Source organism: Balaenoptera physalus (genome assembly GCF_965194825.1).
Source record: "Balaenoptera physalus genome assembly, chromosome: 13".
Lineage (NCBI taxonomy): Eukaryota > Metazoa > Chordata > Mammalia > Artiodactyla > Balaenopteridae > Balaenoptera > Balaenoptera physalus.
This window is the reverse complement of record NC_138892.1, coordinates 44,558,068-44,630,156: the sequence shown is the minus strand read 5'-3', so window position 1 is coordinate 44,630,156 and position 72,089 is coordinate 44,558,068. Positions and strand designations below refer to the sequence as shown.

Genomic DNA, 72,089 nt, shown 5'->3' with positions numbered 1-72,089 from the left:
TATAAGAAAAGCTTCAGTTCATTATATTACATAAAACTGAGAAAATTAAAACTGAATGAGAGAGCAGAGATCCTATTCTCTATTTTTTAGCAGTTAACCTCTAAGTTTCGTGTTTCTGTAGTGGTACATTGAAAATTTAAAAAAATACAATAAAAGAATAAAAACGTATCAAATGAAATTTGGCATTCTACAACCTCCCCAAATATTGTTTTAAAATTCATAAAGTGTTCATTCACAGCAAACATGCTCAACGGTGAAAAACTGAAAGCATTTTCACTAAGATCAAGAGCAAGAAAAAGATGTCCACTCTTGCCACTCTTTTTTTTTAAAATTATTTATTTATTTACTTATTTATTATTATTATTATTTTTTGGCTGTGTTGGGTCTTCGTTTCTGTGCTAGGGCTTTCTCTAGTTGGGGCGAGTGGGGGCCACTCTTCATCGCGGTGCGCAGGCCTCTCACTGTTGCAGCCTCTCTTGTTGTGGAGCACAGGCTCCAGATGCACAGGCTCAGTAGTTGTGGCTCACGGGCCCAGTTGCTCCACGGCATGTGGGATCTTCCCAGACCAGGGCTTGAACCCGTGTCCCCTGCATTGGCAGGCAGATTCTCAACCACTGTGCCACCAGGAAAGCCCTCGCCACTCTTATTCAACATATTTTTGGAAGTCCTAGCCATGGCATTCAGAGAAGAAAAAAATAAATAAAAGGAATACAAATTGGAAAAGAAGTAAAATTGTCACTGCTTGCAGATGACATGATACTATACATAGAAAATCCTAAAGATGCCACCAGAAAACTACTAGAACTAATCAATGAATTTGGTAAGGTTGCAGGATACAAAATTAATACACAGAAATTTCTGGCATTCCTATACACTAACAACAAAAAATCTGAAAGAGGAATTAAGGAAACAATCCCATTTAACATCGCAACAAAAAGAATAAAATACCTAGGAATTAACCACCTTAGGAAGCAAAAGAGTTGTACTCAGAAAACTATAAAACACTGATGAAAGAATTCAAAGATGGGACCTCCCTGGTGGTACAGTGGTTAAGAATCTGCCTGCCAATGCAGGGGATACGGGTTCGAGCCCTGGTCTGGGAAGATCCCACATGCTGCGGAGCAACTAAGCCCGTGCCCTACAGCTACTGAGCTTGCACTCTAGAGCCCGTGAGCCACAACTACTGATCTGCATGCCACAACTACTGAAGCCTGTGCACCTAGAGCCCATGCTCCCTAACAAGAGAAGTCACCACAATGAGAAGCCCATGCACCACAATGAAGAGTAGCCCCTGCTGCTGCAACTAGAGAAAGCCTGTGCGCAATAACAAAGACCCAATGCAGCCAAAAATAAATAAGTAAATTTATTTAAAACAAAAAGAAATCAAAGATGACTTAAACAAATGGAGAAATAGACCATATTCTTGAATTGGAAGAATCAGTATTTTGAAAATGACTATACTACCCAAAGCAATCTACAGATTCAATGCAATCCCTATCAAACTACCAACAGCATTCTTCACAGAATTAGAACAAGAAATTTTACAGTCTATATGGAAACACAGAAGACCCCAAATAGCCAAAACAATCTTGAGGAAGAAAAATGGAGCTGGAAGAATCAGGTTCCCCGACTTCAAACTATACTACAAAGCTACAGTAATCAACACAGTATGGTACTGGCACAAAAACAGAAATACAGATCAATGGAACAGGATAGAAAGCCCAGAGATAAACCCATGCACATATGGTCACCTAATTTATGACAAAGGAGGCAAGAATATACAATGGAGAAAAGACAGCCTCTTCAAGAAGTGGTGATGGGAAAACTGGACAGCTACATGTAAAAGAATGAAATTAGAACACTCCCTAACACCATACAAAAAAATAAACTCAAAATGGATTAAAGACCTAAATGTAAGAAGAGACACTATAAAACTCTTAATGGAAAACATAGGAAAAACACTCTTTGACATAAGCCACAGCAAGATTTTTTTGACCCACCTCCTAGAGTAATGAAAATAAAAACAAAAATAAATGGGACCTAATGAAACTTAAAAGCTCTTGCACAGCAAAGGAAACCGTAAACAAGACAAAAAGACAACCCTCAGAATGGGAGAAAATATTTGCAAATGCAGCAATGGACAAAGGATTAATCTCCAAAATATACAAACAGCTCATGGATCTCAATATCAAAAAAACAAGCAACTCAATTAAAAAATGGGTGGAACAAATGTATACATGTAAAAATTCACAAAACCTGAATAAATTCTGTAGATTATGCCAATGTCAATATTTTGGTTTTGATATTATACTAGAATTATATCAGATGTTGCCATTGAGGAAGCTTAGTGAAGGGTACAAGGGACCTCTCTGTATTATTTCGGTGAGTTCTTGTGAATCTGTAGTTATTTAAAAGTAAAAAGTTAAAAAAAAAAATGGGTGGAAGACTTAAATAATTTCACCAAAGAAGACATACGCATGGCCAAGAGGAACATGAAAAAGTGCTCAACATCACTAATTATTAGAGAAATGCAAATAGGTGGGTCAGAATGGCCATCATCAAAAAATCTACAAACAATAAATGCTGGAGAGGGTATGGAGAAAAGGGAACACTTTTGCACTGTTGGTAGGAATGTAAATTGATACATCCACTATGGAGAACAGTATGGAGATTCCTTAAGAAACTAAAAATAGAACTACCATATGACCCAGCAATCCCACTACTGGGCATATACCCTGAGAAAACCATAATTCAAATATGCACATGTACCCAAATGTTCCTTGCAGCACTATTTACAATAGCCAGGCCATGGAAACATCCTAAGTGTCCAATGATAGATGAATGGATAAAGAAGATGTGGTACATATATACAATGGAATATTACTCAGCCATAAAAAGGAACGAAATTGGGTCCTTTGTAGAGATGTGGATGGACCTAGAGTCTGTCATACAGAGTGAAGTAAGCCAGAAAGAGAAAAACAAATATCATATACTAACACAAATATGTGGAATCTAGAAAAATGGTACAGATGAGCTTAAAGGGCAGGAATAGAGACATAGATGTAGAGAATGGACATGTGAACACAGAGGGGAAGGGGAGGGTGGGACAAATTGGGAGATTAGGTTTGACATAAATACACTACCATGCGTAAAATAGATAGCTAATGGGAATCTGCTGTATAGCACAGGGAGCTCAGGTTGGTGCGCTGTGATGACCTAGATGGGTGGAATGGGGTGGGTGGGAGGGAGGTCCAAGAGGGATGGGATACAATATAGCTGATTCACTTCATTGTACAGCAGAAACTAGCACAACATTGTAAAGTAATTTTACTCCAATAAAAGAAAAAATAAACACTTTAGAAAACATTAACAAAATGTGTATGTCTTATGAAGTGCCATTTCATAAGATAATCCTGCTTGTAGAGAAGTTCCTGAGTTTGGTGAATTAATAAAATCTGTGTCCATCAAGTTTATTTCAGAAATTGATTTGTTTCACTGAGAGTTCTACTTTCCCTTAATTAACAGTGTCACCTGAAGTACAGGGACCAAGCTTTAATTAATGTGATGGGAATCGCATATTTTAAAAACTCATGGGTAAAACTTGCTTTATTCCTGATACCAGGCATCATTTTAGTTCCTCCATTAGGTTCATAAAAAATAGCAGAGAAACACATAACCTTCCAAGACAATAGCGCAGAGTTTTGTGTCTCTCCTGGCATATGTAAAGCGAGAACCAAGACTTAAAGTAGCCCTGGGATGTTTCTTTCTGTGTAACTGCTTCAGAGTCTTAGCTTCAAAAACTGTAAAAGAACTAGCATGGCAGAAGATGAGGAATCAGTTTCAGCTGTATAAAATGTAATGTATTTGCTTGAAACAATTTTTTTTAAAATTTCTATTAAAATTAGTATTTGTTGACTTGAATAGTCAAGATGAAGAAAACAATAATTTTATACTCTGGTGCGCAAAGCATTTAGAGGATCCACTAGTTTCAGTGACAAGAAAATTGCTATGCCACTGACAAACATATTACTAAAAAATAGTTAAACTAAATTTTACATCAAGACTCACGTCAACAAACAAGTTTTCATGTTAGGCTTTGATTGAGAGATGAAACCATGAAAAATCAATAACCTTTTTGAAAGAGTAGAAGATACGATATTAAAGTGTTGCTTGGTATAGAAATGAATCCTGAGAATCTCATCTCAAAAAGAAAAGACGTTCTATGATTTTTTTTCACTGATGTGTTTTTCAAATGTGTGTGTAATCATTAGAAATAAGGTATCTGTGAATAAGACTAAGGTTTGAAACTTTCTAATTTGAAATAATTATTTTGAATTTGATGGTGAAGAGAATTTCTAGCAGGAATTTGCATGCTTTCTTGTCTTCCTGTTCTCTAAAGCAGGAATACAGAATTTATTTCTTTTAGACTGCGGTAAGCATCTTGATACAGTCTGCCTTATTTCTTCTATTTTTCCCCTAAAGAAAAAGGTTAGGGGCAAAATAAAATATATAACTATTCTATAAGCAAAGACTGAAGATAAATATATGGTAATAGAATCCGCTCTGAAGTAAACAAATATGGCACAGAAAGTTTTAGTTCATTTTTGTGCTGGCCAGGTAAAGACTGTTTTTCAATTACTTGTTCAGAATGAAGACTTGTGACCCAAACACCTGTGCCAGATTGGTATTTGAGATCACTAATATTCTGTGCATGATATCTCTTGGAACAGATGCAAGGGGACAGAAGTGACTAAAATTGCTCTGTTCTGATGGCAGATCAGAGGATGATATAGCCAAGAAACAGAAGAACAGTGGCTTATATGAGAATTACTCACTGCATCAACAGTCCATCACGGAACCAGGCTCAGCAAACATACAGACTGAGAATTTTATCAGTACTTAAGATAAAATGCCTCTGTTAAAACTATGGAAGCTGCCTTCTCATGTCTTATTGAGAGCTATCATGAGGCAGTATACATTAAACCTACCAAATAATAAAAAATGGTATTACTTTATGAGATGCCATTTGCTGTTGACTTGTCTATGCAATATCAATGTTAATAACTTGCTTTAAGTATCTTGGAATTTATTTCAGCTAACATTTTGATTTGATATTCCCCCAGAAAGGTAAACTCTAAGTTAGGTTAACTATTAGAGTTAGAGGGTTAGATATAGACTACACATTCTATCCTTTAAAAGTCAGAGATTTGGTATAACTATTGTAACTTATGTTGAGATTCTTAATACTTAGAATATTGAATCATACAGAATCTCATGCAAACCTAAATGCTTAAAAAACAAGCAGCAACTTTTGCTTAGAGCAATTGTTTCCAAAGAAGTTTGCATGCAACCTGAATGAAAATATTAGCACTTTTACTCATATTAATTTTTATAACTAAAAACTGTAAGATAATAAGAAAAATACCAGGATATAATAATATTTATTATACAAATTATAAGGCTCCTTTACTTATTTGAAACATATTGTATTTAGGCAATTGAGTTACCCTACGAGAAAAGTGAGAATTTCATAATAGGCAAGATTGACAGTGCTGCCCTCAAAGTTTATTCGTGTCTGGTTAAGTTGATTTCATTTTAAACTATATTAATTCCCATGATTGACAGATAAAAATAATACCAGTAATGCAAGCACAAACAGAGAACATGGTGTATAATTTAAACATACCAAATAAGTCTCATATTTCTTACATGAGGTCATTTCCAGCCATATCACATGGTTTAAAAAAAAAGAAAATTCTAATCAGAGCTTACAAGTGATAACTCCAAATGCTTTTTAAATCTGAATTTGAATGGCAACCTTCACTTAAATATTGGAGATAAAGATGAAGATTGTTTCTTGCCCAGCCAGAGAGAACTACACTGGGACACACAGTATCCATCCAAGCAAATGCTTGACCAGAGTTAAGAATTTTTAAGAAAGCTTGGCGTTCTGGAATTTATTGATTATTTATGAAACAGGTTGACAAAAAGTGGGACTTTTTCAGGGACTGCTTGCATTAAGGAAGTAGGGACTGGTGACTAATAAGATAGCAAGGGATAGCTGCCCATAAGTTGGGGATTCTTCATCTTGCTCTGCATGGAACTGGCTTTGCAGTAAATAAACATACATAACTGCCAGCCCTCTGGCTTACATTACCCCTTACTGAGGAAGAATTCTTTTTTTTCATCATTAACAAGAAAATTATATGAAATAGAGATTTCACATGTGACTTTGTGAAACTACTGTGAATGTTGAACTTCACCCTGAATAGAATTACAGCTTGAAATGTAACTTCTTATATTATGACTTTCATGTTCTCAGTAAGATGTTTAAAAACTCATTGTACAGAATATGAAGATAAACTTTATAACTGGAGAGTAAAACTCTTTTTTATATTTAAAGTGCTGTTTGTTTTCTCCTTAGCTCTTTATGTTCTATTTCGTATATGCTTTATAATGCACATAATACATCAGTAGAATAGTATATGCATACAAAGTCTACACTAAGTACATATATTTGGGTTATATGCTCAATTATTTTTATTGACATACATGCAATAAAATGTTTTGGAGACTTCTTATCTCCCAGCTTCATGATAGCAGTTTGAAGGCACATGATGGTGTTCAGAGTCTTTAAGCACAAGGCTTTACCCACTTTTCAGCCTCATCTGTTTTTCCTCATCCTTGCCTTAGGCTTACAGCCATGAGAAACCTTTCAGCAGACCAGTTTACTCTCACAACCCTATGCCTTTCCAGTGATGGATAACACTAAGATATATCAAAGCGAATTTCACTAGTTTTTTAATTGAAACTGGCCTATGACCTTAAAAGTCTGTTTTATAAGGATTGAAAATTTATGAGAAATAATAGCTTATTTGAAATAATGGTTTATCACCCTGTTGTCAAAACTTGTAAACAAATATAAAATTCCCTAGGAACTAAACGTTTAAAGAAAAAGAATTTTAAAGTAATATACATTGAAAACTAATGAACATGAAGAAAAATAATGTCATCATGCTCCTTATGAACCAAAAAAATAGTCAGATTATGTTTAGCATCACTACAAAGTTCACATGTGACATGGATTATTAATTGTCTGCCACTTTTATTTTCATCATTTTATTAATTGTTTTTTAGCTTGCACATAGCAGAGCTAGAGACCACATGTGCCAGACGCTTTTGCAACTAGTTATGACCAGGACTAAGTTCTATCTAACAAAATAATGTACGCAATTTCTGAGTAACATCTTTAGAAGTAACCTGATTGTCCTTACTGAATGCCTCTCTGACTTCACGTGGGCTATAACGTGAAGGTGGTTGTATTGTACAAACTTCAACTGGGAAGGCAAGTACAAAATCTAAGGAAGGAAACCTGAGTCATCTCATGAATGAATCTTTCTATCGCCCTAAACCACATATTGGCTTGGACTGGGAAAGAAATAAACATTCTGTCTCTTTAGAGTCACAGATTTTGTATAACTAGTGTAACTTATATCAAGATTCTTAATAACAAGAATATTCAATTTAAAAGAATCTCATGCAAACCCAAATATGGATAAGTTTTTCATTTCTTCACAAACAGTTCATTAGACATTCAGTGGTTTATTTATAGCCTGGAAAGATAATAAACTTGTTCTAGCTTGCTATAATTTTTTTCTTATCTTACTTTGGGAAATGGAAAAGGATAAACATATATATATATATATATAATATGTATGTATATGTATAATATATATGTAATGGTATTATAGAAAATGATCCATTAAATAATGTCAAGTATTTTGAAATATATATTGCCATTGAAATAGATTGTTTCATATACTCATCATATAAAAATAAACCTATTACCTTAAAATATATAATCTGATTTCCTGGGTCAACATTTATATGTATACATGTAACCAACCCAAACTGGATTCTGAATATTTCTTCTATGCAGTTGTCTTTCTATTTAAAAAAAAAAAGGCCCAAAAGCCATGATATGTAAAAAACACATTATAAATTTCAAGTATCTTACAAAAAGCTTTTGTTATTCCTGTTTTAAAAGAAAGTGAAAAGTCACCAGCTGCTTCCTATCAGTGTGATGTTGGGCACATCATATAATCTCAGTTTTCCAATCTTTAAAATGAGGGAAATGAAGAGTTCTCTAAGAAGCTATGGTTCTGTTGGTTTCCAATACAATCAATATATAAAAATCATATTTATTGTTTTGACCAGTGATTGCAATAAAGAAATTAAAGAATTCTTGGATCTTAAAAAAGTGACCCTGTTAAAATGATAGTGATCATAGAATAATGAAATGAAATAAACATATTATAGTTTTCCAATAAATGAATACAGATTTAGAGTAAAGGTATTCTATAAATCAGTAAATTCACTTTTATAGTAAAGGTACTTTTTTAAAGGCAGTGTAGTATAATTATCTTGATTTTCTTTAATCTTCCTTATATTCTAAGAGAGATTTTTAACAACTCTTTAGATACTAAAAAAAATGTTGGCATTCCATTAATTTGTCAGTACTAAGGAATCACTTTAAGACTGAGAGGATATCTTTCACTTTCACTGCAAATTCTTTAATATCATCTATTAAAAAGGAAGGACTAGTACTCTTCTATTTTTATCCACTATCTTAGGCATGGTAATTTAATCTTTCTGAGCAGTAAACAGGTAGCAGACTCTACATTAGCTCACTGCTATAATGTGAACTTGAACAATTGGATGTCCAAGCTCAGTTGGGAACATTATGTATGAATCTTGAGTAATAAAGCATAGTGTCAAGTAAGACAAAGCTGGTTAAAACAATTTGGGATGAGGAGAGCAAATGATAACCTATACACAAACACCTGTCTTGCATATGCATAGACATGTGTTGCTTTGTATTGTATCATGTTCCTCTGCATTTTTTATCAATTCCATAATCCAGGAGTGTATGCAGTATTGTGTGTGTGTGTGCATGTGTGTGTGCATGCACACAATATAAGCTAGATATGGTGAAGTTTCTTAGAAGACAAATAAAATTTCTTGTTTACTGTGAGGTACTGATAGGCACTAAAGACATGTATAAGAATGTTCAGAGCAATTTTATTCATAATAGTAAAAAACTGGAATCAACACAAATGGTCATGAATGGATATATCATTGTATAAGTCACTCACACAACGGCGTGTCAACAGACAAGATACACATTTATATATATATATTATATCTTCTTTATCCATTCATCTGTTGATGGACACTTAGGTTCCTTCCATATTTTGGCTATTGTAAATAGTGCTGCTATGAACATTGATGCATGTATCTTTTCAAATTAGTGTTTTAGTTTTTTTCGGATATATACTCAGGAGTAGAATTGTTGGATCATATGGTAGTTCTATTTTTAGCTTTTGGCTCATATGGTAGTTCTATTTTTAGCTTTTTGAGAAACCTCAATACTGTTTTCCACAGTGGCTGCACAATTTTACATTTCCTCATACACCAACAGTGTATGAGGGTTCCCTTTTCTCCACATCCTCACCAACATTTATTTGTGTCCTTTTTGATTACAGCCGTTCCAGCTATAATCATTCCAGGTGTGAGGTGATAGCTCACACTGGTTTTGATTTGCATTTCCCTGATGATTAGTAATGTTGAGCATCTTTTCTTTTACCTGTTGGCCATCTGTGTGTCTTCTTTGGAAAAATTCCTATTCAGATCCTCTGCTCATTTTTTAATCAGATTGTTTTATTTATTTATTTATTTTTTTTGATATTGTGTTGTGCAAGCTCTTTGTGAAGTTGGTAATGAGGGAGGCTATGCAGGTGTAAGGACAGGGGATATATGGGAAATTTCTGTACCTCCTTCAATTGTGTTGTAAACCAAAAACTCCTCTAAAAAGTAAAGTATTAAAATAATCTTACAAATAAATTGTGAGGTCTTTAAGAATGGTGTAATTTTTATTTATAACCTCAATATAAAAGTATACTTTACCTTAAGTAGGTACTTAATTTTTGTGGAATAGCTTGTCATGAACAAAACACTTACTGACATAATTTTAAATAACATGAGGTATTTCCAGCTCATAACTTACTACACAAAATAGGTTTCAATAAATATTTTTAATTTATGAGTATATAAATGAACAAATAAGCCTTCAATTTTATTCTTACTTTACAGAATCTCAGTCAAAATAACTATTAGCTCAAAACAGTTATTCTTCAGACATCTCCCTTAGTAAAATGTGTGTATTCCTAGTCACAGAAAAAGATCTCTGTAAGGAAAATACTGCTGAAATCAGTTTAGATTTATGTTAATTACATCCCTAAGCTCCCTTACTTTTCATATTTGAAGTGAGAAGCCCAGAGTTTTCCTAATTCTTTTCAAACATTTTAATGGGAAAAAAATTACTAAAATTTTATGTGGTATATCCCTTTTCATTTAACAGTCTTATTTGTTTTTGCAAGGTAAGTCAGATCATTTTCTACTGCAGAAGACTATGAGTACTACTAAGGGAAGATTAACTAGAATAGAAAATATTTTCCTGAGGGATTTATATTCAGAACTAGTCAGCAATGTCAACATTATTTTTCTATATTGTTTTTCCCCAATGTAAGAAATTTAGTTAAGAGAAAAGATACTTGAATATATACTGTGGTGTAATTATCTTGAAGTAACTACTTTCTACCAATAAGAATTTTGATGCAAACAAGGCCCAGTGGGTTGCTGTGATATTTTCCTCAATGAAACAACAAAAGTTGATGTTCTCACCAGTACTCAGTAACTGAAATTTCTTGTGGTTCAAATACATTTTGTTAGAGAAAAGGATTTCCAAATTGTGTTTTACTGGACCAATACTCAGGAAAATAGTGGGCCTACTCCTAAAGAACTATTAAAGGGAGGAACATTTAATTTTGTTTCTGGCTTTTACTTATACCCACCATATACTTTCTGCCTATATTTTGTGTGTTTTCATATAATACTTTTATTAAATACTGTAGGCTGCTTATATATTTATTTAATCATCAGCTTTGAGAAATATAAACTACAATTATTTTCCTTAAAGATTGGCTTTATGAGGAAGGGATCAAGATGGTGCAGTAAAAAGACCCTGAGCTCACCGTCTCTTATGGGCACACCAAAGTTACAACTACTTACAGAGTTACAACTACCTATGAGAATGACCTGAGGATGAGCAGAAAACATATTCCACAACTAAAAGTATAAAAAAGGAACCACAATGAGATGGGTAAGAGGGACAGAGATGTGGTCCTGTCAGGAGGCACACCACACAGGTTGGTGACTCATAAATGGGGAGGATGTCACAACCACAGAGGTCCTCCCCAAGGAGCAAGGGGACAGAGCCCCACATCAGGCTCCCCAGCCTGAATGTCCTGCACCAGGAAGAAGAGCACCCAGAAAGTCAGACTCTGAAAACCAATGGGACTTACATTTGGGAGAAGTGGAGCTCTATAGGAAATAGAGACTTTGCTCTTAAAGGGTGCATGCAAAATCTCACATGCTCTGAGTCCTGGCACAAAGGTAGTAGTTTCAAAGGCACCTGTGTCAGACTCTCTTACTGATCTTGGAGACTCTCCCACAAAGGCAAGAGGCAGCTGGGATTTCCCCTGGGAACTAAGATGCCAGAGGCAGACATTTTGGGGATCTCATTCTATCGTGCTGACATGGATGCTGGCAAGTGCCATTTTGGACTCCTCCCTCTTAGCGTATTAGTGCCTGGGGTCAGCCCCACCCACCAGTGGGCCCACAGCAACTGCAAGAAGCAGGGTCCCACAGCCAGCTGGGCCAGGGCCAACCCTGCCTACACCCATGCACACAGTAGTTGACCCCATCACAACAGAAGGACACATGCAGCCCACATACAGGACACTCTTGGAGCACTTAGCTCTGGTAACAGAGGAGAGGATGCTGCTGGGACCCATAGGACATCTCTTATTCAATACATAAAGTCATTTCTTCAAGATCAGGAGATGTAACAAACCTACCTAATATGTAGAAATAAACACAGAGATCAGGCAAAATGAAGAGACAAAGGAGTATGTTCCAAATGAAGGAACAAGACAAAACCTAAGAAAAATAACTAAATGAATTAGAGATAAACAATCTATCCAATAAAGAGTTCTAGGTAATGATGATAAAGATGCTCACCAATCTTGGGAGAAAAATAGATGAACTCAGTTAGAACTTCAGTGAAGAGTTAGAAAATATAAAAAAGAACCAGTCAGAGCTGAAGAATACAATAACTGAAAAACACACTAGGGAAATCAAGAGTAGATTAGATGATATAGAAAAATGGGTCAGTGAAATTGAAGACAGAGTAGTGGAAATCACTCAAGCTGAACAGAGAAAAAAAAATTTTTAAATAAGGACAGTTTAAGAAATCTCTGGAACAACATCAAGTATACTAACATTCACATAATAGGGGTCCATGAGAAAAAACAGAGAGAAAAAAAAAGAATAGAACTTATTAGAAGAAATAATAGCAGAAAACTTCCTTAACCTGGGGAAGGAAACTGACATCCAGGTCCAGGAAGCACAAACAAGATAAACCCAAAAAAGATGAACCCAAAGAAATCCGCACCAAGACACATTACAATTAAAAACAGCAAAAATTGAAGGTAAAGAATGAATCTTAAAAGCAGCAAGAGAAGAGCAACTAGTTACATACAACAGAATTTCCATAAGGCTATCACCTGATTTTTCAGCAGAAACTTTACAGGCCAGAAGGGAATAACATGATATACTCAAAGTGCTGAAAGGAAAAAACCTACAACTAAGAATACTCTACCCAACAAGGTTATCATTCAGATTTGAAGGAGAGATCAAAAGTTTTATAGACAAGCAAAAGCTAAAAGAGTTCAGCACCATGAAACCAGCCTTACAAGAAATGTCAAAGGGACTGCTAAGCAGAAAAGAAAAGGCTACAACTAGAAATAATGACAGGAAAATTATCTCACTGGAAAATTCAAACATATGGTAAAGGTAGTGAATCAAACATTTATAAAGCTAGTAGGAAGGTTAAAAGACAAAAGTAATAAAATCATCTATTTCTACAATAAGTAGTTAAGGGATATGCAAAATAAAAAATTTAAAATATGACATCACAACATATTTTTTCAATATTTTTCTTTTTTGTTTTTATACATTGTTTTTTTACATTCATATTTTTTGTTGTTTGTTGTTTTTGTTTTGTTTGCTTGTTTTTGTTTAACCTTGCCCTGCTTATTCTCTAAGCATTGTGGAACTGTGCTTTGGTGTTTGTCATTAATTTTGGAAATTTCTCAGCCATTATATTTCCAAATATTTATTCTATTTTATTCTCTCATTTTTTCTGCTCTGGCATTAAAGTTATGTGTATATTATGCCCTTGGAAATTATCTAACAGTTTTTGTTGTTTTTCATTCTTTTTCTTTTGGATTTTAATTTCTGAAGTTTCTTTTGAGCTATCTTCCAAATCACTGATCCTTTCTCTGTCATGTCAAGTCTACTGGTAGGTTCGTAGAAGATATTCTATAACTATGTTATAGTGGGATTTTTCCCCATCACTGTCTTGATTCTTTCTTAGAGTTTTCATCTCTCCCTTCACATCTGTTCTTGCATGTTATCTACTTTTTTCCATTAGAGTCCTTAACAAATTAACCATAGTTATTTTAAATGATTTGTCTGATAATTTCAACATCTGTGTCACATCTTTGTTTGGCTTTGATGGTTGCTTTACCTTTTCAGAATGTGTTTTCCTTACCTTTAGGAACTCTGTAATTTTTGTTGTTGTTGTTGTTGCTGAAAGCCAACAATGTTGGCTAATGTAAATAAAGGAAATAGGTTTTCAGTGAGAGATTACATTAATTTAGCTAGGAATCAGGCTCTACTTAAAGTCTGATGAAGCTACAGGTACCAGAGACTTCAAATTCCTCTGGTGTCTTTGTTTCTGTCTCACCTTTACTTTGGGCTTTTCGAAGAACTCCTCCTTGGTTCCTTCAGCTATAATCTTTGATATTATACTGTTATACTGTTGATATTATGCTGTTATCGTGGAAGGGTGTGGGTAAAGAAATCTCTAAAATCTAATGAAATCTCATTGTTTGAATAGCCTTTGTCAGAGGATTGTGACTTTCCCAACTTTTTTCCCCAACATGATTGCTTTTTTTCTCTCTTCTTCCTGATCCTTTCATGGACATCATTCTTCTCAATCTATTTCCTTGATGTTCTGACGCCTATTGACTACTTCCCATCTTAGGTGACACAAAAAGGCTAAAGAAGGCTGAAGTGAAAGGAATGCCCTTTCACTTGAATAATGCTGTAGCAATCTTTTACCCTGGAGAGTAAGCCTTTATTATGCAGAAGGCTCAAGGAATTATTTACATTGATTAGTCTTCCCTTCCTCTGACATAAATACAGGGTATCTTTCTCATATCTTCATTATGAGAACCTGGTGTGAATCCTCGAGGTTAAACACATAAAAGCTTAACCTTGGCTTTGCCCCCTGGAGTTTCTTACTCTCAAATTGAAATCCACACCCAGTCTAGAGTGATTTGTCAAAACAGCTTCTGCTCCGGGTAACCAAATCTTGGCTGTGTCTCTTTGGATGAGCACATCTCTACAGATTTTGGTGCGGTGGTTTGCCCTCTGATGGGTCCAAATAGAATCCTTGATTTTAAGTTTTTTCATCTTTTTCTTGTTGTAAAGACAGGAGTGATGACTGTCAAGTTCTTTACAGGTCAGCTCTGATACTAGAAGTCCCCTTTAAAGAATTTTAAATGTTCTCATTTATATGATCAGAATGTGGTTGTAGATCATAGTGAAAAAAACTCATTTAGTGGTTACCAAATACTCTTCATTGAAAACATTTTTATGTACAAAGAGTTAAACATCTTTCTGCAAAAAAAGATTTTGTAAAATTAATTATTCTCCTAATTTGTTGTCTATTAATCAATGAATTCTGATTCTCTAATTGTGGTTGTAAGTGAAATGGCCATATGCTGCATATTAATTCTAATTGTTGAAAAACATTTGGACTCATGTAGTTTATTTTTGTTTTCAGATCCACAGGCCAAACTCTGGCCACAGAAGCCTGATGCAGATGAGTGTGTCATGACTTTCACCAGAACCCTAAAGGTACTATAGACTCTTAGGTATTTTCCTGAGAAAGATAAATGTCCTTTTCTTTTCTACTCCAGATAAATCTTATAAAATCTTAGATTAATATAATTCCACTTAGGAGCTAGAGAAAGGAAGGGAGATTTCACAGCTACAAAAGTATTATTTTTTAATGGTAATGATGATATTTGCTTCTCTCCTACAGACATATGTAGTGATAAATATAAATATTTTTGTATTTTGGTTTCCTTGGAGCAAAAAATCCATAATGTTATCCATTTTATTTTGTTTAGTCATGAATCAGAATTCAATTTAGCCTAGGGTTCAGGAAATATCCTTGGAGGTGAATAGCTGAGCAAAATTGGGAATTAGCTAACTAAGAAAGAATAACAGACTCTGTGTAGAAAGGATAGTTTATAAGCAGAGAAGAAAAAAAAGGAATATAGTAAGAAAGCTAGAAATAGCATGATGTTTCCTAAGAACAACAAGAGATTTCTTCTTACTAGAGATGCTAGAGATAAGCAGGAAAGGAGTATAGTCGGGGATCTGTCATGAAAGCTTTAAGAGCAATGTTAAGGAATTTGGATTCAATTCTACAGGCAAAGAGGCACTTGTACCAAGGTGATGTAACAGATAATGAGGGTTGAAAGGACCATAGTGGAAACAGGAAAAAGAGAGTCAGGAAAATATTGAGACCACGTTGGAATGATTTTGTTCAATATACAAGTTGAGAGAAACGTTGAAGTCAAGATTGCTGTTAGGATTTCTAGGTTTGGTGAGTGACTAGATGGTGCTGATATTTCCTGAGAGAGAAAAAAAAAATGAGGAGGGAGACACCCTTGAGATGGGGCGAAAATGGGAAAAAAGGAATAGGCCCCGGTTGGTATTCTATGAATGGGGAATTTGTTGCTTGTAGCATATTTATCGTTAATAACACAGCATTTATAGTAAAAGCTATGTGAGTGTTTGTAGAGAGGAAAGAGCTAAGGTAAGCACTCCAGGAAATATCATAATTTAATTAATAGAAAAGGAGGAGACAAGGAAAATGAAGGAATACTAATGTCTAAATGGAAGAGAAAGCAAGGTGAGTGACATCACATGATTCAGTGGGCAAATTATTTTAAGGAGATTAATATTATAAATTATTAAGGAGATTATATGGTCAACAATATTAAAATCAGTGAATCAGTGACAAAGTACAGAATGTCTATTGTTCTTAGAAATATAAAATTTACCAGTTGAAATGCTTTTTCAGAGTAATTTTAGTAGAAATATATAGATGTTAGTGTGTTAAGAAATGAATGGAAAATGATGAAAGTACCATACCATTAGACTGAAGAAATTTAGTCCCAAAATTAAAAGAGAGAGAAAGAGCCAGGGAGAGAGAGAACTGTAATGGAGAGGAAAATTTAAGTGAGTGTGTGTGCATTGTCATGAGAAAGACGTGAGCATGTTTGTAGTCTAGGGGAAAAGGGTAAGTATCATGAATAAGAAGGCAGATGCAGAAGAGATGGCAGATCCCTAGGAGGTAGAAAGGGGCTAGAGGGCCATTTCCCTTCCTGTGACTTTGGATAATTGGTTAGTTCTGTATGCAGGTAACTGTGTTGGTTGGGGATGATAGACAGAATTGCAGAAACCATAGTCTATGATTTTACTATTCTTCTTGTTCTAAATCTGAGGCGAAAATGTCAGGTTCGACATTTAATTTGGCCAGTTTCTGAAAGTGTTTGCGTTGAAGTAAATGTTTATCTACAATCTTTAAAAAGACTCATGGTTTGTGGGTGGTCTGTCATTCTAAAAACAAGCACATTTAAAAAAATAACCCCCCAAAATATAAACAAACCTGTGTCCTCTTGTGTAGCATACTAAAAATAAATCCTGCATTGTTTGGAACTTCACAAACCATTTGGGAATTGCATTACCTTAGGTAAAACTGTGACTACATGCAAATCTTTTAATAACTTAATCAGTGAGAAAATATAGGAAATTCTTAGTGTGAAAAGATAGAAAATAAGATAGGTTTGCACATTTGCCTCCCTGTTTTTTATCTGCTCCATTTTCCTTTCTGCATCTTTACTAAGCTCAGGGAAAGAGCAGCAGCTGCTCTGGAAGTGCCACACCAGCCTGTACCCAGGCACTTCTTACCCATCGTGAGGGAAATTGACTAGAATCACACACTCTTCATCAATTTCCCACTTCATAGAAATCAGTTCTTCTATGCAAGGGGGCTGAACTACATTTGCTCTGCAGCTGGCAGTCCCATGGAGCTACGTTGGAGGAAGAAAAGGAGATGACCTGCTGCTAGTGAGTGAATACGCTCTGGGTGGGTATGCTCACCTGATTTTTTGATTGGACTCAGCCTCCTATACAAGGAGAGTGGAGGAGACTCAAGCTGAACCGAAGGAAATGAAGAGTTTCTTGTTTTAATGCTCAAGTTCCACTCTAACTCATAACTAATGAACTAGCATCCCGCACAGCAGTACCATGTTCCACAGGCAGCAATTATATAAGAATAGCATTCCAAACTTGGTCGTTCTGTGACTGGCTGGCATACAGGCTGCTAGTGTGGGAAGAAGATTTTCACACAGATGTTAGCTAGAAAAATAGACGGATGGAAGTGATGGTAGCTTACTGGGTTCACAATCAGAGAGGACCAAGATTTAAATTTAAAATCCTTAAACTAAGGCACAAGATGATTCATGCTGAAAATATTTTTTCTTTGTGTGACTTATGAAACTTCTAAATGGGTAGACTGCAACTAAAAGTACAAAATGGGGTGATTTTAGTAACCAGCCTCGTGTAATCTCCCAAAAATGTGAATTGGAATTTCCTATGGAACTTATTACAAAGCAAATTCCTAGACTATACCTTGTGAGTCTAATAGTAATTATGGATGAGGCACAAGAATTAGTCATTTATAACAACCTCCCAGGTAATCAATGTGCACAATAAAGCTTAAGAACTACCAGTATATACTTACCTTGGTAAATGACAAATAGACACACAACATAATTATGAGAAAAGAATCCAAAGGCATTTTCAGTTTAAATGTTATCTATAATTTTTAACTAGTACCAGTTAAATAATCCCAAATGTGAGAAAAAAATAAAAAATGAAAATTATATGGATAAAGAACAATTATCTGAGTAATTTTAGTTATCATTTGAATAGCAGAATTCATGTTTCTTTTTATACAGGCGGGACAATTGAGCCAAACATTTGAAGACATTTACTAATTGCTATTGACTATATTAGTGCTAGAGAGCAAACGTGCCTACTGGAAAAGAAGGCTCAAGGGACTTGCTGAAATCATGATAATCCAGCCTATCACAGAATTTAAGTTGTACATCACTTCAGCACAGAAATGTAAATATATGGCACAATAGGTACCTCTCTCCTTTCTTGAGTCAATGATACTGCTCCTTAATTACAGCAATCCTGCTCCTGTCCCCACTCCCAAAACAAGTTCTGACTGTGCCTCAGAATCCATGTCAACAAGGCTCTCCATTTTCCTAACGTCCAAATTACAAGTAACCACACTGAATAAATAATCTCAAGGAAAACAATTTCCTTTTAATTTAGGGACATTTATTAGATAAAAGATACTAGTTAATCTTCAAAGGCAGAAGTCTACACAATGTATGGACATACACTAATTAATAAGCCTTTATTGACTTAGTTTGAAAAAGTCCAATATAGATTAATATCTTACTTTACCTAACAGTAAAAATTACTTTAGTTTTTATTATGGTCTTGGAAATAGAAATTCCTTGTATTTATAAGCAATTTACTTATATAAAAAGTATGTAATCAGGGAAGTAAAGACGTTATCCAAAATATCTCCATTGCTTCAATTAGTTCTTAGGAAATTAATTCACTGAAAAAAATATTATTCAGCAAAACTGAGCATAAAATCTAAAAAGTTTAAAAAACAGTCTTTCCTCTGCTACATACACTGCCAAAGGAAGACTTTTTACAACGCTGAAATAAACAAACTGTAATGTTTATGCTGAACTTTCTGTATTCATGAATGGGAAAATGAAGTGTAACCAATCAATTAGTAATAACCCTTTGAGGGACGCTTTATTGATATATGGCTTTCCTAATATTAGCATGTCACATACTGAATAGCTTCACTGTGGAAAAGAAAGGATAGAGGGTGATTTTTATGCACTGTTTTTATGTTTTGTGTAACTACTGGCGTAATTTGTTTATCCCTAAAAGCATTAGGAACACAACACATGAAATCAAATGAAAAGGAGTGACAAAGAGATTATCTTAAATATTTTTTAGCCCTTAAAAACATAAATGATCCAAAACCAAATAGTTGTAGTTCATGATAATATGCTATATCCGATATGTGTTCTGTAATGATCTCTTGTGACATCTTTTTTCCAGCAACCCCAACTATACCCAGGTCAACTTGGGAACTTTTTGCCCCTCCCCTATCTTGCATTCATGACCTTTCAGCATTTACTAAATTACACTGTGATTACTCATTCTCTACTAGTCTCTTAGTTCCTTGAGACTATGGACCAAAATTTGTTCATTTCTTATCCTCAGAATTGAGATTGTATTTTGTATATATGGGGCAGTTAATAAAATTTAATTGAAAGAAAAAAAAAATCATTTGAAAATGTCTTAAATATTAATGTGACACATGATGTCTTTTGAAAAATACAGATTATCTCCCATAAATCTTTCTTTCCTCTCCAGGCTTTACAAAGCAGAACAATATTCAGGGATTAGGAGTAGAGAGTTGTTAACTCATACTGCTTTTGTTTCAATCATGAGACAAGTAACCTTTGTTCAAATTATGCTCAAAGTGAATTGTGTTGAATTTATTTAAAGCTGGATCAGCTACACTTAACATCAGATTTTCAATAGCTTGCTGTCAAACTGTCACACTGGAAGGAATTAAAAGATTAATCTTTTTAATTATAAACAAACACTACCTAAGTAATTGTAGCTTATTTACTTGATAGGCGTATTTTGAGGTTTATTATTTGTTTGCCATCAATAGGAGATAAGAATTACACTAAAATAAAATCATACATTTAGAAAAGAATCTTGGATACATAACATATTATGTAATGTAGTCCAGTAGTGTTACCTATGCCTCATAACAAAGTACTTTCTGTGAGCTCCAAAGGTAATCTTGAGTTCTTTGAACTGAAGGCATACGAAATAGAAAGGGTAAAACTACATTTAAATTGATGGTAATTGACTTGAGCTTTGCAGTTTATCCATGTTAGTTTACAGAATGCATTTAGTTTTCATTCTAGCATGATATTTATCTTCAATTAATACTGATAGCCAACAATTATCACACCTAAAAATAATGTCAGATTTTCTAATCTCTATTTTTTTTACCCCCGACTCATCTCTGTGTCATTTAAAATTTTTATAATGCTTTTGTCTTTCTAAGATGTCTAGCCATTCCTCAGGCTGATATTTTCCATCTTTCCAATCTTACCTGTCACACATTAAATATATAGAAAAGAGTGGAAACTGTGGTGATAAAAGAAATCAGCCAGGCATTTCCCAAAATAATCTAGAGCAGAAGAAGAGGAATGTGCTGTGTCTAAGGGGAGACTATTCTGTTTTAGAAAATTAACTTGCAATACAACACCACTTTCAGGTACTCTAAGTTTTTCCTCTTTCATAGATTATGATCAAAGACTGAGAAACAGGAATAATTAAGTGTATATACATGTATTCTACTGAAAGAATAATTCATAAAGAGACAGTTTACCTTCAAAGAGAAAAATGTATCAAGGTCTAAGATGACCACTTCATCATGAGAGGGTGAAAATAAATGATATGGCAAACTTAAGGTGAGAGATACAAGTTTCTCATTTCTTATCACTATTTGGGAATGTACATTTATTTGGGGAGAGACTTAAAATCAGAAACACACAAAATTCTGCTGTATCTTTGTAATATGTATACAATGGCAAGTAAAGGGCTAGGTGGTTGTGGATTGGGACTGGAAAAATATACTATTTAAAAAAAAGAAAAAAAGGAGAAAATGTTTCTTAATTATACTATATTTTGAAGCAATGACTGTCACATACAAAATAAAATTTAATTGCATATATCTCTTTATGTATGTAGAAATAGAGTCATAGGAGGACTTAAGTAAAAGTTATTATCTATTATTAAATAATATAGACCTATTAAAAACATTAAGCAAAAATTGGTAACAGAGTGAATACAATATATAATATCTTAACTAATATTACCTTAGGGATTCCTGGGGCTTGCAAAACACCAAAAATTTATTCCCTCTTTTTTGTTTTCATTTTCTCTTCAATTTTCAAAGAAATCTATATTCCATGTAGAATTCTAAAATTTGAAGTTATCAAAGGCAAAAAAGTATCAAAGCTATTAGGTGAATAATTGATATTTTTATGGATGCCAAGAGGTTTGTGTATTGTGATATGACTAACATGATTAACAGATTAGATAGAATGTTGTTAGATTAAAATATGAGTTATATTTTCTGATATTCATTAGAATTACATAAAATTTTAATTAGAATTATGTATATGCATATGTATTAGAAGTACATATATGCATAAAATACATAATAAAGTGTACACAGTGGTAACAAAGTGTGATACATTATATGTTTTTACATATAGTGTTTATTAAAATAATAATTATATTTTTTATACATTAAAAGAACATAACTCTTAGATCTGACTGAAGTGAAATCACTGCCCCCAAAACTGGAGAGAAAGGTGAATGCAGGGAATCACAATGTACTGGAGCACAAACTCATGAGCAGAAACCTCAAGGGAACCAGGGCTGGTGTAGGAAAACCTAAACTGTAACTGACAGATAGTTGGAGGCTCAATGTGGACAACTCTGAGAGTTAAAAACTCTAGAGGAGGGCTTCCCTGGTGGCGCAGTGGTTGAGAGTCTGCCTGCCAATGCAGGGGACACGGGTTCGAGCCCTGGTCTGGGAAGATCCCACATGCCGCGGAGCAGCTAGGTCCGTGAGCCACAAGTACTGAGCCTGCGCGTCTGGAGCCTGTGCTCCGTAACAAGAGAGGCCGCGATAGTGAGAGGCCTGCGCACCGCGATGAAGAGTGGCCCCCACTTGCCGCAACTAGAGAAAGCCCTCACACAGAAATGAAGACCCAACACAGCCAAAAATAAATTAATTAATTAATTAAAAAAAAAAAAAAAAAGAAATAAGGCTTTCTGTTAAAAAAAAAAAAAAAAACTCTAGAGGAAACTGCTCATGGAGTGCCCCCCACAATTTTGTGTTTTGCCTCTAAATGCTAGACATGGTTCTCACAGTGAATATCAGACAAAAATCCCATCATGATTCCAGCCAGAGGAGGGAAAAATAACTATCTTAAAATATTTTACCAGAGATTAACCCAGTGTTTTCATTTGTTTGTTTGTTGTAAATAGTCTAACTGACCTAGAGGAAGGGAAATATCCAATTCTAGCCAACTCTAGCATTCATGGGGAGAAGGTAAATACCCAACTCCAGACACTTCTAGCCATCCCATCCCACCCAAGTGGGATGGGGTGAGGAGGGGACTGAGAAGTATTTGTGAAGTTCACAGTCCAGTGGCACAGGATCACTAAAAGACTGAGACCTAGTCATAGGACTACAGGAAAATCCCCTCCCCCAACATCTTACCACCACAATTTACTATAGTTCCTTTCACCCAGTACCTCATGTCCAGCTATCAAGAAAAAAATTTCAAGGCATGCCAAAAGGCAAAAACACAATTTGAATAGACACAGCAAGGCTCAGAACCAGATATGGCAAGGATGTTGGAATTATCAGATTGGGAGTTTAAAACAACTATGATTAATATGCTAAAGGCTCTAATGAGTAAAAGAAACACTATGCAAGAACAGATGGGCAATATAAGGAGAGATGGAAATTCTAAGAAAAAAATTAAAAAGAAATGCTAGAGATTTAAAAGAAAAAAAAAGCTATAACAGAAATGAAGAATGCCTTTAAATGGACTTAATACTAGATTGGACCTGGCTAAGAAAAAAAAAATCTCTGAGCTGGAGGATATGTCAATGCAAACACTCAAAACAGAAAAGCAAAGAAAAAAAGAAAAAACAGAAAAAAAAAATGGCACAGAATATCCAGGATCCCTGGGACAGTTACAAAAGGTGTAACATATGTAAAATGGGAATATTAAAGGAGAAGAAAGAAAGGAATATAAGGAATATGTGAAGCAACAATGACTGAACATTTCCCCAAATTAATGTCAGAAACCAAATCATAGTTCCAGAAGGCTCAGAAAACACCTACCAGAATAAATGCCAAAAAATAGTCATTTGATTTGCAAATTAGGCATATTATATTTAACTTACAGAAAATCAAACATAAAAAAAAATTGAAAGAAGCTAGAAAGATAAAACAAAACCAAACAAAGCCCTTACTTACAGAGGAACAAAGAGAAGAATTACATCTAACCCTTCCTCAGAAACCATGCAAGCATGAAGAAAGAAGAGTGAAATATTTGAGTGTTGAGAGAAAAAGACCACCAACTTAGAATTTTGTACCCTTCAAAAGTGAAGGAGAAATAAGGACTTTCTCATACAAACAAAAGTTGATGGAATTTGTTGCCAGTGGGCCTACCTGTGAGAAATGTTAAAAATTCTTCAGAGAGAAGGAAAAAGATATAGGTTAGAAACTCAGATCTTTAAGACAGTTTAAAAGACTGTATTTCAAAATACTTAAAACTTTTAAAATATTATATATGTTAATAAAGAAATTATTATGGAAACTAGACACCATTTAGAACTCAAGTAACAATTAAAATATTTGTAATAATGGTACTTTTAAAGTAACTAATACTAATTTTTATCTAAGAAAAACCAAAATTTCAACAAAGTTTTAAAATAATTGAGCAAAAGTGATCAATTCTAGAATTTCAAAAAAAAGAAAAAAAAAGCAGAAAATCAATTTGATTTGAAATAGAGAAAACAACTAGATGAAAAAGAAGCAAAAGACCTCAATGGGAAGTTCATAAAAGATGAAACTTAAATGGCCAATAATAAATGAAAAGATGCTTCTTGTCATTGACTTCAGGTAAATGCAAATGGAAATCTCAAGGGGACATCCTGACACACCAAATAGATTAGCAAAAATTTTAAAAGCTTGACAATCCAATGATGATTTGAATGTGAATATGGATTAATTCCATTTTATCCATGTTGAAGCAGTGACATTAAAACTTTAACTTACAGTGACAAATGTCTAGGAATGGATGAAATTTGTCTGGTTTCCAAACTCACACTCTTGACCTTCATATTTGACTGCCTCCCAAGAAAATCCAAGAAAATTCTGAAAAAGAAAACAATGGGAGCCCCTCTTGTTCCACACTTCCTGAAGCTCCTAGATCTTTCTTAGCACAAAGTTTCTTTAAATTAATATTAAACTGCAAAAACAAAGGATTTTGCTCTTCAAATTACCTTATGTATGAAGAAGGCTCAAGATCACATGGTTCTTGGTTTTACCCTGAATTAAAGATTCTACTGACCAAGTATTCCTGGGAATATTTATGCTATTCATATCGAAAATACTACCTCAAAAATGAGATTGATTTTACCTGTCCTCAGAAGACCCACCCTCCCACTCAACCACTTTCCTTCCTCTGTCTCTTACTTCTTTCCTTCTTTCTTTCCTTCCATTATTTTGTCCACAAGATATACTTTGTCAGACAATATGCTAAATGCTGTAAATACAAAGATGAATAAAAATATCACACCTTTTAGTTCACAGTCCAGTATAGAGATTTCTTGAGGGAAAAATTATAGGTACATTCATATGGATTGGTGCACTACCACTTCATAAACAAACAGCAACCCAGCTTTCTGTATAGAGAGTATTCTTGATATCTTTGAGAGATTTTGATATTTTCAATTTATATTCTTGATTAACTATACATGTGAAAATCATTAAATTGACAAAAATATCGTTAATTAACAGACTAATCATATTCCTTCAATTGATTGTATTCTCCTTTGAGATCATGACAAAGGCAATCAATCTGTAGTTAGAATCAAGTACAGAATAGGGGGAGATTTTCAGATTTGATAAAGGTTTTTGAAAATTTGAAGTCATAATTGCAGTGTTACTTGTAGGCTCATAGGATTCCCAGGAATACATGAATTATACCAATTATCTCTAATAGGGATGGCAGAGGAAGAAGCATGGAGTGACTCAGAAATAATTTATATTGTATGAATAAACTGTTCCTTTGGCTCACATCAACAGGTTTTCTGATTATATAACCAGTTACAAAATGAGAAGAAAATAGAAATTGTCACTTACATGAACTTCCTTTATGCAAACTTTTTAAAAATTTTTACAAGTTTAAAACTTATTTTTGCCTGAAAATCACTCTTATTACTTGGATTTTGACCATATATAAAAATAAAAAGTTATATAAAATAAATGTGATAGTATAATTTACAGTTTACTTTTAAGTTAAATACTTACTCTTTTTGTAAATTAATCTCATTTCTTGGTCAATGTAAACATATTAACACTATTGCTCAAATATGAAAGTTTACCCTGTAATAGTGCCTCTTGTTATTCTGAGTGACCTAGTAGTCAGAGAACTTTCCCAACTTCCATACTAATACCTCACATTTTTCTCCTCTTTTTCCCCCCTTTTGTCAGAATAGAATTGGGCTTAACTGAGAGATATTGTGGGTTCAGTTCCAGACCATGACAATAAAGTGAATATCATAATAAAGTGAGTCACACAAATTTTTTGGTTTCCCAGTGCATATAAATTGCATGTTTATACTATTCTGTAGACTATTAAGTGTGCAAGAGCATTATATCTAAAAAAAAGTACATACCTTAATTAAAAAATAGTTTATTGTTAAAAAATGCTAACCTTCAGCAAGTTGTAGTAGGAACATCAAAGATCACTGATCACAGATCACCATAACAAATATAATAATAATGAAAAACTTCGAAATATTGTGCAAATTACCAAAATGTTGACACAGAGACACAAGGAGAACAAATGCTGTTGGGAAAATGGTGCTGATAGGCTTTCTTGATGCAGGACTGCCACAAACCTTCAATTTGTAAAAGTGAAGTATCTTCAAAGCACAATAAAATGAGGTATGCCTATATCTGAATTTTAAATGTAGCACTACTTTCTCATTTTGTTCTTACAGTATTCTGGGGTATGGCTCTAATATCAGAAGTGTTGGTGGCAAGAAAAGATAGGTACAGTAGTCAAGCAAACCCCAAAAGTAAACCTCTTTTCCACGTTGCCATAATTCTAGCCAAGGTACTTCTCACGTCAGCAGTGCCTTTACTGTGCACTATTGTTTCACATACATGTTCATATTCCTTACTTTGGGGGAATCTGCCAAAAAAAATTAGTTCTCTACATTCCTTTTTGTCTAATTCTATGGGGTCATGAGTTGGAAAGATGGATTTATTTGGAGATGACTCTTTATATTGATTTAGTTTTGAATTACTTGATATAATTTTAAACTTCCAAAAGGTACAAAAATAATGAGGAATTCCCACATACTTTTTACTCAGATGCTCCAGTTTTTTATATTTTTCCCATTTGTTGGTAGACACACTTAATGGTAGATAAAACATTTTATGTTTGTATTTGTTTGTTTTTCTTTCAATACTTAAAATATTTGACTCCACTCTCTTCTTGCTAGTCTGCTATCATTTTTATCTGTCTTCCTCTATATATAAAGTTTCTCCCATCTCTGGCTTCATTTAAGATTTTCTCTGTCTTCGTTTTTCTTCCATTTGAACAAGGTAAGCCTCGATTTTTTTTCAGCTGAGGACATACCTGGGGGCTCGTATTTTCCTTCTTGGTGTTCTCCGGGCCTCCTGGGTTTGTGATTTGGTATCTGTCATTAATTTTTTAAAGTTCTTGTCCATTATTACTTCAACTATTTTTTTCTACTCTTTTCTGTTTTTCTTTCCTTCCTGGTAATCCAATTATATATGTGTTACACAGTCTGAAACTACCCCATGGTTCTCAGTTCTTGGATGTTCTTTTTTTTTTTCCATTGTGTTTTCCCTTTGCATTTCTGTTTCATGAGTTTTCACTGACCTAGCCACAAGCTTACCAATCTGCCATGTTAAGTTTAGTAAAGTACATCATAACATCATAAGCATTTTTTATTTTACTTATTTTGTTGTTTTGTTGTATTTGACTTCTAGTGTTTTACGTGGGTTCTTATTTTTTTTTCCTTTCTCTGCTGACTTTCTTCATTTGTCTTACATGTTTACTTTTTTCATTAGAACTCAATAAATTAATCATAGTTATTTTAAATTATCTATCTAGCAATTCCAAAGTCTGTGTAATGTTTGATTCTGCTTCTGATGATTTCTTTGTCTCCTCAGCCTGCCTTTTTTTTTATTGTGTTTTGGCATAACTTGTAATTTTCTCTTGAAAGGCAAACATGTATCAATTGATAGGAACTGAGGTAAATTGGTCTGTTATGTGAGGATCTATGTTCATCTCGTTAGTAGTGGGCTCCATTAATACTTGCTGTACCTATAGATGCCAGAAGCTTCAAATTATGTTTTTGTCCATGTTACATCTCTTCTGTTGATTTGGGGCTTCCCTAAGTACTCTTCATCAGAGAGAATTAAGGTCTTGCTGCTTTTCTATCTGTAATCCACTGTTATTACACTAGAGCCCTGTTGTGGTGGTAGTAAGCAGGGGAAAGAGGGAATTCTATAGTCTTCTGATTACATCTCCACTTTTAGACAGTAGACCTTGTTGTGGAGAAGATTCTGGGTTTATTTCAGTAATTACTCTTCCCCCCCACCCCAGCCACAGTCAGGAGGGGATTTTTCTTGGATACTCTTTGTAAGAATCTAGTGTGGTTCCTGTACATAAATCAAATTAATGTGATGGGTCCCTCTTAAAACTCCAGCCTCCAGGAATTCCTCACTCTCACATTCATGCCCACTGAGCCTCCAGCAATTTACCAAAAATCCCATTTCTACCAATTTATGGCTTCTGATACAATTAAGCAGATCTTAGTTAGCTGTGTCACTTTGGACTTGACTGTCTCTCCACATTTGGGGGTAGTAGTATTCCAGCCATGTCTGTTTTCTGATAGGTCCAAGAAAAACTGACTTTCAGTTTATCCAAGTATTTTTGTTGTAAAGATGAAAATGACTACTTTCAAGCTTTCTACATGTCAGAGGTAAAACTGGAAGTATTCTCCTCAAATTTTACCTTTTATTTTTAGTACCTACTAATAATTTTCTAACTCCTTTATTCCTTGTATTTGATTTTTTTTGGTCATTGTTTTGGGAGGAAATGCTTTCCCTTCTCTGTATTTATTCATTTATGTATTCATTTATTTTTTTATGTCATTGTGGTCTAAGTGATTTTTCTTTCATTTAATAAGATGCAATTCAGTAAATATTTATTTTGGTGCTCAAGTTGTTCCAGATTTAGCCATTGTGAACCTTGTCACACTAATTCCTGACAAGTCTCCATGATTCTTGATACTTCGTTTCTTTTTGACACAACATGGGGTCCCTGGCTCAACTTTTATTCCCCTGTCCTAGCATAGAAATCAGCCGTCCTCTAGAGAAATTTTGTTCCTTTTAGTAGAGATTGGTATTTAGAAACTGAGATCTGGACTTATACTGCTTTAATCTGGTCTTCTTTTCCTTCTGGTCTTTCCCTCCTCCTTCTCCGTTATTTATAACAGATATTGCCTTTTAGTATTCAAAGTCTAGGATCTTAGGGAACATTCTGAGGTGATGAAAATATTCTTTATTTAGATATGTATGTAGGTTTCATGAGAGTATGTATTTATAAAACTTCACAGAATTGTATCCTTAAGATATGTACATTTTACCATATATAAATTGTACCTAAAAAAATATTGAACTCTAGTGAAACTGTTTATTGCAGGAACATGGGTTAAGAAATCTGAAAATTCTTTCTGTATATTCTATTATTGAGCAAATTGAATATATTGAGGATAATTAGAGCCAAGTTTTTCACTATGGAGGAAAGGAATTTTACTGGTGCTAAGAAAATTGAGTAGCCATATACAAAAGAATAAAGCTGGACGCTAGTCATACCATATTAAAAATATCATAAAATGTATTATAGAACTAAATGTAATAGCTAAAACTATTAAACTCTTAGAAGAAAACATAGGCATAAATCTTAACGCACTTACATTAGGTAATGGGTTTCTAGCTATGACAACAAAAAGCACAGGCAACAATAACAAAAAGATAAATTAACATCAAAATTAAAATGTTTTTGCTTCAAAACACACATCAAGAAAATAAAAAGACAATACACAGAATAGAAAAAAAGTATTTTCAATCTATGTGCCTGATGAGCGATTGGTATCCAGAATGTATAAAAACCTTTACAATTCAACAATTAAAAATAATCCAATTTTAAAAATTGACAAAGTATTTTAATAGACATTTCTCCAAAAAGGATATATATATATATGGCCAATAAGTACACAAAAAGATTCTAAACATCATAAGTCATTAGGGAAATGAAAAGTTTAACTGCAAAAAGATGCTATTTCACATGCATTAGGTTGCTAAAATAAAATTGCAGATAATAATAAATATTCATGAGGAGGTAGAAAAAATTGAAGCTTCATTCCCTGCTGGTTGGGATTTTTTAACATCTTTATCGTAGTATAATTGCTTTACAATGGTGTGTTAGTTTCTGCTTTATAACAAAGTGAATCAGTTATACATATACATATGTCCCCATATCTCTTCCTTCTTGCATCTCCCTCCCTCCCACCCTCCCTATCCCACCCCTCTAGGTAGTCACAAATCACCGAGCTGATCTCTCTGTGCTATGTGGCTGCTTCCCACTAGCTATCTATTTTACGTTTGCTAGTGTATATATGTCCATTCCACTCTCTCACTTTGTCCCAGCTTACCCTTCCCCCTCCCCATATCCTCAAGTCCGAGCTGTAGTAGGTCTGCCTCTTTATTCCTGTCTTGCCCCTGGGTTCTTCTGACCATTTTTTTTAGATTCCATATATATGTGTTAGCATACGGTATTTGTTTTTCTCTTTCTGACTTACTTCACTCTGTATGACAGTGTCTAGGTCCATCCACCTCACTACAAATAACTCAGTTTCGTTCCTCTTTTATGGCTGAGTAATATTCCATTGCATATATGTGCCACATCTTCTTTATCCGTTCATCTGTTGATGGACACTTAGGTTGCTTCCATGTCCTGGCTATTATAAATGGAGCTGCAATGAACATTTTGGTACATGACTCTTTTTGAATTATGGTTTTCTCAGGGTATATGCCAGTAGTGGGATTGCTGGGTTGTATGGTAGTTCTATTTTTAGCTTTTTAAGAAACCTCCATACTGTTCTCCCTAATGGCTGTATCAATTTACGTTCCCACCAACAGTGCAAGAGGGTTCCCTTTTCTCCACACCCTCTCCAGCATTTATTGTTTGTAGATTTTTTGATGATGGCCATTCTGATCGGTGTGAGGTGATACCTCATTGTAGTTTTGATTTGCATTTCTCTAATGATTAATGATGTTGAGCATTCTTCATGTGTTTGTTGGCAATCTGTATATCTTCTTTGGAGAAATGTCTATTTAGGTCTTCTGCCGATTTGTGGATTGGGTTGTTTGTTTTTTTGATATTGAGCTGCATGAGTTCCTTGTATGTTTTGGAGATTAATCCTTTGTCAGTTGCTTCATTTGCAAATATTTTCTCCCATTCTGAGGGTTGTCTTTTCGTCTTGTTTATGGTTTCCTTTGCTGTGCAAAAGCTTTGAAGTTTCATTAGGTCCCATTTGTTTATTTTTGTTTTTATTTCCATTTCTCTAGGAGGTGGGTCAAAAAGGATCTTGCTGTGATTTATGTCATAGAGTGTTCTGCCTATGTTTTCCTCTAAAAGTTTTATAGTGTCTGGCTTTACATTTAGGTCTTTAATCCATTTTGAGTTTATTTTTGTGTATGGTGTTAGGGAGTGTTCTAATTTCATTCTTTTACATGTAGCTGTACAGTTTTCCCAGCGCCACTTATTGAAGAGGCTGTCTTTTCTCCACTGTGTATTCTTGCCTCCTTTATCAAAGATAAGGTGACCGTATGTGCGTGGGTTTATCTCTGGGCTTTCTATCCTGTTCCATTGATCTATATTTCTTTTTTTGTGCCAGTACCATACTGTCTTGATTACTGTAGCTTTGTAGTATAGTTTGAAGTCAGGGAGCCTGATTCCTCCAGCTCTGTTTTTCTTTCTCAAGATTGCTTTGGCTCTTCAGGGTCTTTTGTGTTTCCATACAAATTGTGAAATTTTTTGTTCTAGTTCTGTGAAAAATGCCAGTGGTAGTTTGATAGGGATTGCATTGAATCTGTAGATTGCTTTAGGTAGTAGAGTCATTTTCACAATGTTGATTCTTCCAATCCAAGAACATGGTATATCTCTCCATCTATTTGTATCATTTGTATAATTTCTTTCATCAGAGTCTTATAATTTTCCGCCTACAGTGTTTTGTCTCCTTAGGTAGGTTTATTTGGTTGGGATGTTAAATGGTGCAGCCACATTGGAAGACATTCTAACAGTTCCTCAGAATGTTAAATGTAGAGTTTCCAAATGACCCAGCAATTCTAAATTCTACATATATTTTGAAGAGAAATGAAAATATATATTCCCACAAAAAATGAATCTTCAAAGTAGTATTATTCATTATAGCTAAAAAATGGAACCGCCTAAATATCCATCACCTGATGAAAAAAAATGTGGTATACCCATACAATTGGATACTATTTAGCAATGAAAAAGAACAGAGCACTTATACGTAGTACAACGTGCATTTACTTTGAAATGTTTGCAAAGTGAAAGAAGGCATTTACAAAGAACCACATATTGTATGATTGCATTTATAGGAAATGTCAAGAATAAGAAAATACATAGGGACAGAAAGTAAATTATGAGTTTCCAGGGGCACGTGGTTGGAAGGGTATGGCTGTTATTGGGTATAGGGTTTCATTTTGAGGTGAAAAAGATGTTCTAAAATTACATTTTGTGGATGGTTACCACCTCCTAGAGTTAGGACTGCAGAATTCTACACTTTTAAGGATGGATTTTATTATATGTGAATTATATCTCAATAAAACCACTGTGGGAAAAGATTGCACTAAGTCTATAAATTGATTTGTATGGAATTGACATCTTTACATATCTTATCTTCCCATTCCTGAACATGTGTAGCACTTTATTTAGTCCATTAATTTCTTTCAACAGTTTCATTGTGTTTGATGTAGAGGACATGCAATCTGTTGTTTCTTCCTAAATATTATCTTATTTTATATGGTTTTCAAGTGGCCCTTTTTTTAAAATTCTAATGTTCTCATTGTTGGAAACTAATATATAGAATTGCAATTGATTGTTGTCTAATTACCTTCTATCATTCAACCATGCTAATTTGCATGTAGGTGTTAGTAGTGGTTTAATGAATTTTGTAGAAGTTTCCACACACAAAAAAAATTATGTCAGAAATTAGGGACAATTTTGCTACTTCTCTTCCAGTCTTTAATCTTTTATTTTTTTTTTTTCTTGCTTCAGTGAAGTCAAGGACACCCATTACAATGTTGACATGTTGACTACAAATGGTAGTAAAGACATTCCTGCTTTGTTCCCAAGTTTAGGACATTTGAAATATTCAATTTCACTAATAAGTATATTAGCTATGGGTTTTTTTATAGATGCTCTTTATCAGATAAAGAACATTTTTTCCTCTGTTGACAGTTTATATTATGAATTAATGTTGAATTTGTCAAATGCTTTTCTGTATCTATTGAAATGATCATTTTCTTTTCTCCTTTATTTTGGTGAATTACTTTGTTTGATTTTTCAATGTTAAACTACCTTTCCTGGGGGAAAACCCACTTGGTCATGATATATAATTTAGTTTAAATGTTACTGATTTGGTATGCTAATATTCTCCTTAGGATTTTTGTATTTATATTTATGAGGCACCTGGGCTTGTAATTTTACTTCTTTTATTATCTTGATCAGTTTTAACACTGAGCATTGTACTGGCCTCAGAAAAGGAGCTGGAAAGTGTTTCCTTCCCCATTTTCTGAAGGAATTCTTGTAAGATTTTATTTCTTCTATAATGTTTCAAAATGTTTAGAGTTAATTCACATGGGCCAGTGTTATCTTGGTTGGAGAACTTTTAATTACAAATTCAATATCTTTAAGTAAATACAGGACTTTTTAGACATTTATTTTACTTTGATTTTATTTTTAGTTATTAATATGGTTCAGTTTATTTCTATTGTTTTTAAATGTTTTTTTTTCCAATTTTTCTCATCTTTTTTCCCCTTTCCTGCTTTCTCTTGGATATCACGGCTTATCTAGGGATTATATCAGTAATATGCATTTTAAACTTATCATTGACTGTTAGAGTTTATATTTTACCACGTCACATAAAATGAAAAAGACTGCAAATGAACCATATAATTCCTTTTACCCCCATTCCAATGTGTAATTTTTATTATATATATCCCTATACACATTGTGAAATCCTCAATACGTTGTTATAATTATTGTTTGAAAGACTAAATTAAGAGAAAAAATTAAGAGAAGAAAAGTATAAAGTATTTTATATTTACCATATAGTGATCATTTTCAGTGCTTTTTATTCCTTCCTGCAATTCAATTTCTTCAACCTAAACAACTTTAATATCTTATGTTATGTGTATTTGTTTACGATGCTGTCGTGACATTTTTGCAGCATGGAAAGGAAAAAAATGTCAAACCACAATTGTATAGTCAGTGAAAACATTCTTCATATATGAATTCCATCAGAAGACATTTTCAGATAAACAAAAATTATAGGTGTTAACCTTGAGAGGGCTAATATTTCAGTACTACTTATACCATCATGGTCAAAAACAGGAAAATGCCTCTTTAGCTATATTTGCTTTTCCTTTTATATATAGCAATAAAAATTCCTGGCTCTCAAGGTCTTGCTTCAAAGTAAGAGAAAAACCTATTAAGATGGTAGGTGGAAATTGTAATACAGATGCAAAATATACATATATATTCATAAATGAGTGAATTATGCTTCTTAAAATATTCTCTTTGATTTTAACAATTAATGTTTTAAAACTGCTTATTTTATTTAAAAATTCCGACTTCCTATTTCTATCGAGGAATCTGCAGATCTTACAACTTTAGACCCTCATATATAATGTTAACACTTAGTTGGATCTTGAAAAACCCAGTTCTCCACAGTGTCTCTCTCTTTATCTCATCTATTAATGAAACTTAGTCTTATATTAACAGGTCTCTCTTGAGTCTGATTCACCCAAAATGGAAAATTATGAACACAAAAATCCTGGTCTATGTGGAAGAACAGAAAAAGAGTAACTAAAAGGATGGAGAATTGTTTAGAAAACTATACGTATTTCTAGGTATTTACATCGCTAGGAGTTCCCAGCTTCCAACTGCTCCTCAATATACCACCTAAATGAGTGAACACAATGCTTCTTACCACCCTTCACTGCCTTCACATTCTTGCTCTCTTGAAATTTAAGCCCTAGTTATGAGCAAAGAATCCATTGACAAAGAGGAGGCCACATGTACATGATAAAAATTATAATTCTGTACATATTCTCATGTATATAGGAGCTGAGATTTTAGAGAATTATTAAAATAATATTTTATCTGGCATGTTAGTTCAAGATACCTTTGAAGCTGGTTATTTTATTTATTTATTTATTTATTTTTAATAAATTTATGTATTTTATTTATTTATTTTTGGCTGCATTGGGTCTTCATTGCTGCATACGGGCTTCCTCTAGCTGTGGCGAGCGGGGGCTACTCTTCATTGCGGTGTGTGGGCTTCTCCTTGCAATGGCTTCTCGTTGCGGAGCACAGGCTCTAGGCGCACGGGCTTCAGTAGTTGTGGTGCATGGGCTCAGTAGATGTGGCTCACAGGCTCTAGACCGCAGGCTCAGTAGTTGTAGTGCATGGGCTTAGTTGCTCCGTGGCATGTGGGATCTTCCCAGACCAGGCCTAGAACCCGTGTCCCCTGCATTGGCAGGCGGATTCTTAACCACTGCACCACCAGGGAAGTCCTGAGGCTGGTTATTTTATTAAAAAACAGTCTCACTATTATAGATAAAATAATTTCAAAGTAAAGAGAAAAAAGTTACATGTATGCTCTTATAGAAATTTATAAAGTTTGTGGACATGATATATTATTTACATAGGTAGTTAGATACAGATAGACTTTTAGATAGATGATGATAGATAGATAGATAGATAGATAGATAGATAGATAGATAGATAGATAGATAGATAGATAGATAGATGGAATTGATTTATCCAAGTCATGTTCTTTTCTCTGGGAGGAAGTTAACAGTTAATTTTCCTCATATTTCCTTTTATTACACCAAATGATAGCTCATGTCTTTCTAATATTTTGGTAAATACTGTTTCAATTTGAGTATGGAAAGGGAGATTTTACAGTTTACATTGCGGCCTGTGTAACTGTAAAACTTTATGGACTTCCTCCCTTTAGAATGGAACTTTGAAATCTACTTTTTGATTACATTCTTAAGTAATATGATTCACTTTTTTAAAAATAGAAACATTCCAACTGATGATAATATTGTCAGAACTAAAACTCAGTTGCTCATAGATTCAGAAAACAGGCTGTCATATAATATGACTGAATATTTCAAATAATCAAAAAATTTGAGCATGGAACCCACCTAGCACAATATGTGTAAATACTGCAAAGTTTGACATGTGCAGAGAAATTAATAAGATAAACTTTTATACTATATTTAAATTTTTTATACTATTAACTAGGTGTTTTAGCTCATTAGAAATCTGCCTAAGAGAAAATATGAAAATTCAAGTATAATTATTTAAAATAAGCATACAACTTTGCTGTTCTTATACTGAATATATCAGTTTGTTTTGACATTGGTTTGACACAGCCTTGGGCTGTTGTCTTACTTTTTCTTATGAAATAGACAATGCTGAAATAAAAAAATCTATCTATCTATATATCTATCTATCTAGTATTTTAGTTCTACATACAAAGATAAAGAAGTGTACATACTTGGATGCATTTCCCTCCTCCCCATCTGACAATCCCATTATAACTTTATTGTAAACTGAGAAGTTAAAATATAATTGAGACCTGGGCGTTCATATGATATGCCTGCAGCACCGTTGATGAAAATTTGATTTGTTAAGAACGACTTACTTAGACACTTAGTAATCTAAGACATATTTCAAATCTATATCCTCTAACATCACCCCATCTTTCAGCAAATCCTTACTGCTAGAAAAAAAATGCAGTTGGCTAAAAATATAGGAAGTTACTTCGTTTTAGAAATCTGCTTTGTTTTCTTCATTTAGTCTTTTGGAAGCCTTGCCTAATTTTACATTATCATCTTTTATTTCTCTAAAAATAACCCCACATTTATATCTATAGTCTGAACTTGTTACATGTATATGCAAAAAGTTTTGTTGATCGTCACCTCAAACTCACTATATGCAAAATTTAACTCCTCCATATCATCCTCCAACATACATTTGCTTTCCAGCTAACCCAATTCTGTCAACAAGTTTTTTTCAGATGATTTTCTAGATTCCTTTTCTAGAAAACTTGGTCATATTTGATATATTTTTCTTTTTAAAAATCTTTTTATGTTCTTTATGTCACTGAATCCTACTAATTCTTTCTTTAAAATAATTTAATTCTTCTCCATGTATATCAGAGGTTCCAGGAACACTGCCACAATTATCTTCTACCTAGGTAATTGTAACAGACTAAAATTTACCTCCTTTCTATTTTAACCATGTTAAATTATTTATTCCACTACTGCCCCAGGCTCTTAGGAACAATGATTTTCCAAAAAACTTCACATAATTAAATATTTATTGAATAAATATCTACTCTCTTGCACATTTTAGAAAGACATCTAATATTTTTATTAAAACCTTAAATAGTTACAAATGACATGTTTATTTCACTGAGATAGCCCTGTCTTAAAGTACTATTTAAATGTATCAAGAAATCCAAATACTATAAAAAAATTTGATAAAACCATTACCTATTAAAATATATGAATAGCCTCTTAATTAATTGTAGGTAATTATGCATCTACTATATTCCTAAAAGAGAACTTATAGAAAAAAACTCTTACTGAGTTTTATATGGTTCTAATAGTTATCTCTGGCCAGTTTGAGTGAATATGAGACACTGGCTTAATTTTTCTTGCTTACATATCTTAAATATGTTATTTAATTGTATGACAGTATTAAGTATTGTCAAAAAGTCTGATGACAAACTGATTTTCTTTCCCTTATACATTATATAAACTGTCTGCCTAAATGCCCAAAGTTCTTTTCTTTTTCTTTTTCATTTTACTCAAAGCCAATACGTTTGTTAGGATATATAAATGTATGGGTCATTCTGTGTTGATTTTCTCATTTATGAACTGTAATAGTGCAATACTAAGTTTCCAGTAGTTTTTTTTTCAATGACTTTTAAAATTTTTATTTCTGCTCTATTGCTTGGTTTTCTTTTTGGTGGTTCTTATTTTTAGCTATGTTGGATTATCTTGGCCTATCTTCTGTATCTAATGACTTTTCTCAAATCCATTTGATTTATTTCTACATTCATTTAAAAATTTTAAATGTCAATTTTCTACATTTTATATTTCTTATGGCATTATTCATGATTATTTCTGTTTCTTCCAATTCAGTCTTTATTTCTGAGATGACTTTCTAAAAATTTTCTAATTATTTCCTCTCATATACCTTTCATATATTTTCTCAAGCATATTTTTTATTTTATTCTATTTCTGATTTAAGCTGTTCTTTCAGAGCTTCTATTACTTTTGTATTAATTTTAACTCAATTTGAAATATTAGGTTATATTAAAAAATTATTTTGTGTGCAGGTCTTTCTGTTACACCTTCACTTTTTTAGGGACGTTACTCTGCTTTTTATTCTTTTATTTCTCTGTACTAATCTCTATGGAATTCAACCAAAAATATTTATCGGTTGCTCATTTTTAAGTGAGATTAGTGTTCCTGTATTTTTTTAGACAGTAATTTTGGGCCTTCATATGGTGCTACATCTATCACTCTAGAGATTTTTTCTCCATTATTTTCATAAGATGATCAAACATGTTCACATGCATTTTGGAGATACCTCTCTCCTTTTTTTTCTGCACCTTCTATCTTTGTCCTGCTCATTTTGATCATACTTCAATACTTTCTCCTCAATGTAGGGTCTTATCCTGATGTAAACTTTGGTTTCTTAGATTTCACAGGGCTCAGACTGCTTCAGCCCTTTCTTCTAACAGCATCTTTTCAGTCACTCATAGACTTAGTCCTGAAAATTCCCTCTCAGTTTCGGATGCTCTTCTCAGTTTGAACTGGGATGCTTGGCAGTGAATATCTATGGTGACTTGTGGATTCCTCAGGTCCCAGGGCTATAAGAGCTCAGTGCTTTCTCTCTACTTTCCCTCCTGCAGTTTCTGATTTCCCATGGGTCTTGTAGATTTGACTCCACACACGTATTTTTGAGTTCCTGAAACCATTTTGTCACTTGATTTTATATAGATATTTTCCATGGGGCTTTTGATTTTGCTATCCTAATCTGGTTGTGTGTGTGTGTGTGTGTGTTTGTGTGTGTGTGTTTTGGTTTGGTTGGTTGGTTGGGTAGTTGGTTAGTTATTTTAAATTAAGAGATTGGAGGAGATTCACCAACCATCCATTGCATCCATCTTTCCAGAATCCCAACCTGACCTATTTTTGATAGTAAATTCTCAGAGATGGTAGATTCTTTGTATGTAGCCATCTTTTTATTGCTTTTGAAAGTAATAAACTCTTCGAATTTTATGTGAATATTTGTTTACTGTAATTAACTCTGGACTTTTTATCACTTTATAATAATAGAATTTCAACATCTAATGCATATAAAATTGCCAAAAATATTTAAAGGAGGAATTGTTTATGTTTTCGGCATTTTAACATTTGACTTTCTGTAAATCTAAATTTTAAAATCCCAGAATGTATACATATACTCAAAAGTGCTTAGTTTAACTCTGAAACTAGCATAATCAAATTGTTATTACAAAGGTATCATTTAGCATTCATGAAGTAAGAGCTAAGGCAAGTGTTAATGCTCAGCAATACCTTTAAGAGTCACACACACCTTTTTTCACAGGATATAATCTCCAAAAATCTTTCCGTATATGATTATCTTGAGTTTACAATTACTTCCAATGACAACTCATATGCTCTCATTTATTAGATATTTTAAAATGTATATTCAGACTACAGACGCAACTAAAATCTAATATGAGATTTCCATATCTGGAAGTTTACCCTGAATATAATGCTCTCCCTTCAAATATTTAACCCTCTTCCATAATTAACTTTATTTTTATCTCTTACAATCAATTTACCTAAAACCAAAAGGTTCTCTTTTAATCTGAACCAGTCTTCTTAATATACATTCATACCACTATATATACATTCACACTTACACATATGTTAGAGCTATTAAGTTTATTGCAAAGAAATATCTAGTTTCTTAAAGCATTATTATCCAACCCAAACAATTATTAGTTATTAATGCAACTTTTCCCTGCCTCTACCCTGGCTAATCTACATTCCATTCTCAAAACAGCAGCAGAAGAGGTCATTTTAAAACTATAAATCAAAACATATTGTTCTTTTACTCAAAACCATTTAGTAGCTCCCCACTTCACTCAGAGTAAAAGCAAAAGCTGTCTCCATGGCCTTAATTGTACAATACTACAAGATCTGGCCTCTCTTCATTTTTCTTATCTCATCTCCCTAGTCAGTCACTTGGCCACACAGTGCCAGCTTCATGGGCATGCAACCTATGTCATCATATAGGGCTCCTTGCTCAAATGGACCCCACACTTTAATTCTCCCTTGTCACCATCTTTAAACTCTTAATATTTTTAACATTTTAATTTTACATAAATTACTTAACTGGTTCTGCTGGTCATTCTGGTATTTCTTGAATATGCCAGTTATCACCACTGGTTTTAGTAAGTTGTTCCTATTTTCTCAATGTTGTTCCCCTAGAAAATTGCATGACTGCTTTTCTCACCTCTTTACAATTTTCGCTCAACTGTCAGACCAAATCTGAACACCCTGATAAAAACTATAGCCATTCCATTACCATCAGCCATGTTGAATTTCAGACTCCTTGTTACCATACTTGACATTTTCTTTTTTCTATAATCCCTACTGCCTTACAATTTCCTTATTTTCTGTGGTTTTGTTTTATTTTCCTTTTTTTATATCCCTCCATTTGCTTGTCTGTAGACTACACAAAGGCAGGATCTTTTGTCTGCTGACATAGTGTAACGCAAAGAAGCATGCTTGGTATAAGTAGGAATTCAGTAAATCTTTGTTAAAAAATGAATCAATTCAGTCCTTTTAACTAGGGTTTAGCTTTTGTGGTTTTACTCATACATATCATGTATCCACAAATGCATACTCTACCATTGCAAAAATTTGCTGTTTAGGTCCCAATTTCCTGAATGGCATTTCCTTGATCAAAAGAATGATACCCATCTAGAAATTAAGACGCTTCTTTGGATTTGAGAAAAACACTGACTGATTTTTATTAAGAACTTTGCAATATGCTTATTAAGCTTTGTAGTCTTTCCTAATGAGAATCAGGAGACAAGAGCTCATTATTACTGCTTATATAGCAGTGTGATAAAAAATCACACTTTCATGAGGCCTTAATATCCTTACTTTGTGATGTGAGAGTCAGTACAATGCAAAGGTTACAGTGGACATCTATGGAGTCAGTTTACCTAGGTTGTATTCTGGTTCTACCATGCTAGCTGTGGGATGTTGAGAGGTTACCTACTCTCTATGCCTTGGTTTCCTTATTAAATGTGAAGGGGGCTAATAATAGAACTTCCTCAGAGTTGAAGTTTTAAAGACTAAATGAATTTATCAACATAGCACACTTTGTACAGGCAAATACTAAACACATACTAAACAGAAACATATTAGGCACTGTATAAATTTGCTAATACTACATGTAAAATGGAAATATCATTATTTATGTGCTGTGTACATCTCTGGTTCTTGTAAAATTCAAAAATAATACAGTGAAAAATGAAGAGTTTAAAATTTAAAAAGAACTATATAAAACACATTGATTCAGTTTAATGACCATCATAAAATAATATTGCTGAAGAAAAAAATTTGTATTTAAAATTAAATCTTTACTATATTTTATCTCCTCTCTCTATGTCCATCATGCTTATCTCTAAGATGACAGGTACATTTTGTGGATTGTTGTCTGGACATTAGAAAGTTGAGAAATTATCAAGCCTGTATGATTCATGCGAAGTGTATGGTAATATAGATATGGTCTCTTTGAGAAATATGACAGAGAGGAAGGAGACTATTGTTTGGAGATTGAGATTTGTAAATAAACACGAACTTTACAGGTAACCATTGCCTCCATGTTTATTGAGCAATGCTATTTCTTAAATAGGGCTAGCACATAGAAGGGGCAGAGGAGTATTTGTTAGAATTGTTAATAAAAAGGGTCATTTTAATTATTGTTATACAACGATGTTTATTAATGCAGACAATTTAATTTCAAGAAATATTGTACTTTGATCCCCCAGTTCTTCCTGTACATTTCTAGTTTGCAACATCAAGCATTTAATTGCAATTCAGTCACATGTTTTCTTTGGCTCTAGAGACTAATAATTTTTTTCACTAGATCAGAGTCCTATGAGAACACTGACTGATAATTGAGTGCAGAAATGAAAGAAAAAAAAAAACCATTTATTCTATTTAGCAAAGAATTTATTCTGTAACTCTGAAGGACTGTGAAAACTGATATGTTAAGTAATAGAACAAAGAGCCAAAATGAAATTTTATCAAGAGCTCACAATTCCAAAATAGGTTTGATAGTAGTTAGAAACATTCTTTATTTCCTAGGGACCAAGAAATGTCCCAGTTTGCTAAATAACCATCTGGAAAGCATGAGTACTAGGGAAATCTGATTCTAACCCTAAGGTCAGCTTAATTCACAGCTGCTAGATAGTTGATATGTGGTTGATCCTGAACAGATATCTACTTGGCAGCTAAGCTATGAAAATGTTCAGATGCACTTAAACAAATCCAGATTTCACAAATGAAGAACAAATCAAGCAGAGATTTAAACTGTAAATAAAACCAGAACAAATGATACAGTTCTTTTGGTGGTATCAGGATTTGGCATCCCCCTAGAGACCAAGGAACATAACATTTGCCTTAAATATGTCTCCATTCAATGTTATGGCCAACATGCAGCCTAGTTTTAAAATAATTTTTTTCTTTGCCATTAGCTAGGTAAATATCATTGGAAAACTTATTTCATTTTTTAAAATTTCAGTTACTTAATCTGTAAAATAATAGTGATTTTTCTTCTATATAAAGTGGACTAAATCTAAATTAATTCTAAATCTGAAATAAGAAATTTTATTTTGGAAAAATTAATCATTTATTGAGAAATAAAGAAGACAAAATATTGAAGTAATTTTGTGAACATTTATTGACATGTAATGGGATATTTTTTAAAATGTGATATATTTTGACAAGAAGAAAATTATGCAATTACCTGGTAACAGTCATCAATAAACAAATCAGGTGAGTCTCACCTCTGTAAAAAAAAGAAAAAAATCGAGTAGTTAAAGTAAAAAACAAAAAACCAAAAAACAATATGCTAAAGGTTTTGGAGGCAACAACAACAACGAAAAACTGTGAAAAGATGCACATAGATATAAGCATAAATAAATAGAGCAAGGAGTGATTTTCATTATTGTTGTAGTCAAGGCTTCGGGCCACAAACACCAAAGAAATAATTCTGACTCAAAAATCATCCCACCCAAGTCACCATGACTATATGTTCTACAAGGGAGTCTGAGGTCAAAGCTTTGCACAATTGTCTGTCCTGTACCCTCTGCATATCTTACCACATGGGCTTTGGCTAAGACAGAAAATTGGTTAAGGATTCAGGATCCTAGTAGTTCTCAGAAGATATATAAATTATAGCATATACTATGATTTAGCCTGATTTACAATCATAGACGTTTAGAGAGGAAAAGTCACTGTAGGATGCTGTGGTTTAGTTTAAATGATTAACCTACTTATGAGAAGTTGTTTCATACCAGAACAATCTCATCTATTATAAATACTGAATCTTGGAAAGGCCACTTACTAATTCTATGTTATAAATGAGTCATGTAGACTATCAGGCTGAATATTTAAACAAATAATTTCAGGATGATTATCCATGACAACTTACTGGTGAACTTTCTTATTATGAAACCAAACTAACTGAAGACATAATCATTGAATTATTAATCCAACATAATAATCATTCAATAGATGAGACAGAAAGATATTGATGAGAGAGAGTCCATTTACCATTAACCATAGTGAAGTTTCATGGCACTTTTAACCTCTTTTGTGATTTTTTTGAAAGATTTTATATTTTACTTAAACTCAAGTACCTAAATGCTAGTATGTGGATAATGACAGTTTAGAGGCTTATGAAATCCCTGAAGAGTTTATGTGGCTACCCAAAAGGGCTTTGGGGCCAAGATGTACTTTAGGTTGACATTCTATGTAGTCATTTATATTATAGTGAAATGGGTCTACAAAGTATGTAGCAGACCAGAAAAAATTGATTTTTTTTTTTTGAGAGTAACATCGTTTTATCCCTTCTTATGCCCTTACCCTCTCAGGTTACCCAACCTGTCAAGGCAATAAATAGCTTCTGCCTCCTGCTATGCTATGCTCAGTGGGTGCTTAGTAAGGTCAGAAAACTAAACAAACAAGAACAAAAGAATGAAAAGGGAACATTTTTATAAAAGACAGAAACATTAGGAAGAAATGGAAAGATAGATATGGTTAGTTTATGGTAGTACTTTGCAAGATATGCTTCATGTGACATTAATTCTATAAAATACTTTTATCTTGATACAATCAATGAAAAAAAAAGTGCCATGTTCAAATACCTGAGAAAACTCTGCATATTGTAACGTATTCTAAGACATATTTGCATATCCAGTGCTCTAAGTCATGAAGAAACTTATTTAAATTTGCTTAGCTATATGATTCCCAAATGTGTTTGATTATGAAGTCTTTCTATCATTCAATTCCTGTTAAGCAGCTTCTCAAATCAGGGTTCTGCAAATCACACTTTGGGAAAACATGGTTTGGGTTAGACAGCCAAGTGCGGATTGTTCCCTTTCAAAATAAAAATTAAAAGGGTTAAATATATTCAGAAGATTAACATTTTATATTTGGTATATATACGTATATTTTTTATTTAGAAGATTAAACTATCTGTGAGTTCCTCTCAGTAAAACTATGGCTTTTGTCACTCTATGGGCTAGATGGTACTTTCATCCCTTGGATCAAAATGAAAAATTAATTGCAGGACACTGAAAGACACGATTTCTTTTTCCTCTACCACACATACAGACAAATAGAGTACAGCTATTACCTCATTGCTTCCACCTTTTGCAAGTATCCCACTGGTCTGGTGACCAAGAGAAAAAAGCATGGGTCACTTAGAGAATGAGGCTGACAGGATTCCACTGCTAAAGCCAAATATCTGTGAATTTAACTGGTCAAACTTACCAACAGTGCGAGGAAGTGTTTTGACACTCATTAATTTTTCAGAGCAGAAATTGTAGACCAGTGTGACCTCAGGTCATAAATTTCAGATCTCATTGGGAATAAGAAGAGAAAGGTTCCTCTCAATTCCTTATATGGAAATATAAAAGAAACTAATGTGATTTCTAAACAAAGAAAGTCTCGATTTTTGCAGATGTCATGTGTTCTCTCTTCATTCAGATATGTTTGTCTGTTTTCAAAAAGGGGTGCATTGATCTTGCTGTACAATGCATAGCACTATAGAACTTTTAATACCATCTTCTTCACATGAGAAGCCTCCATGTACGGGACAGTCTTGACGGCAAGAGGCTAGGTGCATAGTTCTTTATGCAGTTACAGTCTAATAGAAAAGATTCAAATTAAATACATAATTATAATACAATTAGTTTAATGGAAGTAGGTATATGCAGAGTGCAAGAAAGGATATGAGGATTAGAGACATTTGAGCTGATTCTAAAAAATGATTAAAAAATAGGAATAATCAGAGAGATGAGACACCATAGCATGTTGTGTGTAGAGAACTATTAAGCATATAATCAAAGATATAAAGTAACTAGAAGTGGGCAATTATAAAGCTGAGGAGGTCGAGTGTGACACAGTGTTCTTAGCTGGGTGAGTGGGTTAACTGTGGTACTGCAATATAATGCTGAGAATACATAAATGGTTTTAGAGGAGAGGAAGATGAACTTATTGTAAGATTTTTTTTTTCTAGAAGCATCTAAATGTTCAAATAGTAAAGGCAGAGCAGAGAAGAAATATGACTTAATATTGATAATATTCAGCATATAGGAGACAACTAAAAATGTGAAAGAGGATTAGATAACCTGTATGAACAATGGGTTGGAAAAGACTTAGGGAGGACAACTTAATTTGAAGGGATCCATAGAGAATATTACATCTAAATGCATATTATTTTAATATTACACATTATTTCATGCCTTATTGTCCTATATATGATATTTACCTTTTTAAGTATGTTTAGACTCAAAGTTATTGTCTTTTGGTAGTACCCAAATAATTTAAGTATTTGTAGAAAAAACACCTACTTTTTGAATAGTCCATCAGTATTACTATTGAACCCACAAACTATGAGGATAACAAAAGTCCTACTTTTTTACATTCTCTTCAATATGAGCAGGGAAGTTTCAATTTCTGAATCATAAATGGCCCTCCATTTGAGGTTATATTTTATGCAGAATGTTTGGTGAATTATTGGATTGTTAACCCTATATTAGTATGATTTCTTCAGTGTTCTTAATCAGCATAAATTCTCTTCCACTTTTCAGGGCTACTGAGCCATAGAATTAGATCTAGATGGCACTATTTATCTTAGGAGGGCAACATGACATAATGGAGATTACCATGGTCTCTGAAATTTGAAAAATCCAAGCTCAAATAATTAGTGACTTTCAGGGTAAGAAAACATAACTCAGCCAGTTATGCTCACCTTCATCATGCACAAAACTTAAATGTAAATCTCAAAGATTGTTTACATATGTAACACCCAATATCAGATATAGACTCTTTTTTAAGACTCTAGAAATTTTTCTCACTGGCTTTTTGATTTATACTCACCCTCAGAATTTCTTAATTATTCTAACCTTTATAATCACCGATAAGTACTGTGGGTTCTTGAAATTCATATAAATTAATTTATATTTGTGTCTCACTTCCTTTGCTCAACATAACATCTATGAAATTAATCCATATTATTTTGATTATCAGGATTTCATTCTTATTTAGGTGTGTAGTATTCTATTGTTTGAATATCCTATCATTCATCCATTTTTCTGTAGATAGTCTTTTGGGTTGTTTCTAGTTTTCAAATATAAATAAACCTTTTGCAAACATTCTTTTGCATATGATTTTGAGGACCTACATGCTCATGTCTTTTGGGTATATGGTAGCAGTGGATTTGCTGAGTCATGATGTAGGCATATGTTTAGCTTTAGTAGTTACAAACAGTTTTCCAAAGTCTTTTAACCAATTTACACAACCACCAACACTGAATGAGAGTTCCAGATTCTCCATATCTTTGTCAAAATTAATATTATAAATCTATTTAATTTTAGCTGTCTTGGTAGATGAAAAGTGGTATATCATGCAGGAATTAATTTGTGTTTACATGCTGATAGATGATGCTGAACATGTTCTATATGCTTTTTGGAGATTTAGATATTCTCTTTTACCAACTCCTGTTCACATTAGTTTCTTCTGAGATGGCTTGCTTTCACCCTCATTCCTGAAGGATATTTTCAGGGATATAGAAGTCTGGGTTGACAGTTCTTTTCTTTCTGGACTTCATTCAGAACTTTCAAGATTGTTTCTTTGTCTTTAGTTTTCAGAAGTTTGATTATGATATTTCTTGGTGTTGATATTTTTGAGTTTATCTTCTTTGAGATTTGCTCAGCTTCTTAAAATTGTGGGTTTCTGTCTTTTGCCACATTGGAGGAGTTTCCAGCCATTATTTCTTCAAGCACTCTTTCAGCCTCATCCTCTTTTTTATTTCCTTTCTGGACTCCAGTGATATGTATATTAGGTTTTTTGTTTTTTGTTTTTTTTTTGCTATGACCCACTGTTCCACAGTGTTCCTGTAGTTCCATTTATTTTTTTCCAGTCTATATTCTCTTTGTAGTTCTTATTGGATGATTTTTATTTTTGTATTTTCAAGTTTACTGATTATTTCCTCTGTTCCATTCATTATGCTGTGGAGCCTATCCATTAAATTATTTCAGTTATTGTATTTTTCAGCTTTATAATTTCCATTTGGTTCTTTTTTATATCTTCAATTTCTTTGCTGAGACTTTCTGTTTCCTTGCCATAAGTTTCTATTTTTTCATTTGTTTCAAGTGTGTTCATAATTGATCACTTAAGCATTGTTTTGATGACTGCTTTAAAATCTTTATCAGATAATTCTAACATCTCTGTTATCTTAGTGTTGGCATCTATTGTTTGTCTTTTTTATTCAGTTTGAGATCTTTCTGGTTCTTGGTATGATGCATAATTTGATATTGAAACCTAGACATTTGAGTGTTATGAAACTCTGGATCTTTAAACCCATTTTAGCTGGCTTGCTCTGACACTGCTCTGGCACGGGAAGGGCAAAGTGAAGCTTTGTTACAGCCAGGAGAGAATAGATGTGCAGGTTCCCCACTTGGCCTCTGTTGACACCCAGGGTCAGGGGCTACTCACTATTGTTGTGAAATGGCGGATGTTCTGGCCCCCTACCATGTCACTACTAATATCTCCCTGTCTAGGAGAGATAGGTCTGCCTCATTTCTGCATCTTACATGGCTTCCAGTTACACTAGGTTGGGTGAGGGGATGGCCTTGTTGCTGCTGGCAAGAATAAAAGTCCTGGCTCTCCAAGAGGACTCCTCTAATGCTTTCCTAGGGGGAGAAGGAGGGGCACCAGCTCATTACTGCCAGGTGGAAGTGGAAATACAGGCTTGCTATGTAGTCTCCATAATAACATGTAAGGTTCTTTTTACCACCTAAAGGAAGTGTCCTAGCTCCCAACGCAGTCTTCTCTAATCCCACTCATACATGGTAGGCAAGGGAGATTGGTACACCTTGCTACAAAATGGAAACAGTGGAAATCTAGGCTCCCCATTCTGCCTTTGCTGGCTGGCTAGAGATGGTGCCATGTTCTTTCCTATTGTGTTTCCTGCAATAGAGTGCTTATTGTGTAAAAGTTTCTATCTGGCTAGATGGCTGCTTTCCTGGTTCTTTTGTTAGAACAAGCATCTATTGGGACTTTTATTTTTGTCTGTACTTGTTGGTGTTTCCAGGTTACTGACTTCTCCAGCTCTTAAGTTTGGGATGTATGAAACAAAAAGAAAACCCAGGAAACTCATCATTGTGCCATTCCTCAGACCCCTGTTTTCTAGCCTGTCTGCCTGTCTCTCTTCACCTTTCAGAATGTTTGTTATATAGATAATGTATAACGTCTAGGGTTTTAATTGTACTTAGCTAGAGGAACAGGGAAAATATGTAAATATGTCTACCCTGTCTTCCCAGAAGCAAAAATATATGTGTGTATATATCTATATACATAATGTATCTCTGCAGAAAAAAAATATATATCTTTGTCAATAAAATGATCGTTTTCTTAGAACATGGTGTACATACTACATTTTACTGGGTTACTTAACCTACATTGTACAATTAGTGCAATAGTTCACCTAGATAGAACTATTTATATGTTTGTCAGTCATTGATAAATTTCTTAATTCTCCTCTAAGAACAGTTATCTTCAATGATGGCAAATTAAACATATTAAGAGTTTTATATATTTTAAAATAAATGTATGCTTTAATTTAATTCAATTTGACTTATCACAAATTGTTGACAACTATCGGTATGATCATTGACAATATAAACCTGATAATATTAAACATGTATTCCTTTCTCAGGATTAAATTTTTTTTGTCATGATACATTTTTCTTTCAATACACTGGTGGATAATATCTGTGATTACTTTATTTACGACTTTGTTACACTTTTTTTTTAAAGTTGGTTGTATTATATTGCTATATAGTTGATGACTGCCTTATAATGACTTGAGAAGTTTTGTAACTTTTCTTATGCTCTCAAATAATTCAAATAACATAGAATTTAGATTCCTTATTGTTTATTGTGTGTGTACATACATGTGCTCACGTGTATGCATGCAGATAGTTGCATTTCTCTTCTAAGTACAATCTAAAATTGTACCCCTTTTACCATTTCTCTTTTTCAACAAGTATTCAGTTATAACCAAGGAAGGGGCCCTGCTCACTAATTATGAAAAAGAATGGTTATATTTGATGATAAGATAATTATTTGATTTCTCACTTGGTCATATTTACTGAAGCATATAAACTCAACTCCTCAGTTTCTCCCAGGTGTGGTCCTCTCTCTAATTGAGGCAACCTCCAAGACTCTAGACACCAACCCCTGATTATCCTTCTTTCTTGATTTATTCAACTTTATGGTCACCTTTACCCTGACTTCCTAACTTTCTGAGGTATACTTGTATCGTATGTTAAGATTAAGTAAGGGCTGTATGGCCAGAAAGCATTTTGAGTAGCAGCATTCATTTCTGAAAAATCTACAACATGAGACTCAGAATAAAATTGATGGTAATGCAGAAAGCTCTATGCCAGTTTACTCCATCATCCTTTGATGTCCTTTCTTGGTGGCACTGCAGAGGATCAAAATCAGTCCTGGAATTGTAATTCAGAGGTCAGAGGTCAGCAGTGATAGAAACAGGAACAGAGTGGCAGATCCATTTGGTCAACCTCTCAGCAGATAAAAACTTGTCTAACACATAGGTAAACAAAACAAAAACAAAATACTTCTCTACCAAGTATATTTTTGGTAAACTGTCATGAATCTTCTTTTAAGAGAAAAAGACAGCTGATTCGGATTGCTTATTTTTGTTGTTCTCATTGTTTTGAAAATTCCAGCCTCTAGGTCTCATTAAAAGATCTGTCAAATTGACTCAGGCTAATACCATTAATTCAATTATGTCTGTTCTTCTGTGTGAGCTGAAATTTCCCTAATTTTTATTTAATAACTTAGCTTCTGGTGACAGACTATTCTGGGCTGTTCAAAAAGTTTCTACAGACTCTGTGAGGTAGAAGGCCACACTACTTTGCCTCCAAGGAACTTGTATGCTGCCTTTGAAATCCCATATCAGAATGACCCATGACTGGAAGGAATCCATTCTGAAGGTTAATGTTATAGCTGTTGATACCTGCTGCCACGCCATTTTGCTTAATGAGTGGTAAAGGGTCTTCCATCTCTGATGAATCTTTTAGAGTCTAATTCCCATCCAGTGTTCTTCTTTTCCCTGTAGCATGAACATACTTCCACGACTCCCAGTATTTAACTGACAGAGAAGCTGCTTCTAACACTTTCCTCACCTGTTCCTAAGATTGCGTTTGCCTGGTCAAGTCAGATTAATCCTTCTTCCCAGTTCGAAGTTTGAAATTCAAAGACATAGTTAACTTGACCCAATGTCATGTGAAATGAGTATACAGTTAATCTCTTATCTCTGTTATCCAAATTATTTCTAGAAGAAAGCTCAACCTATATCACTTCACTAATAGAATTAACTTTTAAGAACTGCCTATATTTAAACACCATGGTTGTTGGTTTTAAAAAAAACTAACCAGAACACAGAAGTAGTTTTCAGACAAAGGGTTACAGTTTTGCCTTAGAATGTTAAAATTTTCTTACTATGCACTGAATAATCAAGTGCCACACTGTAGTTGCTTTGAATGAAAAATAATAAGCCCTGTGACTTGCTGGGCTTATGACAGTTATGTGTCCCAACTTTCTTTCAGAAAAGTGTTATTGGAGGGACAGGGAAATCTCTGCAGTTTGGTTGCTGGTTATCTGAATATACGCACAATAGAAGGTAGTTTTCAACTACACTGTTTTTTTTTTTTTTTCCCCCCATTCTCCCCTGAGAATTGTCTTGAAGTCGTTTAGTTGAAAGCTTAAATGGTAAAGGGACTAGAATTGATATTTAGGATTTTGTAAGGGAATAAGAAATTGAAGGCAGGCCCCTGAGAATTGTCTGTGGTGACATATGAACACAATTATGGTCTCAAATTGACCGCTGAGAATCCAGGGACCAAAGAGTAGGCTGTAAAAAAAGAGTTGGTGCCCTTTTGCTGAGAGAGCCTTGGTTCCTCTGCTACATTTCGTAGACAGCTCAGATAGAACAAAGACAGACAAACAGGCACACTGAGTGTGAAACCAGTTCAGAGGAAGCAAGGTTAATTAATAGCAGAGATAGTACAAGTCACACTGAAATCCAAGAAAAAGACCTTCTTAAGGACACCACTGAAAGGCAGAGCATAAAAGCATCATAAAGGGCAATGGGCACACATAGTGGAGAAAAACTTAGATTTTGTTATATCATAGAGTCTGAATTTTTAAAGGGCTGCTAAGATGTGACCACAAAATTGTACACTGATATCTTGAACCCCAGAGTTCATATCTTCCCCACAGGATTGTATTAGTGAATTAGAAATGAAAACTTTTTGTTAATATTTTGTCAACTATTTAATGTTCAGATGGGTTCTGAATATTTGTGGCTAGTAGTATTATAATCATTGTCTTCTTTTGTGAATTGTCAATTCACAGTGTGTTCACTTACCTATTATTACATTTGTATTTTCTTATCTAGTTGCCTGAGGCATTTAAACTTTAATGATATAAATACAGTTTATTTTAAATAAATATTTTGATTCATAGCTATTTGTTTTTTAATTGTGACTTTCTTACACTTGAAGTTGTGTTATTTTATGCTGGAAATCTATGGACATTCTTCTTTGGAACTTCTTCCATTGCTTTTAAATCCAGAAAATATCCCTACTCTAAATATTTTATTTATAATATCTTTGTAGTATATAACACAGTTAATACTAAACAGAATCTAACTATGACGTTATTAGGACATCATCTTAAATATGTTCATTTGTGTTTGTTTCTGTCTTAATTTGAAAGTAGATAGTATTTCTAAAACAGTTTATTGGCTCCCTTAGACTTTTCTTTTTCTAATCAAACAATGCAAAGGGATGGAGAAAAATGATAGAGGAAATGATACGGCCTATTTTAGCAGGAATGTTTTAAAAGTACCTGTTGAGTAACATATTAATAACACAGTAGAATTTTTGAGGGCAGTAATTTCTTCAAAGACATTACAAGCACTGTATCTTTTAACATTATACATGTGACAAAGAGAATAGAAGAAATGATGGCATGCATCTGCACTGCTAAGCAACTTGAGGAGAATAGAAAATTGTCAAAATGATATAATTTTTCTTTTCCACATAACATATATCGAAAAACATTACAGGGACATAGAAAGTCAAAGGGAGTCCTTTAGTTTATTTAGCATTATTACATATCTATTAATTATGTAATTGAAAACTACATTGTGTGTGTTTTTAAAATATAAAATATCTAAAATTTATAATATATAAATAACTATTATCTGTGGAAACAAGTTTAGAGTAATAAGGGACTTTATTCCATTCCTCACAAAAGGAAAGTGATAAATTGTAAATTATTGAAATTTTTTAAAAGTCATGGAAGTGTCAGTACAAGAATGTTTCATTTAATATAGATACTGGAGTAGGATGTGGTATGTTTGGACAGGAACAGAGTCTGTTCTGATGCAATTTTTCATGGCATTCTGTTTATTTTGACTATCTACAGGAGCATGAGGGTACTGACTATAAGAGTTGATGTAGAATTATGTGTTTCATAATTATCTTCTTAATAAACATTGAAGAAACAATTTAATTAAAAGAGTGACATGTATAATAGCAAAAATATTATCTAAGAACTAAGCCAAGGCTTTGGATTGAACCATGTTGATTGACTAAACAGTTACTAAATCATAAACAAGAGTTACACACATACAGCAACATAAAATAATGATAATAACAGTAATAATAATAATGATAAAAACATCCAGTATGCACCAAACATTGTTCTGAGCACTTTAGATACATTTTAATCTTCTTAGCTTCATTTAATTGTCATGAAAACTCTATAAAGAAGGTATTAACAGTACCTCCCACACCTTTTTATTTAGTTGTTTTTTAAGTTCGGAATAAAAATGTCAGAGATACAAAGATGATATGAAGCAAAACAACAGTACTAAAAACTAAAGCAAAAGCAAAAAGACTAGATATGAATCCAATTCTGTCTGATTTTACTATGCTATACAGGTATTTAGCCCTTCTAAAAACATTTTGTTTTATTTTTTATCATATGTGGTAAAATTATATTTTTAAAACACAAGAGCATAATCTCATAATTCAGGTTAGTGGTTTCCAATGGGAGGAAGGCAGAGAAGATGGGAGCACTTAGAGAGTAACTATTTGCAGTGTTTGCTTCTTTAGTTGGGTGGTAGATTCATGAGTGTTTGTTCTATATCTGTTACCAATGTGTGACATTTATTATATATATACATATATAGAGAGAGAGAGAGAGAAAAAGAGAGAGCACACAAATAATAAATAAAAAAACAATCTCAGAAGTTCCTAAAATTTTTTCTTAATTTAAAAAATCCATTTAGATTATATAAAGGTTATATGTTATGTGGACTAATTGGGCCTTTCCAGAACTTATGTATTCAAAATTCTGGGCCTTTAGAGAACAAAAGAGATAAGCACTGTTCTTTCAGGAAAGTTGAAATTAGTCAGGCTTACTCATGACCTTACTGGAATATATTATATCATGATGAACAAACCTAGTAGAAAGTATATGATTTAACGCAGGTTTTAGTTTTTATTCTTACCATACACAGTGCCAAAAAAGGCTTTGCCTATAACATCTTACTCACTTTCTCCATGAGTACTTAGTTTTGAAATGTTCATTGAATTGACATAACATAAAATACAACTAATATTCCCTTCCCTAGCTTTCAAATGGATTGTTTTATCATGTAGGCACACAGACACGCACATACACACACACTCACAAATGGCAGCACTGTCTAAACACAGGACAAAAGGCGATACTGGTGCATAAGGAAAAAGTAATTGATACATTAAACTATAGTGGGTTTACTCCATAACTCTTGCTAGTGGTTATGGAGACAGTTATGGTATATAGTGAAATACACAACATTAAATGGAATAGTTACATAAACATTCAAGTGTGATCAAATATTTAGCTCTTCATCTGCAATATCTTTTAGTAAACTTTCAAATCTCATGACTAGAGATTTTATTGACATAATTAACATAAATGTACAACATTAGAGGATAATTTTTAGAAGATGAAAAATGTCCTTATATTTCACTATTAGCTAGATTTATCTCAGATATTTATGTCTTAATTATAAATATAAAACACACTGGCTTTTTTTTAGAGGTCCTAAAACAAACTCATTGGTAATTACTTAAATGTGAAATGAAGCAAAAATAAATGATAAATATAACTTTATATTAAAGATGTTTAAATTCCCTACTAGTTAGATAAGAACTTTATAAGTTGTTTTCTATACACATTTTAGCATACTTAAGAAATGTTACATGTATTTATATCAATTTAATTTTTCAAGAATTCCTCAAGAAAACAGAATAATTTAATAGCTGTATTTTTATTTTATTTTTATTACCATAAATATTTTGCTAAATGTATGATGTTGAAAGTAAACAAAATTGTCATCTCAATAAAAGTACTGAACTCTGAATATTAGCATCAGATTTATGCCCTAATTGAAAAACAGCATTCCTCTTTCCATGACTTGCACTTTCTACCTGACTTTTATAAAAAACAAGGTTTTAATAGACAACTCAAAGAGAGAACACACTGCCTTGTGTTTTGTAAGTAATTCAAATTTTCATACTTCATGTACCTGCATCTTGTGAAATTTCAGATTCCAAATATAAGCCTCTTCATAATGTTTTATAACATTTCTAAAACTGCTGATAATGTAGAATCATTAATCATCTACATGTTATGAAATCTATTACCTTCTTTTATCCTCTTTGCATCAGGAAATTTTTTGGCCCACTGTTTCTAATTTTCTAAGTAATCAATACATGTTTTTAGCTTTAACCACTGCCATCTTCTCATTTTCAATTTATTCTTATGAACCAATAAAACAAAGCAGAGGTTTCCACATCTCTTTTACTGCCTTGAAGATGTGCTTGAAAATGCAATACGTATACCTTTTTCTTCCTTAAAATGTTTCTTCAGAGTAACACTTCATATGACTTTTCCTATAGAGCTCAGCTGTCCAGTAAGGTAAGCTACATTAACTATCTAAATTTATTTTTAAGTTAATCAAAAAAGTTCTTCAAAAACCACAGACCTCTGAGTATCAGAGCATAAAGATGCTTCAGTCTCTGTCATCCGGGGGAGCTAAGTATATTTCAAAAATGGAATGGCTGTAGGGAAACATAGGGGATTTTACTTTTTAAAACATATTATTTCTATATTCTGCCTGACAACTCCTCCATTGCCCACAAAAACCCAAAAAATTATCCTCTGTCCCTTTACCCAGAAAATAAAGAAAATCCAGAATTCAAGACACAAAAGTAGAGCCCCCTGCTACAAATGGAGGGTGAAACAAAATAACATATTATCCATTTTGTTGTGCTATGGAAGAAGAAAAGCTAGACAGTTAATTTCTTAATAGGTTATTCTGCCACATTAAATTCTTAATAAATCACTTTGCCACCTTATATGATATTTTTTGTTTTAACCCTACACTGAAAGCACACAGGTGTGTGCTTGGTGGAGGACAGGGAAAATGAAAGACAAATTGTGTCTTATTCAGTGAAATATATATTAATAGACATTCCCATGGGTACCACAGAATAAATGAAGCGAGGTATTCATAAAAGTCTATGAGCAGTGAGTTTTTATTCACACCTAATATAATGACCACCAAAGCTTAGTGTTATCCACACAGTCACACAAAATTGTTCCCCAATTTTATATTTATATTAGCACACAACTTTGTGGCTATATGTTCATAGAAGAGAAATTTTCACACACATTAGAGGGATGGTTTTGTTCTTTTGTGATTTCTGTAGTGTTTTTTCTTCACAACTCCCACCCTCTTTAATTCACGTATTACAGGAAAGTTCTAATTATCTGAGTGGATTACCTGAGATACATGACAGTACGTAAAATGGGTCTTTTTCTTTTTTCTTTTCTTTTTTTTTTTAATTTTGAGAATTATAGACAAGTCTGTCTACATTGTAAAACAATTATAAAGCTGCCAGAGTTCCTCCCGCATCCCCCATCCTACTTTGGACTTCACCTATTTGTTAAAAGGGAAAGGTAGACAAACTAGTGTTTCACCTTTACTCGCAATAATCAAGCCATATAAGCGGGAAATGGAGAGCTTTGGAGGGAGAAAATGAGTATGTTAGTGCTGGGTGTGGCTCACTAGAATAACTGAGGGGAGCTCAGTCTCAGAGAGGTTGCAGTATTTACCAAAAAGGGAGTTGACAATGATCATTTCCGGTTGGCTATTTCAAAAGCTGCAGAGACCCTTAGGGCCATCCTACAATAGCCACTGGAGGGTGTTCAGTTCTTGAGAAATTGACATTTGTCCTCAGTAATTCAGGAATATATATATATATATATATATATATATACACTCAGAGTTTGGTGCCTGTTTCCTTTCTGAGGAATTTTGAAGACTGGTGATTTACTGGATGAGCCATGACTAGCATGGCAAGGAGAGATGAAAACAGAGAAGTGGGCCTGGGTGCATAAGTTCCACTAGGTTAAACCAATGCCCTAGAAAGTGGCACTGTCAAGTCAGGATATGGATTGTCAATATGTATATCTTGAGGGCAGTGGCTTCAGAAGAGGACCCTCATACACTCCATGAGAAAGCCAACATTCTGATGCCAGTAGAAATAGAATGCTGATGGGTAAATATTAGCATTCTCCTTTTGCCTACACCGAAAGGATGTCATCCGAGTGGCCATGCCTCCCATGAAATTGTTTTATAATACAGTGTAACTTCTAAGACACAATAAAATAGCAAGAAATCCACAACATTCCAAACACTTTTGGAAATCTAACTAAAGAAATGATGTTTTTCTAGATGTATTTGGTATAGAAGAGCTTGAACAATGTTTTTCAAATAAAAATTAGTTTCATATTGAAATAACATGCATATCAATTTTGTAAACACAAGTAAGCATTAAATCTGTGATTTTAAAGACTATTATTTCATGAATATACAACTATTTTTTTCCATTTTCTTATTGATTTTAAGGCTATGCCTAAACATATTTAGTGGATAATTTATGCAATTGTCCCAATAACCAAACAAAACTGTTCATCATTCAAATGCTTAAAACTTTGGAAATAAGAGTGGAGGTTTTCTGGTTTCATTTCAGTTATCTATTATTGCCTATATTTTCCAATTCATGCTTTAATGTTTAGAGCATAGCCTAGTTTTCTTTTTAATTAGGTTGAATTTTATATTTTTTTCCTGATTAGCAATTCTAATAAATGTGTAAATTTAAAGTTTCTTAACCTTTATAATAATATTCCTGTAGTTTAGCATTTTAGTGAAGTTTTCATTATCATCAAATTAAATACCTACTTTATAAAATAAATAATTTATTTCTTTTAGTTAGTGCTTATTATCTGTGCATGTTTTAAACATCTCGAAAAACATAACGACGTTTTTTCCTAAGTTGTTCAATGCCTATGTAGTTTAGAGCCCTATTTTCATGTGTAATATATAAACTCCTTGAATTAAACACAATTTACAGTGGCTATTTAGGAGTGTTACCAAGAGATAGTATTCATATAACACATGAAGAAATAAACCATAGAGCCAGAGAATATTTGCTTCTTGAAAGTTAAAGTTTTTCAGGAAGCATAAATGTCAATCCAAGTTAAAATACCTTTACGGGTCTTTGTAGAGTCTTTATAACGATGGAGATTTGATCTGTGACATTTCAGAGTATTTCCAGGTTCAGTAGTCATGCAGTTTGACAAGGCTTCCTGGTGTAACTAATAACACAATGGCTATGGTGGGTCTCGCATCTGTAGGGAATCATTCCTACATTCAGATTTACTGTAAGGCCTGTTGAGTTTTGAAGTATTATTTAGAAGTAACTCAGTGTATATCTACTATTACTTGAAATTTTATTTTTAGAGTTTATTGAGCTAAACTACAGGAGCAGAATGGGAAGAGATTTCCTAGCCGAAAATTTTAGATTTGTCACTACCGTTGAATAAATTGTTTAAATTAAACGTTATTCTTGAAGAGCAACAACTAGACTAAAGTTATTTGTTAAGCAGGAAGAGTTTAAAAATGGTTTTCCTAGATAGAGCTTTTTGCTGTCTTTAAGAAAAACATACAAACATGGTGATTAAATGTGTATACCTAAGGGGGAGAAAATCTCCTTCTGATACATGGCATGAGAAAATATTTGCTGACAAAGTTAAAATAAATTAGACATATGCAGAATTTTTATCAAAGGAACCTAAAAACTTTATCTCTTAACATGTCTTCCAGACAAGATGGGTGTTATCCAGTTCGTTTTGGAGGTATTGCTTTAGAATGCTCTAAATTAGAACAAAAGTTGAAATCTGTATCTTTGGGTTATTTTCTATGGAAACTGGCTAAGTCATCACTTTTTGATGATGTGCTAAGCTTTTAGTCTATTACACTTCCATAGCTTAAGAGTCTATCATTCTTTTGGTTAATTATGCCCTTTACGCTCTTTTTTTTTCCTATCTTATTTCACTTTGTTGATTGGGAAACACCATTTTTATGAGCTAGTCTTTCTGTTTATGTGGTACATGTGAGCATATAATTCTCATTTTATAAGTGAGAATACTAAATCCTAGGGCTGACTTAGCCACAGAATCCATTGTAACACTGTGCATCGCCTAGAATCCTTTGAAACTTTTTCTATTTCATTAATTATTAATACACATTTAAGAACCAAAAAAGAAAGAATGGAAAAGTACTTTTTATATTAAATGAATAGCTCATGACTGTCTGCTGGAAATTTATCAGGTGTACCTAAGGACACTGTTGAGTTTGAAAGAGATTATTCTTAAGTTAAGTATTTTGCTTAAGAAAAATTATATATGGATTATAGGTATTATATTTAAACAAACCACAGTGTATTAGGAAGACCACTCCAGGAGGAGTTTTAGAACATAATGAACAGAAATAAACTGAGTAGAAACCTCAAGGAGTGAGGGAGAAAAAAGATTAAAATATTTTTGATTGTATAAATAAAGAAAATTCTTCATTTTAGATGAAGGGAAACAGCAGTATTGTATATAGAACAAGTAAAGAAGGGGGCTTAAATTGTGTGAATATATTAATCATCAAAGCACACCCATTTTTATTATTATGTTCATTATTGAATCCTATTGGAATTAATTTGTAGAATCCCTTTTTATCATAATGCAAATAAAATTCAGTGATTCAGCTTATATATTTTCTAAATCTTTCTAAAACAACCATATAATATTTTAAAAGAGTAGTGATCATATGGTTTTTAAACAAACATGACTGACTGATTAAATACTTTTCTGTATTATGATAAAATAGTAAATGCTCTATAGGTATTTAGGTGAACTTTTAAAATTTGACAACACATATTATCCAGTCTTTAGGAAAATAAAACAAGGAGGGAAGATGAGTACAAGTTAAAATAGGGTAGCCATGAGAGGCCTCTTTATTTAGAGTTACATTTGAGCAAAGGGTTAAAGTGGATGAGGGAGCTAGCCTGTGAATATGTGGAAGAGGAACATTATGATCAGAAGGAAGAGCAAGTGCAAAGGCCCTGGGGTAGGACCCTAATTGGCAAGCTCAGAATTCATCAAGAAAGCCATTGTGGCTAAAACGATGTGTAAGATAAGAAGTCTGTAGGGGTATCCATTGAAGCAGTAAGGAACAGATATGTGGAGATTTTCAGGATATTATAAATACTTTTTTTTTTTTTGCTATTCTAAATGATATGAAGAAGGCATTGTAAATTTTTTTAGAAAAGAAGGAACACGCTCTAAGTATATTTTAGAAAGGATCAGTCTAGCTTTTGTATTAAGAACATAGAGGAACAGATAATGGAATCAGGGAGCTCTTTAAAAGGCTTTTGCTATAATCCAGATTTGGACCAGAGAGGGATTACTGGAGGGGTGATAAAATTTCTAATTCTCTATATGTGTTTTAAAGTTTAGCCAGTTTTGATGTGGTATGTGAGAGAAAGGAAGAAGGCAAGGAAGACACCTGAGTTTGGGCCTAGGCAGTTAGAAAGACAGAGTTCCCATCAACTGATGTATGTGGAAGACTGAGATACGGGCAGGTTAGGAAGGGGGAACTGGTGTCAAGAAGACCAAATCTGAGATGTCTCTTAGATATCCAAGCAGAGGTGTTAGGTAGGCCATTGAATAGATAAATATTGCATTCACAGTAGATGCAAATATGGGAGCCTTCAGCATACAGTCTGCATGAGATTGTCATGGGAGTTAGTACGAGAGAAAAGAAAGGACCATGGGCCTTGGGACACTCCATCTTTAAGAGACTGAAGATATAAGGAGGAATCAGCAAGTGGGACTGAGGAGGAATGACCAGTGATTGAAGAGGAAGAACAATAGTGATGGGGAATGGCCCTGGAAGGCAGACATTAAAATGTTCTCCTGGGAAGGGAGTGATAGATCACTTGTGTCCAATAGTGCTGCAATTTGATGAGAACTGAGAAATACATTAAGTTTTAGTACCATCGTGGTCATTGGTGGCCTTGACAAGGAGATTTTCACTGTTTTGGATGGGGAATAATTTCATTGGAGTTGCTTTAAGGAAAAAATCAGATGATAAAGATTGAAGAAAAGCAGCATTTATACTACAACGTGGGAATATTATAGTAGAACATGTAATAATACTAAGCTGTTGATATACACAAGCTCATTAAATCCTCATAGAAATTCTTGAGGCAGAGACCCTTAACTCTCTCCACTAAGGACAGAATAGTGACTTTAAATTTACAAAGTAAGGAGTACAAGGGTTAGACACAAATGAGGTTTATCTGATGCCAGATTTCAAGTGTGTAACCTGACTCTATCTCACATTCTGGAAGAACAGAAAAGAGAGAGGTTATTGAGAAAATGCTGTCTGAGTTCAATTTCAAAGAACGAAAAGTAGAAGAATATGCCAAGTATAGATAGTGATGAGACAGGAAAGAGTAATGAAAACAGTTCTTAATAAGCATCGTTTTTGCTGCAATCTTTACTGTCTTTTCTGCCTGATTTTCTTTAACTCTGTGTAAATTTCCTGTAGATTTGTGACTATGTGCTTACAATAATTTATACAGTCTGTGCTACCATTCTAAGACATGTAAGAAAAGAAGAAATGGGCAGAGAGGAAGTATTTGATTACACTGAGAAATAAAAGATTCATGGAAGTAAGAGAGTGTCATGGACATATATACACTACCAAATGTAAAATAGATAACTAGCGGGAAGCAGCCGCATAGCACAGGGAGATCAGCTCGGTGCTTTGTGACCACCTAGAGGGGTGGGATGGGGAGGGTGGGAGGGAGGGAGATGCAAGAGGGAAGAGAAATGGGAACATATTGTATATGTATAACCGATTCACTTTGTTATAAAGGAGAAGCTAACACACCATTGTAAGGCAATTATACTTCAATAAAGATGTTTAAAAAAAAAAAGATTCATGGAAAATAAGCTAAAAATCAGGCTATTTTTTAAAATTATGATGAATTAAAAAGAAATAATTTTTACTCTCAGATTATTATTGAATTATTTTACTGGTTTTGTGTGTTTAGGAATTTAATATTAACATTGGTTGGTTGCAGGCATGAGCCTGAAATAAGTAAAAGATGTGTAAAATCATACATACTCTCAGAGTTTCATGTTCACATGCAGCACACATCACACTGCAAATATGTAGAAAAACTCTGTGCCTATTAATTTACAAACCAAACCTTATTTTGAAGAATAATACTATTTAAAGCTAATCTATGTGTTAAATCTACAATCTGTTGACCAAACTGAAGCTCCCTTGGTAAATTTTCATATCTTCTAAGTACATGAACATTTTAAGAATACCCCTTAATTAAATATAATTCCTTTACAGTTAATTGGCATTGATTTGCAATCACGCCTTATAATCATATTTTAAAATCATCTTTCTCTTTATGGAAAAAATCAAATCTAAAAATTTTCAGTTTACTTCTTGTTTTGTTAATTTCGCTACTTATCTCTAACTTTCCTTATGGGATATTGGATAATCATCAGATCTAGTGCTGAAGGAATCTTACTATAAAATGAACAATTTATTTTAAATATCAGACAGTTACAACTGATTTCTTAAAGATAAGTTTTCAAGCAAGAGTTCACTTTTTTCCCATTTGCATAATTTTAAATTATTGGGTTTTACCTGTAAAGAATGATTACCCATTAGTGATAGTGAGATGATACATAAATTCAAAGGCTCACCCAGTTTGGTCTGATCTCTGTGTCCTGCTGAGTCACCCAGTTCTCCATGTGATCTACCTGGTCCTCTGACAGAGAACCATACAAGATGCACACGCCTCCCTTCGTCCAGTCAGTGTACCTGCTCTTGCTGGTCTTTTTGAACAACCTAATAATTTCTCTCCCATGTTTCCTTGTTCAAATCCTAATTACCCTGTAAGGCCCAATTCTATAGTCACCTCCTTCCTCAGATATCCCTGATCCTTTGCTATGGAAAGAATTTTCAATTCCCAATACCGAATTGAACTTTATTTGTATATCATTTCTCAGGGGACATTTACTACTTTCTGTATTTTATTTTAGTTATTTCTGTGCATGCCCTACTGATCTTTATGTTTTACTGGTTTCATTTTTCACTGTCGATTCTCTTATACCATGGCTTCCAAATCTGGATTTACTGCAGGCCATCTCCTAGTCACTTAAATTACACATTGATTAAATTTTCAGCGAGAGATCATGGATGTGCTTTTTCCAAAACCCTTGAATATCTGAAAATATCTTTTCTGTTGACATCACATATGACAAGAGCACCATAAAAAAGCTACTGATATCTAATCCATAACATATGTTTTAGTGAAAATTCATAACTAATCATTGTATCCATGAAATAGCAACCAGTATAGTGACTGTCTTTTACTTTGTACACTTTTCAGCTTTTAAAAATGACCTTACATGAATGAATGGCATGATTTAAATTTCTCATTCTAGGGTATATTTCTGAGCTCTAAAGTTGCATGTGCAAATGCCTCTTTAACAGCTTTTCATATAATAACTGTCACAAGAAACTTTTCACCGATACTACTCCTTCATAGTCATACCATCTTGGGTAATGGCACCATCTCCATGCAGTCTCTCTAGGTATAAACATGGAAGTCATTTTTGACACTCCCCTGTATTTTCCATAGGTCAAAAATATATTTTAAATAAAACCATTCTGTCACTTCCATGGTCAAAGATTATATTTATCTTTTATTGTTTTTACGGTAACAGCCTTTTAACCAGCTTCTTAATTATCCCCTTTCTAATTCCTTTTCTATGGGAATTTAAAATATTCTTAAATAATCTTTCAAAAATAGCATCAAATTACATAACTCACCTGCATAAAACTCAATAATTTTGCATTGCATTTTAAATTCACCTTTTAACAGTTGTCTTGACATGTGGATATTACTATACTACCTTAGTGCTTAAATGATGTCCTATTATTTACAAAAATAAAATAAAAATAAATCACACCTTTGACAGCACCACGAAAAGCACTCTTTTTCCTCTTCTGTTAGTATGCTCAGGCCTTTGTAAGGCAAATGCTAGAAGGAGAGGTGTTGTGAAGGCAAAGCTTGCTTTAGGCCCTAAAATGTAAACATTAACTGCAACGAAGACCACAAGCCTAACAATCTTTGTGGAAATTGCAGAAGTCAGGAAATGCCAATATAAAAATTAACTCTTATTCTTTCTGATTATATTACAGCTTATTAAAGCTTATGCACACATGCAGACTTTAACATATCAAGAAAATATGTGTACAAACAGTATATAAGACTCTTTGTGGACTGCAAACATTTCTTCATTACCCATTTTTCCCCTCTTACTTTCTATATTTCAAAATATATATATAAATATATATAATGTATAAATGTATAAATATGTATTATATATTATATATTATTGTTAAATATATAAATTATAATTAATATATTAAATTATATTATTATATATTATAAATATATATATATTTATACATATATATTATATATATAATATATATCTCCTCTTGTCTCTTAAAGTACACCAAGGTTGTTACTACAGGTGGGACTTAGGCTCTTCTATCTGTCCTGATAAATAAAAATGTTCTCAGCAAGTCAGTGTTTTCAAGCTTATATTTGAAAATGTATACCTAAATGACAAATATTCTTATTAAAGTAAATAGATTAATTCTGCGAATTTAAATATAAATTAAAAATTATTTTCAACAAATATATGGAATACATCAAATACAAATAAATATTTCCTGCATTTATACTTTATTTACTGAAGAAAGCTGAACAAGTTGACATTTTTGGTCCACAGATAATAGCAAATCTTGTAAAAGGGCTATTTTCAAATATTAATAAAATGTTAATCTAGAAACGAGTGCATGCTTACATAAAAGAAAACAGAACATTTTGAAAATAATATAGTTTGTTATTATAAAATGAAGCCCTAATCTAAATTCAGAGTTATCCATTTTTAAGATTGCTAGTCTTTAAAAATAATTAGATTTAGTAATTAGATATTTAGCATTTACTTTTTCTGACATGAAGGTGTTTAAAGCCGCTAGAGAGGACTGAAGAATGAGCTTATTCTACTATGGCACCACTGTTACAGGAACTTCATCCTTAACATATATTCATTATTATCTTTGAGCAAATAAATGAAGTAAGAAAGGGAGTAAATCATGTGAAGAGCTATGGGAAAGATGTGGATAGGGGAAAAAAAAAAGTGATCTGTTTTGGACAAGTGAAATTAGTGATGCTTTTTATGTTCAAACTTTTATGACTATATACAAAGCAGAGTAAAAGTTGGTTTGTATTTATTGTATCATTTAATTATCATAACAATTTCATAAATTTAGCATTATTATTGTTCTCACTTTTGGGAGAGGAAGCTGAGGCATATATGGGATAAGCAATTCTTCAAGGTCATACAGCAAAAGGAAATCGAGAACTTAGATCTGTAGGCCTCAAAGCCCATGTGTTCTCCTATGCAATACATTATCTAAACTACATTATGTTCAAATAACCAAATCCAATAGACAATGGTGCATTTTTAGGCATGTGTAAAAATTGATGAAACTCTTAGTTATTCTAACCAGGGTTTCCTAGAAAGTTTATCACACCCAAATAGTTTTGTACTCTATGCCTAAGTTTTAAAAAATTGCTTAAGAGTTGAAACTTTCAAACTAGAGTATTAAGAATAGAATACTTTTTTCCACTATTTTACAAACGAGTTAACTCTTCTAGCATATTTGCCCCAACTAACTGTTGTCATAAAATAATAGCTCATACAAAGTTATATGTAGGTTAGTCTTCTTATGCAATAGCCCGGGGCTAAATAAATGTAACCATACAGTCAATATAATATGATTTTATAAGCAATAGAATAAATTTGTGCAAAATACTGCATATGTTTATATCCCCAGAGGCAAAACTCTTTGTTAGAAGCAGTGAAGCCAAAGGGGGTGGATGGCAGGGATAATTGCAGACTAATTTCTCAGCTAACATTTAGTAATTTAAAAAAATAATTGATACAAAACTGCATTAAACAGAAAGGATTTGACCATTCCAACTAATTTTGTTGCTGAAAAGAAATCACAGACTTTGGCTCTCCAAATGAAGCTAAAGAGACCAACAGTGAATAACTGTCAAGTCTTGTTTATTGCAATTTGTCTACAGTGCAGATTTTTGTGGAAAGAGCCAAAAGATACTTGCCTGGTGTTAACACAATTTTTGGTGCACTGTGTTTAGCTCTGGTTTATGCTTTTACTTTACTTTAATTGGTTGGCATAGGTTATGCTAAAATTTGTTCTATTTTATACACAAAATGCAGTTATAGTATACTTCTAATACCTTGAAATAGGAACCTTGAAAGGAGAGCAAAGTTACTTTTATTTAAGGACACATTCCTCCATTATGAAAAATTGGTTTCAATATAAGAACAAGGGATTCTGGGGAAATGACAGTAGCATGATACTTAACCCCCTCAAATACCTTTATAAAAGCAGATAGAACAATTAAATAGTAATCCCAAATCGATGGACCACATTTACAACAAAATTAGATTACAAGGTATCTTCACAAACCCCAAATACAAGGGATGGGGAGAAAACACGACAGCTACAAGCCCTGTGTTGTCTTAGCCTTTGTACAGATGGAAGCATGGTGAAAAAATTAGACATTTTAAGATCTGAAGACAGGATATTCATGAGGAGCCAATTTGAAAACAGCAGTTAAAATTAGGAGGGATTTTGCCTAATCCACACTTGGTCAATGTAGCTGTCTGTAGGAAGGTCTGACAGGGCTGGAACAGTCTAGCCCCTTTGAATTTTTAAATTGATTAAGTGTGACCAACTTCCAGAACAAAGTTCCACATTAAGGGGAAAAAAAAAAACAAAACCTGATAACTGAATTCCTGAATTCAACTTATCAGGACAAGGCCAATAGAAATGAAGAAAAGAAAAAGTCAAATAAAAGTGGAGGAGGGAAATTGAGCCAGAAAAATCATATTTTTAAATACTAATAATAAAGAAAACAGATGTGAGAGCTCTGTGAAGTTATAAAAGCTATTCTGAAAGAAACTTCCTTTTAAAATTTCAGGAAATTTATAAAATTTCAAATTTTCATAGGAAAATAAGCCTTGGATATATAGCTACCTATATAGAACTAAGATTAAATGAGAGGATATTGAGTATAATAACTATATGCTAGGACAAAGTAGATTTAGTATTATTAGAAATAACTGAGGACAAAAAGAATGCATTTACAAATCTTTTAGATGTGGTCAGTAATCATATTAGTTTTGGAAGCATTTACATTGTTATGTGGAAACTAACATGGGTATGATGTGGAATAAGGCAAATGGATAATTATTGCGTATTGTAATTTTATCACCGCCTTCTGTACCTGAAAACAGAATTCTAAAGGTGAAAGAATAGATGTAAAGTAGAAGAGGCTGAGTAGTCCTGCACTCCTGAATTTGAATTGGAAAATTAGTATAAACTCATTAGGCACTCTATCCATCCATTGATCAAGTCATTGTTCTATCAATGTTTATTTTCCTATAAGTTTCATCCACAAAATTGTATAGAAAGAAATCAGGTAAAAATAAGCATCCCTGTATATGTGTTAGCATACGGTATTATATATACACTACCAAATGCAAAATAGATAGCTAGTGGGAAGCAGCTGCATAGCACAGGGAGATCAGCTCGGTGCTTTGTGACCACCTAGATGGGTGGAATAGGGAGGATAGGAGGGAGACGCAAGAGGGAGGGGATATGGCGATATATGTATACATATAGCTGACTGACTTTGTTATACAGCAGAAACTAACACAACATTGTAAAGAAATTATACTCCAATAAAGATGTTAAAAAAAAAAGCATCCGTAACATCCAGATTGTAGATTTAAATTACCTTTTCCCACTAAAGATAATGAGAACTTCTTGGAGGAATGGCTGATTCCAGTTCTGAGGCTGAAAGTGACACGAAACAAGTCTGGAATATCTTGTCATTGAAAAACTATCGGGATCACATCTAAAGGAGACAAGATTCAATGTAAAGAGGTGCTATAACTAAAGATAAGATAATCTGAGCTTCAAAATGAATTGAATTTATATTAAAGAAGTGAAATCCATCAAATATGTTTAAATACATGAGTTCCTAATGATACTTAAACAGCAATCTACTTAGTTACTTTACGGAATGAGAAGAAACAAATTACCTGGAAATCTATAAAATAAAGGGAAAAAATCAGGGATTTAACTTGTTTTTCCATTTAAAGTGTTACTTTTAAAATATTTTAAGTAATAAGTAAAAAAGAGAACTAATGCTTTATTAATATAACAAGTAGCAAACACTAATACTTAATTAACAGATGAGGGAAAGTGAAACTTTATAGAACTACCCCTGGTAATAACTAAAAAGAGAAATGATAAATCAACTCTCAGTGAATTAATGGATAGATGAATTAAGCATAAAAAGAGAAAGACCAGCTAGAAAACCAAAATCATGTGTGATCTTGCCAAAAAAAAAAAAAAAAAAAAGAAATCTAACCTAAGTCTATTTTCTTCCAAGTTGCAGAAAATACAGAGGGCAGTGGAACATATGAATTGCAAAACAGGCATGTAATCAGCAAATCCAGACAGGGGAAAATTTAAGTGGCTTGTGATTTTCAATTTGATAAGTTGTAAGGGCAAAAGAAAAGATAGAATTTGCACCTGTAAATTAAGAAGCTTAAGAGACATACCAAATTTTAAGAAAATGGGTGATACTAAACTACCATGTATAAGGATGCATATTTAGATAATGAAAAAATAAAAATACACAAGAAAATAGCTGCACAAAAGACAGGATTGAGGGAGGGTGTGTTTTGAGGGTTGTGATTGAGATCTGGCAAATGAAAGGGTTTCTGGGCTTTCAAGCTATAGAATATCTATAATTCTATAGGTATCATATCTAATTAAGATAACTAGATATTTGTGTCTAATAGTACAGATATATGTAAATCTATAATTTTATAAAATAAAATGCCCTTTTACATTTAGCATGTAGCGTGTTTTTTATTTAAACATTATATTAAATAATGTTTACATCAATAAATATGTAACTAAAATATATTTAAAATACATATGGCAATCTTTAAATTGCTATGACACAATTATTTTATTGTAATTATATTCATTATTTTTAAACAGGTTATTCATTTTTAACATTGTCCTAAACTGTGCTAAAATGACCATAAATAAAATTTGCAAAACATAAGTATTTGTATATGATTGTTGGCCTGAATGATGTGAAAAAAATAAGGACCTGGTATGTATTGATAAATTGCTTCCCTAGAAATGTTGTGCCAATTTATACTTTATGTTATTTTCTATTTTCTGCAGTTTTCCAGCTGCTTATAATCTTTACATTTTTCATAAAGGTTTATGATCTTTAAATTTTTCACAGAACTTTAAACGTTTTCATAATCTTTTTAAAATTTACATTTAATTTAGTCCCATTGCTAAAAAATTTAAAGCAAAGAAAAATTTACAGTTAATTTGAAAACCAGGTATTTGCCGTGGGTTGCTGAGACTTTCCTGAATGCTTATCATCATAGAACATGATGACTCATGTCAAGTTTCGTCATTGGATGTCCTCAATTATATCTTCCTGTTATTATTAGAGTAAAACTTGATTTCTTAAAAAAAATTTATTGTGGATAAAACACTTAACATATGAGGTCTACCCTTTTAACAAATTGTTGTGTGCACTATATATTTTTGTTGAGGTACAATGTTGTAAAGCAGATCTGTAGAGTTTATTCATTTTTCTTGAATGAAACTTTATGCCCATTGATTAGTAACTCATTTCCCTTCCCTCCAGTGGCTGGCAACCATCTTATTACTCTTGGATTCTATGAGTTTGACTCCTGTAGATACCGCGTATAAGTGGAATCACGCAGTATTTTTTTTTTCTGTGACTGGCTTATTTCACTAAGCATAATGCTCTCAAATTTCATCCTTCACATATTGCAGAATTTCCTTCTTTGTAAAGGCTCAATAGAATCACATTGTATATATATATATATATATATATATATATATATATACCACATTTTCTTTATCCATTTATCTGTCGATGGAAATTTAGGTTGTTTGCACATTAAAGCTTGATTTTTATAGATATATTCTATTTTGTTAAATTTGTTTTCTTTTTTAGCCTATTTTTTCCATTAAGCATTTCATCTTTGTCTTATTTTATTTCAAGAGTTCCTTGTACATTTAGTGTAAAGGTCCTTTATCTGCCTTGTAGAACTTCCAAATGGTTGGCCTTTTACTTAAAAAAATTGTATTTTCCCCATTCAGGCAGTGTACATGTAGTCAGTGTTGTTTCCCACCATAGTCTCATGTTGCTCTTGTTGGGTATTTTGCTTTTCTCTTATGTTTGTTACTGGGAATTTAATTGTATTTATTTTTATATTCAAATATTAAAGCCTTTGGGAATTTGCTTTTATGCATGGTGTAAAGTGGAAAAATCATACAAGCAAAACTAAAATTCTTCCAAATTTCAAGTCTTTTATGAAATAAAGTTTGAATAAACTTAGGAATATTTAGATATTAACAGTGAAATATAAAGCACTTAATGATAGAAGCATATTAATTTTAGAATAAGTCTAGATTTCAGTGAGGGAGTTTTCTAAGACTTACAGTGTTTTTATACTATGATGTTAATAACTTGATCTCTTGTCAATTAACTGATGGTATGGTAATTTAAATAACTTTTTTGTGCTAATTGATAGAATAGTTTTGTAATTTTGCAAGTATATCCTTTGTATGTGTATAAGCAACTTGACCATATTAATTCTATCTATCAGTTCTCCCAATAACCTAATATATTTTCTGTTGATTAACCTATTATTTGACTAGATGATTAAACTAATAACTTTTTCTATGCATATGTTGGTAACAACCACTTGGGATTTATTTATTCTAGAAAGCATAATGTTTAAATTAATCAACAAAATTCTACAGAATGTAAAGCACGACATTTGAATTAGACATCATATGTCTAATTCTGACTATGAAAGCTTAATATTATATTTTCGAGTTGAACAATAGATTGACACTGCATCAATTGTGCTCTCCTATAGAGCTCTTAAAGTATGACAGTATATACTAGCAAACCCACACGTGTTCTTAAATTTTGTTCTTTTGCCCTTCACATTTCACACAATCAGATAAGTCTAATGATATAGAACTGAAACTAAAGAGTTTCTTCATTCCACATTCTTAATGAATTCCATCTTTGTCACAATTGCATTATGTTTATGATACATTTTTTATGACTAGTATCAGCACTTTAATTTCTTTCATTTTCTAGTAATTTATACAAAATAAGGAAAAATTCAATAAAGTATCTTATTAATTGCACAAACACTATAGAGAAAGATGACACTGCAATAACCAAAATTTTGCTCTCTGACAGCATGACCAAAGTATAAAAGTCCAAATTTTCAAACAAAGTATAGTTTATGAGTGACAATATATAATGTATACATATATATATATATGGTTTGTTAAAAAATCAAACATAGAAAAGGCAAGATTAGGGAGGGTGGGAGGGAGATGCAAGAGGGAGGATATATGGGGATGTATGTATATGTATAGGTGATTCACTTTGTTATAAAGCAGAAACTACCACAGCATTGTAAAGCAATTATACTCCAATAAAGATGTTAAAAAATAAATAAAATAAAATAAAATAAATAGAATCATAATATAAAAAAAGAAATAAAAATTTTATTCCAAGGGTGATGGCATATTAATTTTAAGAATCTAGTAGAAAATTAAAATATTTCTTTGAATACTATATAATTGTCTATGAATTATTAAACTGTAATTGAAGAGAAAAATAAAATCCATCGATCCTTTCTATCTTGATGTGCGTCTCCTAACCTTATCTATCTTAAGAAATTACAGGGAACTTCCTGGTAGTCC

General features: G+C 33.1%; 1 long non-coding RNA gene across 1 annotated transcript; it reads right to left on the bottom strand.

The window, feature by feature from the left end:
* Positions 1 to 17,013: 17,013 nt before the first annotated feature.
* On the bottom strand, positions 17,014 to 43,415 carry LOC309640441. Its single transcript, XR_014252222.1, has 2 exons — positions 22,338 to 43,415; positions 17,014 to 21,990 (listed from the first exon to the last, which is right to left on the bottom strand). It is a non-coding gene; the product is annotated as an uncharacterized lncRNA (long non-coding RNA).
* Positions 43,416 to 72,089: the final 28,674 nt, after the last annotated feature.